Source organism: Malania oleifera, chromosome 3 (genome assembly GCF_029873635.1).
Source record: "Malania oleifera isolate guangnan ecotype guangnan chromosome 3, ASM2987363v1, whole genome shotgun sequence".
In the NCBI taxonomy this organism is placed as follows: Eukaryota; Viridiplantae; Streptophyta; class Magnoliopsida; order Santalales; family Ximeniaceae; genus Malania; species Malania oleifera.
The window spans coordinates 106,596,400-106,668,488 of record NC_080419.1 but is presented as its reverse complement, the minus strand read 5'-3'; the positions used below and the strand labels follow the sequence as shown (position 1 = coordinate 106,668,488).

Genomic DNA, 72,089 nt, shown 5'->3' with positions numbered 1-72,089 from the left:
GCAGGTAGAAGTGAAACTCCCTTTTTTTTGACAACAGCAGGCAGCTAGCTGTTGAAAACTTGAGATTTCTTCTTGTTTTCGAAAGCGACACAGAGAGGTATGCTTTGAAATTGACAAGTTCCTTCTCTCCATTTGAAATTGAGTCTTTTGAAATATTGAGAAAACCCATCTTATTTATCTTCTTCTTTTCGTCCCCTTGTCTACTTTTCTTTCTCAAGTTTCCTGTTTCCATCCTCTTCTCCTCCTTTTTCTTCTTAGGTCTGAAACTCTGATTTCTGTATCTCTGATTTTTTTTGATAATTGATGATTGACTTACAGACTGAACTTATTACTTTGTATTATGATTTTTCAGTTTTCAATGTTCACTATGACTTAGTGAAAACTCTGAATTCTGATCCTTAGTCCTTTTATCATGATTGTTCTTGATTCTTAAAATATGTTTTAAACTTGCTTTACCTATTAACTAAGCTTTGTCTTAAAATTTTCATGAAGTTCCATATATATATAAAATTTTATTTTACATTGTAAGCAGAATCTTATGATTCTCGATCCAATCCAGTGGACCCTTCCTACAATCCTTTGTAGGATCCTGATCATGACAACTTTGATTATTGGCAATGCAAACATGGACTAGATAAGCATCACAGCCGGTCTAGTCCAGTACCTTCTTTCCAGTTTCGGAATGAAACAAATGCAACCTAATGAGCTGTGAACATTGAACAAGCCAATTTGGTTAATGGATTTTTATGTCTGTTCATGTGCTAGCCTCATTTTTGTTAATGGATTGGTAAACTTTTATTAATATAAAAGCCAAAAGTGTTTTCTTCTGGTACTATGATTGACTAACAATTACCTGGATCAAATGGTACCCAAATTCCTGTAAACTTTTATTGGTACAAAGTTTAAATGGTTTATAGCCCCTTCACCTTAGACTGTTTTTTTGGTTTTTATCTGAACTTATATTTTTTTCGATCAAGTTGCTGAATTTGATAAATCGTACCAATGCCACCCAATTTTTGATGACATCTCCAGAAATCCTAACCTTTATGAAACCCTTGATTACCATTAGAACAACCGTGCACACCTTTTTATGAATGCCAAACCTTTGTTCTTTTCACCCTCATCCTTCCGAAGGCCCCACAGCACCTTTAACCTATTTTGTAGGTCTCCTCCTACCCAGATCAACCCAGATCACTTGCGCCTCTCTCGAATGATCTCTCCATATCCTCTCTGTACCAGAACCCAGGTCGCCCGACTTGTTATGGCAGTAAATATGGGAGATAATGCAACCTTCAAAATTGAAAGGAAGATAGTCTATTTAGTTGTTTGGCTTCCACAACATACTGTATCACGAATTAGCAGGGAAACATGTGTCCCTTGTTGAGATGGAGAAAGAGGAGCTTGTATGGGTTACAAAACTGACTGGGGTGATCTGTGAAGATAGCAAAGGGAATGAAGGAGTTCAAAGGAGACTTAATTTCAGTAAAGCAGGAAGCAGAGTCAGTCTCCAGATCTTAGAAAATGGTAGAGACAGATACGTTTGCTTGAGGAAGGAGAATAAAGGAAAAATCAATGCAGTCGCTGCTCTGCTGGAACTCTCATTGCCAATGAACGAACCCAGCCAAATTAACCTTGGCAGCTGGAGATATGCCGATTGTAGCTCATTGAATGTTAGGTCAGAGGTGAGTGTAGAGAGAATTTTTTTTTTTTTTCCATAAAATTATGCCGAATATCTTCTTTTCCAATGTACCCAGAGGAGTTCCGATGAATGGGAACAAATCAGAAAAGGCAACCATTCAAAGTCTCAGTAATTGGGGAGCTTCTATTCCTTACAGGAATTCCAAATTCATACAAGAAGGTGGGGGAAAGTAAGGAAATATTCTCAGAGGCCCTATTTTAATGGGCTTAAAAAACAATATGGATTATCAAAAAACAGAGCAAAGGCTCAATTGTGGATGCTGAGAAGACTCCAACTTGAGAAATTCAGCATGTTGGGCCTGTGGCTGAGGTGGGAAGGCCTTAAGGGCCCACGCAGAATCTACAAGCTTGGGTAATTCGGATGGGCAGAGTCCAGGGAATCAAGGTTGCTCTATGGCTGCCGATGGCCAAAAGGGTGCTTGCAATGAAGAAGAGTTCCCCACGACCAATGGGGAACAGAGTGAAAACAGCAGGGACCAAATTGAAAATAGCAACCAATTCTCTCCTTTATTCTCAGTGCCGAGAGAGGAGATGATGATGAGACAAGAAGGGAAAGTTGAAGATGTTTTGTCTTATGACTTGGAAGAAGATCTGGGCAGCATTGCTGAATCTGAAATGGAATTATTAGTTGATCAGATGAGAGCTGAGTTTTGAGTACGTAGAAGAGGAGGGTTTAAAACAGCTCTTTGAAGGCTATAACAAAGAGTTCAAGGGGCAAGGGCAGTATGGAAAGAGATGGTTCAGAAATGATCCCACAAGAATCAGAGAGATTGCCTTTTTCCAGATCTTGGGAATGATCAAGCAGGTATAAATTTTACTAATCATAATCTTGATCATGTGTCAGCTTTAAATAATGAGGGGCATTTGTCTTACGACTGTGGCCTTGGGCTGAATATTACTCCTTTTAGTAATCCAGTTATTCCTTCGTTTGGTGTTGGGAGGGATGAGTCTGGAAAGGGTGATTTTTAGATGGAGGATCTTGGTACACCTTACATTAGTAAAGGAATTCTTCCTCTGCCTAACAACACATTCTTTCTTTGTACATTGTTTACCATAGGAAAGATTCAAATAGAATGGAGGTCTGTGGATTACGCTTTGAGGGCAGTGAGAAAGTCAACATAGACAAAAACTCCTTGGGGATCTAGGCTTGGAATTACTTGACCCTAATGGGAAATTGGTAAGGGTAGGGTTGAACCCTAGGACATATGAGAGGAGGAAAAAGGAAGTTTAGAAGGAGCTTAAAAACTTGGTCTTGTCAATAAATTACGTGGGCAGAAAAAAGGTAGGGAAGGGGGGGGGGGGGGGGTTGAAACGAGTCAAATTATGAGGATAGTTAGTTGGAATGTCAGAGGTTTAGGGGGGACTAGGAAGAGGAACTTGATTAAGGAAGTTTTGCTAAAGTATTCCTCAAACATAGTCCTTATTCAAGAAACTAAGCTAGAATTGGTAGACTGGAGGGTTGTTAGCAGTATTTGGGGGGGCCGTAGTAGGGATTGGGAATTTTTGCCATTGTGTGGTGCCTCTGGTGGCATACTTGTCGTGTGGGACTTTCAGAAGATATCTAAAGTTGACATATTAGTAGGCTTGTTCCCTTTTTCATGCTTTTTGAAGTGAAAGAGAGGGGGTAGTGGTAGGTTTACTCAATATATGGACCTTTGTGACCAACTTTCAGAAGCTCCTTTCGAGAAGAACTCTAATCCGTTTATGGTTTCTGGTCCTTTAGGTGGATTGTTGGAGGTGATTTTAATATGGTGCGATTTCCTAGAGAGAAAAAAGGGGTGGGGGGTGGGGTTGGAGTGTTTGCTTATATGTAGACCTTTGACTCATTGATTAGGGATTGTGGTTTTGAGAGATATCCCCTTGGGGAATGCCAAGACTTGGTTCGTTGGGGGGGGGGGGGGGGGGGGGGGGGGGGGGGGAGGAGTGACTAGTATATTGGATAGGTTTCTATTTTGTAGGGTGTGAGAGGACTAGTTTCAGAACCTTACCCATAGTACTCTCCCTGAGACCTCATTCGATCAGTTCGGTATTTTTTAGAATCCAATAAGGTAGTGTGGGTACCTATTCGTTTTAGGTTCGAAAATATGTGGCTGGATCATGCAACTTTCAAATCTTTGGTTAGGGAGTTGTGGGGAGGGGAAATGGGTAGGGGGTTGGAAGGTTTTAGATTCATGAGAAAACTAAAACGGTTGAAGGAGAAGCTGAAAGTTCGGAAGAAGGAGTTTGGGCATGTTTGAATTAGAAAGTCGAGAATTATGGGTGAGATGGAATTGTTGGCTAGGAAGGAGGAGGAGGTTAGTCTTTCAATGAGAGAGGAGAGTAGGAGAGTTTCCTTGAAGAATGAGTTGGAGGAGGTTATTGTCTAGGAATTGAGGAGTTGAGGAACAAATACCAAATTTAAATGGGTAAAAGATGGTGTTTGTAACTCCTCCCTCCTCCCCCCCCCCCCCCCTAAATATGCTGGCCAATGGTAAGAGGAGTAAGAGTTTGATTAGGGAGTTAGACATGAGGGATGGGAGAGTATCTAATGACCTTTGTCAAATCGTTTTCGTTATTACTAATTTCTTTTAGAAATTGTATTTGGAGGACAAAAGTAGTAGACCAATGATAGAGGGGCTGGACTGGAACCCTATTGCAGGTGATCAGAAGATTTGGTTCAAAAGACCGTTTGAGGAGGAAGTGAGAGGAGTGGTTTTGGGGATGGAAAAGGATATGGCCCCAAGTCTGGAGTTTTTCTAAGATTGTTGGGAGGTTATTAAGAGTGGTTTGTTGAAAGTTTTCATTGAATTCTTTGGGAATGGGATTTGACCAAAATTATCAACTCCTCCTTCATGGCCTTGGTGCCTAAAAAAATGTAGATTCATTAGGGTTGAGGACTTTAGACCTATTAGTCTTGTTTCTAGTGCATACAAGATTATTTCCAAGTTTTTAGCCAATAGATTGAGTGCGGTTCTTTCTAATACTATATCTAGTGCCAAAAGTGTGTGCGTGTGTATTTTTTTTTTTGGGGTGGGGTAGGCGGGGGTGGGGGTGGGGGGGGGGGGCAAATCATGGATGCTATTCTTGTGGCTAATAAGGTGGTAGAGGATTGTTGTAATAATAAGAAGAGAGGGTTTGTTTTTAAATTAAACTTTGAGAATGCTTATGACAGATAAGTTGAAGCTTCTTTGATATAGTATTTGCAAGGAATGGTTTTGTTGAGTATTGGCGTTGTAAAATTATGGGCTGTCTTTCTAATCTTTGGTTCTCAATGATCATTAATAGTTAACCCAAATCTTGGTTTAACGCTTCTAGGGGCATAAGACAAGGTGATCCTCTATCCCTTTTTTATTTGTCTTGTAGCAGATGTGTTGAGTAGGATGGTGGATAGGGTTCTGGAAAAGGGGCTAGTTAGAGGTGTAAAAGTAGGGAGAGAGGATGTGGTGGTTTCCATCTCCAGTTTGTTGAAGACACCATTTTCTTCTTTGATGATCATAGTCTCTCTTTCAGAAGAATTTTTGGGTATTCTCCAAATCTTTGAGAGGGTATCTAGCCTCAAAATTAATATAGGGAAGAGTGGGTTAGCAGCTTCGAATGTACCCGATGAACAAGTGAGGGAGTGGCCCACTTCTGGATTGGCCTTTGACTTATCTAGGTTTTTTGGGAGGAAGGGGTGGAGAGGAATCCTAGAGTAGCAGAAATTTGGAATCTAGTGGCGGAGAGGGTGACAAAGAGGTTAGATGGGTGGAAGGGAGCCTCTCTTCTCTTTACTGGGAAGAATTACTTTGATTCAAGCTTGTCTTTCAAGCATCCCCCTGGGAAGAATTACTGTGATTCAGGTTTGCCTTTCAAGCATCCCCCTTTATTTTTTGTCTCCTTTTAAGATTCCGACAGGGGTTGCTAGTAAATTGGAGAAAATCATAAGAGAATTTTTGTGTTCTAGTGTGGGGGGTCATGTGGACCACTTAGATAGTATGCGGTTTGTAAACCTAAAAAGGATGTAGAAGGTCTAGTTAAGTTGGTGTCTAAAAACACTGCCATTTTAGCTAAATGGTTAAGGTGCTTCCCTTTAAAAGAATTTCCCCTTTGGCATAAAGTTATAAGAAGTATGTTTGGGTTGGATGAGAATGGGTGGGATACCAATATTAATTTAAGATGTTCTTTGGGGAGTTCAGGGAGGTCCATTTCTCAGATTTATCCTTCCTTTACCCCTCACTCTAAACTCGTGGTGGGGAGGGGTTCATGTATCCACTTCTGGAAAGACCCTTGGCCGGGTAATGTAGTTTTGTCAACTTCTTTCCCTCACGTCTTTCGTTTAAGTGTTGAGGAAAATAGAGCCATATTTTTTTTTTTGTTGGGGATTTGAGTAGTCCTTTGGTTTCCTGGGATCTTCATTTTAAGAGAGACCTCTTAATGATATGGAGATGGAGGAGTTTTCTTTGCTATCTTTATTGAACAGTAGTAATCTTTCGTTGGGGACGGATATGCGCGCTTGGTACTTGGATCAGTCGGAAGTGTATTCTTGCAAATCTTTTTTGAATTCTTGATCCGTTCTAATTCTTCATTTCTGTTCTTTCTTATAATATGGAAGGCTAAGGCTCCCTCAAAAATTAAAGCTTTCACTTGGTTGGTTCATGGTTGTGCTTGATAAAATAAATAATAACAACTTGTTGCAACTTGCAAATCAGAAGACCATTGAAGGCTCTCCCCGATGTTTGTGGTGTCTGTTTCAAGGATTTTGAGACAGCTTCTCCTCTCTTTTTACACTGCGACTTTCCTTGGAGGATTTGGAATAATCTGTTTGGTATTATGGGGGAGAGTTGGGTATGCCCTATATTGGAGGAAGACTTACTAGCCATTTCTTTTATAAGTTTTGGCAGAAGGGAGGATAGGGCAGCCTTATGGAGGCGTGGTCTATTTGCAATTTTATGGGGGATATGGGTGGAAAGTAATGCATGGAAATTCTCTGGTAAAGAATTAATTTGGGAGCTGATCTGGGATAAGATCCAGTTTTTAGCATCATTGTAGTGTGCTGGATTTGGTTTTTTTAGAGGAAATAGTTCTCAGCGGATTCAAAGAGATTGGAGGAATGTGCTGGGTTGTTGAGTTCTTCTTTTTTCTGTAGGTTTTAGTTGTTTTCTTCTGGTTTGTTCCAGATTTTCTTTGGGAGGTATCTCATTTTTCCTCTTGTAAATTCTTTTCCCGTTAATATAACTTTCTTTTGCTATCCAAACAAAAAAAAAAAAAAAAAAATTGCTGATGCTGCCCCTTTTATGATGACATGTGTGAAGCTAACTTATGTTTTATTCAAATTCCCTTGTGTGTTTTTTTTTAACAAACAGTGCTACCCCTAAAAAACCTCATGTACTAAGGTGCATGTAGTTATCCAACCAGTACATCAAATCAACAAATTTAACATTTTTTTAAAAAGTATTTTTACATAGGACAATTTTGGTCTGATTTGTCAAGTCATTGATTTAATTGGAAATATTAAAAATTCTGGAAAATACAAGAAAGAAGAGTTGTGCAAGTTTAGGGTTTGAGAAGTTATTAACCCAAATTTCAACAAATATGTGATCCTCTCCTTTTGCTTAGTCCTAGAAACATATAACGTTTAAATTATGGAAGTTAAAGATAGTTTCTCATTTTACTGTTTAAGGAATCAAGATAAAAACTCGTGCTACCTTGTGAAGATCAAATTCCTTTGAGGCTGTTCAACTGTTGTTGCCCGTTTGTGGTTTTCATTGTCTTGCAGTGTCCAAACCATGCTTAACAATGCATTGCTTGGGCACATATGCCCCGCAAAAAAGGTGAGGGGGCAGTGATGTTGTATGATTGAAGACCTTAAAAGTAGTTTCCAATGATTGAGGAAACATGTCATGCCCACTTTTTCAAAGATGTATCCCATGGTTGTAGGTTCTAGTCTTCATGGCCACAAGTTTTGTTTGTGTATGTGTGTGTTTTTCCCAGCTGAAAGTAAAGGACAGAAACAAAACCTGCTGAAGCCTCTCACACCAGGAAGAAAGAGCAGAATTCTCGTCGATCATTGATCCTACTGCTGCATCCTCATCGGTCTCCAAGTAATCTGTTTCTGCTCTCTCTATCTGTGTAATCTGCTGCTGCTGTGCCTTTTTTATTAAAAAAGAACTTTTTGCACTTCCTTTTTATGTTTTCTTTTACTACTACTACTACTACTACTACTACTATTATTATTATTATTATTAATTTATTTTTTTCGCAGGCTGTTTGATCATTCCCTATCTCTCTCCTCTTTCACTGATCCACTAGCATTTCTCTCCTTTGTCATCTCCAGTCAGCAGCTCTTTTCTTTGGGTCATTTCTTGTACTTTTTCTTCGCTCTTTTGTTGTTTCATTCTCTCTCTACATCTATCTCCTTGGGCCACCAGCTCTCTCCTTTTCTATCATTTTCCCCTTTTTCTTTTTACCCTTGAGCTGTAGGTTCTTTCTCTGGCTAGCACCACCTCCCTTTTCTGACGTTGCCTTTTTGGTTGTTTTTTTCTTTTTCCTTTTCTTTTTCTTTTTTCCTTTTTTTTTTTCTAGCTCTCTCTTGATAGGGAAATGCATAGCAAGTTGCTTTATCTTTTTGGCGTATTCATTTATCCATCTTTCTCTTATATATTTATTAGCAATTTCTTTCAATAGATTCTAGTTGAACCCAGTCTCTCTAAAAAGAAGGTTTTGGCCATAATATGACATCATAATAAGACAATGCTTCTCTTTTCCTGTTAATTGGGGTTCCTTTATCATGCTATGGAAATTCTATGGTCAATTAAAGTCTGCAAAAATTGTCCACATGATTTGATTATTTGTAGATTGTGTAATGCCTGCTGCATATATGTTCACAACAGAACATATGATGATGATATAATAATTTAATGCGATCCTTCGTATTGGAAATTTATGTCCTTTGAGATAAGGACTCGACGTAATGTAACATATGCTGACCTTCGTAGCATCTATTTGGACTCTGTATTAGATGGAAAAATTTATACTTGGGGTAATATAATGACTTAATTTTGTTCTAAGGTGTCATTGGAATTGCAAATTATCTGGAAATTATGATAAATTATTGTATGACTCAAAAAATAGAAAAGTTGGAGAACATACAATCAAACAATTTTCAGTTTTTGTTTTCAGTTTTAGGAAAATGCAACAAGACATGATTTTTAATTTAGTTTCTATTTCAGGTTTTTAGTTTTGCTTTAAACGTCAATGTTTGGTTCGTTGTATGGAATGGGGTAGGTAAGGAATGGAACGATGGGTGACGAAATCAAGTGATAAATTCGATTTCATTCCTCTCAATTCCATTCCAAACCAACATACCGAATGTGCAGTTATAGTTTTTGTTTTCAGAATGTCAAATGGCCTCATATTTTTTCTATTTGTTGTCATGTTGCTGTATATTTGCTCCCAAAACTGAGAATGTATATACTTGTTTGCAGGTTTTTTTCTTTGTGATAATTTCATGCTTATTCCTTCCAAAATTAGGGGTTAAGTCCTGCTTTAATTTCTTTGCTTCTTGAAGATTTGTCATAAAAAATCTGGCTGTATATAGTGTTTTCTTCTAGGATTGTTTGAGACAGAATGTGCTTCATTTTTTACCCAATATATTTGGATGATATGTTGTCCTTTTGTTTGAGTGCGTCTTGGAAATTTATTATGTTTCTTCTCCACCAAAACTGATGATGCATTGACCTGATTTCTTGATTCCTTACTTCCAGAGCTGAATCAGAAGCAGGCAAGGGTCAGACTCCCTGCATCTCTGCAAAGTGCAGGTCCAATCCAAGCACAGAAGATGTCGACACTGAAGGAAATTCTAACCAGGAGACCGGTGGCAGCCACTATACGGCTCACTGTACCAGCTGGTGCTGCTCGCCCAGCTCCGCCAGTTGGACCAGCACTGGGGCAGTACCGGCTGAACCTTATGGCATTTTGCAAGGACTTTAATGCTCGAACACAGAAGTACAAGCCTGATACTCCCATGGCAGTGACCATCACAGCATTCAAGGACAACACTTTCGAGTTCACTGTGAAGTCACCCTCAGTCACCTGGTACCTCAAGAAGGCTGCAGGCATTGATTCAGGCAGCAGCCGGCCTGGCCACATCACTGCCTCCTCCCTAACCCTCAAGCACATCTATGAGATTGCCAAGATCAAGCAGTCTGATCCCTATTGCCAGTACATGTCCCTAGAGGCCATCTCCAAATCAATAATCGGAACTGCCAATACCATGGGAATTAAGGTTGTCAAGGAGTTGGATTAATTTTGCTCAAAGAATTGAGGTTTTTCTTCTTTAGAATCTCTTTTTGCTTGCTGAGACAGAAACGTAGTTACTTTTTTTTTTTTTTTTCCATGTTTAAATAGAAGGGCGATTTGTGTTATGCTCTCATTTATGTTGGAATGAATTGTTCCAATCAACGAGGAGTTGCTTGTTTTGCTTTTCTATTGCTGTTATTGGCCATGCCCATGAACTATGTTATGTGCTTGGGAGTAAAGAATCATAGTTGGAAAATGGCAGAGAGAGCAAATTATTCCTATGTTGTTAATTAAGTTCCATAATTTCTATTGATATTTCCATTGAAAAGTGAAGTAATTATTCATATCTAAGCTTCAAATTTATTGGCCATATCGCAGTGGTATACCGATATCTCTGCAGCTCCAGTTATACATAGGGCTTTTGCTTGCTCCGGTTGCCTAGCTGCTATCCAATTAAATCATTATTATTATTTTGTTATGGACAAGAAGCCAACTTTGATGTTGGTCTTTACTCTTTCCATTGCTCCCTCTTTTATCTTTTTGGGTTTTAAGATAAAATCTATTAGGAAAAAAAAAATAATAATAAGACTAGTATAGGGAGTAGGAGATACAATAATGGTAGTCTAACATAATTTAAAAGAAATTAATTGGTTAAATGAGAAGGGAAACATTGAATAATTCCAAGCAGCCAAATAGAGGTACAAGTATTTCTAAAATTTTGTAGAGAAAATATATGAAGCTTTGGGATTAGTTGACCATTTCATTGTCTAGTCCATATCAAGTTTTAGTTACGAGTAAAGGTTGTCCCGTGCGTTTAATATTTTTCCCAACCTGTTTTCTTGGATCATCATTGTAATAATTATACTTCTCCTAAAAGTACAAGGTGTTTTTCTTGGTAGTCCGTTATGATAAAATTTGTAATATCTAAATATAAATACATCCATCCTTTATTATGCTTTCCTCTTCTCCGAACAATTGGTTTCCCAATCTTTCCATTCCTCTTCTTTAAATGATTCTTCTCCCAACCTTTGCATCTCCTTACATCACATTTTCCACCTTTTCCCTCCATTATATATACATACCAAGAAAAGGGTCTAATTCTTATCATGGGAAGCAAAGCCTGAATGTTTAAAGAGACAAAAAATTGGGCGCCTCTGTGAGTGGATTGTTAAAATCGGGCATCTTGATTTTAAAGACTTATAAGAACCTATCGGTAGCACCAACACTTAAATTTCAATAAGATGATTACCATGCATATGATGATAATGGTCATGATACTCTAAAAAAGTATACGTTCTTAATTAGATGATAATGTGGAATGTGGATTTTAAGATGTTTAAAAGATCTCTATGTGTGTGCATGCGTGCGTGTGTGATTGTTCTTTGGATTTATGGAGTCAAGCAAATAATTTGATTATTGTAATGTAATGACTTCACATTCTTCTTTTCTAGGCAAATGATTTAAAATTCATATTTGATGTTTAAAAAAAATCAAAACCACTAATATAGGGATTATTTTTTATTTTTTTATGAATTAAATGCATGGCTAAAAATTGTTAAAGGGATAGATTTCATGACTATTAATATAGTTTCATCACCTTGGTAAAAATTATTAGAAGAATTGACCCAATTCATTTTATAAGTTATGAAATTTTAAGGGGAGGAGAGATTTTATTTTGATATTTATGAAGAAAACAATTTATTAGTTTATCTTTTTATATGTAGTTTAATTTTTTATGTAAACAGAAAAATTATTAATTTTAAATAAAATTTTAACTCATAGACAAATGTATACACGTGCAACACATGTCCACTAACTAGTAATAAGGGAAAAATACACTTATATCCTTCAAACTTTCGACCATATTATAAATGTCTTCTAAACTTTTCATGATGATACTAAAAGCCTCAAGTTATATTTTTGATTGCAAACTAACTCTTTGATTAATTAAAAATTTGTTAACTTTTTGAGTTCGATCCCTATTTTGATGCTAACAAAGCACTCGTATCTTATGTGTTTTTTTTAAGTGCCTGATCAAACTTACATTTCAGCACACACATAAGGGAAAGAAAATGGAAGCCATGGAGGAACTTAAAGCTTATACACGTGGCATATTCCATGAAGAAGTGAAGAGCAAAAAGAAGAAGACAAATGTTTATATTTGTAATTGAATTTAGGACTGTCTGTAATAATGCATTTCATGCATGGTGTAGATGGTTGCTTAGAATGACCATAGACTGACCGTAGGGAATTTTTCATAAAAGTTAAAATCAAACAAGGGTTTTTGGAATAACTTAAAGGTAAAAAATTAGGGCAAAATCTTAAGTGTTCAAAGACCTTGGTCGACCGACCTTTGCTAGTTCAAACTAGCTCAGTCGACCGACCATGCCTTAGGCAAAAGATCAAAAGCATTTCAAAGCTCGGTCGACCAACCCACACACATAATAATTTCGTAAATTGACCAACCATGGTTTTTTGGCCAGTTTACACAGGCTCAGTCGACTGGTAATCAGAACAGTCAGTCGAACCACGAAGGGTTGGGAAATTGCCATAGTTTAGTTGACCGACCTCTTACTCAGTCGATCGAACCCAGTGGAAAATTCATATTTTGTCCTAAATTAGTCGATTGAAGCTTTCATCAGTAGACCGACCCTCTTGAGTTGCCCAATTTTTTCAGCACTAAACGTCATTATTTTTCCAATTAATCTTTTTTAAAATGACGAGCATGTCTCCAACGGTTATAATTTTTGGGAACTCTATATATAGGTTATTCCAAAGCTTGATTAGCAAGTTGATTAGCTAGAAATTCTCTTTAAAATCTTTGTGCTATATTTTCATATACTCTCACATATTCAAGCATATATTCAATCTCTTTCTCATATCTATTTGTTTTTGTCATTATAGAAAGAGAGCATTTAGTTCATCTTCTTCACTTGTAAAAACTTGAAGTTAGATTGAATACTCTACATTGTGAGCATCATGTATTTCATTCCTTAAAGCTTATACTCTCTTATTCATTCATATTTGTAAATCAATTTTTGGAGAGTGAGCTTGAGTCTTTCCCATACTATTTCATTGATAAATATTATTGCAAAAACTCTCTATAGCTTGGGGATCTTTGCACACTCATTGCAAGATTCAAAGTTAGTCTTTGTGCTTATTGAAAAATATTTTTGAAAAGCTAATCATCATTATCTCCTACACTTTATTGTTGAAAAATATTTTGGAGATATTATTTGAGTCTTAGATATTTGAAATACACTTAGTGAATATTACATATTTGAATCAAAGATCATTTTTATTATCATCTCACATTATTTCATAAAATCATTTTTGAGAGATATTTCATAAACTCTACCAAGCTTAAACTCCCATCATATTAGAGGGCATTGCATTTACTGTTGTACACATCTGCTTAGTGAATAAGCACTTTATTTGTACAAATTTTATTATATCTTTGTATTCCAAGCGTGGCCTGAAAAGGAGGTCACCATCTTGGAAGGTGAATCGGTTTGGGTCTAGTCCGGTTAGGTGAGCTGAGGTGTCTCCGCCTCGTAGGAGAATTGGTTGTGGCTCAGCCCTATAATTGAGCTGAGGTAACTTCGCCTCATAAGAAGTACTGGTTGTGGCTCAACCCCGTAATTGAGGTATAGAATCTCTGCCCTGTAAGGAGAGTGTAAACGGCCTCGCTTCGTCCGGTTAAGTGAGTACTAGTGGAATCCTTGAGTTGTTGACCTAAGGCGGGAACGTAGGCTGGTTTGGCCGAATCTCGATAAAAATAATGTGTCTATTTTCTCTCCCCTATTCTCCTTAATTTCCATACTTGAATGCTAAATTTAATCTGTTGTGCATAAGTTAAATATTTGCATATCTTTTATCTATGGAATTGATAATTACTTAGATAGATCTTAGGTTGTGTAATATTATTTGTAATTTGAAATTTAACAATTTCCAATTCACCCCTCTCTTGGAAATATACCATTCACATCAAAATTATCAAATTTAATGTATTAGTATAATGTGTATGAAACATAAATAATTAATAATCTTTGGACAACATAACCTTTGTAAGGCTAAGGAACATACAGACATTTCATAAATTAGTTGACCTAAAATGACAGAAATGGCATAAAGAATATTTATTGGAGTTTGTAGCGTTTAATTATATTTTTAGGTATCTTATACATTTTAATAAAAAAAAGTCTTTTGTAACTAAAAAAAAATTTCAAGGTGTTTTAGTGTTGCTTTTAAAAGATTAAGGAGGTGTCGTAGCATGGTATATAATTTGGGGAGTGTACGCATTTTTTTTCCTAAAAATAACAACAGCAATAATAATATGGTAAAAAAAAATAAAATTGTATGTATGTTAATATTTTAAGATAAATAACAAAATAATAAAATCAAGTCTTAAGTTTTACCTGGTGTCGATTACATGAGTTATTTTCTGCCAATACATGTGATCAGAGACAATTTCTTTTGACAAATTTATGGCTATTAAATCTTTACTCATTATCTCTCATTTCAAACTGTTTTAGGTCTACTCTTACCCCTTCTACTGCCCCTCATACACTGGCGTTGTAACGCCCTGAACCCTTAAACCCGGGTTCAACACGTTATACCTCGTAAAATCCCTGATAATTCATAATCCATAATATATGCAGCGGAAAACATAACCATAATCTTCATATAACATAATACCAGAGTTTACTACTTCTCACTACCAACCATAATAATTTAATCATCCACCAGTATTCAAATATATACATGTCTCCAAAACATTATCTAATAATACCAGTATATTTCACAATCATCCATATCTTATAAAACTTAAAACATAAATCATAAAACATAAAATATACATATCAAAATTAACATAAAAATATTCAATTTTCTCTTTCTATTTACCAATAATGTTATAAAAAACCTCGAGCTCTCAAAGCTCGACCTTGAGGATGTCCTGAAAAAAAAAAAAATTCATATTCGGGTGAGATACATCTCAGTAAGGGAAGAAATAATATATTAAATTTAGCGTGTGACCATCATGAGATTATACATATCGTTTTATAATATTTGAAAATCTTTAACATAATTTTAGAAACCATTTTTTGATCATAATCAAACACATACAAATGTTTAACCCACGAGATTACCCAAGGATAAGGGTGTTTACCCGCCCATACAAGTTGCACCCCTCTGCTCTGATACTTAGGTAACCTTAAGGTCACAATTAAAACATACTAGAGTACTCACCTTACTCAGTAAGTTTTCATGTGTAAGATTAATCTCGTACTCACACATTCAACAATAGTTTACCGGCAAAGGCCTTGAGGATAGAGAATTCTACTCGCTCATACAAGTAGGTTCCCTCTACCCTAGTGCGTTATGCAGCTACTGCCGCATCTGAAGCTACTAGTGCACTCGCCTTACTCAGCAAACCCTCAGGCAAAGAGTGCGCCCCGCCTAAACATAACATGTTCTACATACATAAATATTTCTAATATCATAATACATCATTCTTTTCATCATTATTCAATCATTCACATTCTTTCATGTTCATAACTTAACATTTCCTTGTGTTTCACTTTAAGTGACCCTTTCCCATTTGTATCATTCACATTTCACATTTCATTTCTTTGTCATTCCTTGTCATTTCATTTCATAACATTTTCATTTCATTCCTTTGTACTACAACTGGTCTGTAGCCATCATCAGTTAGGCTACATAGAAACGTGCTAGATCTGCTAACACAGCTCCTTTTAGCTGTCATCAGTTAGTCTACACAGAAGTGTGCTAGATCTGCTAACATGGCTGTCTTTCAGCTGTCTTACATTTACATGGTTGCATTTAACATACACAAGTATCATTGTTCATATCATATTTTATTCATAAGCTTTACTTACTTAGCCTATATCTCGTACATTTAACATATATTTGTACAAAATTTGCATTTACTCATGCCACACAATTTAACAATAAAATTCATACAATGCCTGTAAAATAAGCCAACCAACATTTAATGTTTATATACTGAAAATACCTCTCACTTCTTACATAGTTACACTGAAAATATTTTTCCACTTTCATTAGTTCATTTTCGCATATAAATATATATCTAATAAACAACCCTAAACTCGAAGGAAATATAATTTAAACAATTGGCATTTTACCCATACCGAAACATATACACGTACATATAAACACAATTTATTTTTCCATTAAATTCATAAAAATTCTAATTTAATATATATTTTGTTCCCTTACCTAATTTCTTGAACTACGCCAATAGGGACTCCAAAAAATACCTGCGGCGCTCATCTGGACCCTGAATAAAAAATTCCTAACTCCAATAAATTATTCCTGAATAAAATATTATTTAAATATTTCCTAGGGCCATAATTCCTAAATAAATAAATATACCCTAAAATATAGCCAAATTGCCAAATTTCCCAAATCCCACTCTCGCTTTGGAGTAGGGCCTAGAAAATCCTGATTGAAAAATTACCTACGCCAAAATGACGACTACGACGACTAGGACCCCATAGTGGTGTCTAATCGTCGATTCAATAGTAGATTTAACCAGAAATTGAGAAATTGGGGAAAAATTACCTTTCCCCAGGAGTAGTACCTAAGCTGTTCCCATAACAAATTCGCTCCAGTAGAAATGTCGGTGGCAGAGCTAGGAATCCAACGACACCTTCCGTTTTCTGATTGGCATTCGTTAGGCAGACAAAATCGAGGAGAGAAAGGAGGAGAACGAAGGCGAGAGGCAGGGACGTGAGAGAAGCTGAGAGATTATAGAGAGAAAACAGAGAGATGTAGAGAGCCTGAGATGCAGACAGGTAAGTTATTTTAACCTTCTTCTTCTTTCTTTTTCTTTTTCTTTTTCTTTTTCTTTTTCTTTTTCTTTACATAATGGGATTTAAATCATAAGGAGGAAGGGAAATGGAAACAGTAACAGAAGGAAGAAGCCGACTTCGTCAATGAACACTTCGCGTTCGTCGGCAACATTGCACCTTGGGAAGGAATAAACGGAGGAAAAACATCAGGGACTCGTCAACGAATACAGGGGATTCGTTGACGAGGGCTTAAGAGAATTCGTTGACGAAGATTGAATTTCGTCGATAAAGAAATACCGAGAGAGGTTTTGAGCCGACTGAATTTCGTTGACGAAATTATTGAAGGATTCGTCAACGAATGATGTGGCTCGTCGTCAAATCTAGTTCTATAAATATAGAAAATCCTGATTTTTACTTCATTATTAAGCAAGCTTTCCTCTCTCTCTCTCTCTCTCTCTCTCTCTCTCTCTCATCATTTTTGGGCCAAATTTACGCCGAATCAACAATTCGAAGTCACCACGACGCTCCTGGGAAAATTCTCTCCAAACCTGCTGGAGCGGATCATTGGTGAAAGTAAGTTGGAAATCATCCTTGAGTTGATGTAAGGTTTTTTGAGCCAAATTTGGTCTTGTGATAGTTATAGGAAATAACATACAAGCGAAAATACTGAGGTTTAATACTGAGAATTTTCAGTTTCAGGGTATTGATCAGGAAATCCTATAGGGGTTGGACCAAGAAATTTTGGGGTCTTTCTCAGTAGTCAGGTAAGGGAATAAACTAAAGCAGTCATTTTCATGTAAATTATTATTATTATTTATGAGAAAAGTTATTTTCTGAAAAACATGTATTATAGCTATAAATTATGAAGGAAATGTATGTTTGAGAAAAATACTGCTAATATATTGAAATGTATATAAATGTGTGAGATGCTAGAAAGTATGATTTTAAAGTGCAATGTATGGTTTTATACAGCAAATATGTGGTATGAATATTATTTTACGTGGAAAATTATTATGATATGATGATGATATGAATGCAATATGATTTGAGAAGTTATGAAAGTATACGGTACATTATGATTCTTACAAATATATAATTCAATGATTATTTTCAGAATGACGTATGTATGTATGTATGTATGATTTTGGTGCGAGGCCATAATTTTAATATGTTCGGAACGAGACCGTAATTATAATATGTTTGGCACGAGGCCGTAATTATGATATGTTCGGCACGAGGCCATAATTACAATATGTTCAGCACGAGGCCGTAATGATGTTATATATGATCATGTATTATATGTTATCACAACCCAGATGTTAGTTTAGTTCAGTTTAGGGGTTCGGTACCGTAGCTTATAGATCAGATGTTTATGATCAGATTAGTGTTAACCACCCCATGAGGGGGTGAGAGATGGATAGTCGATGTGGCTTTCAGTAGAGTGTTGACGTCCACTTGGCAATCCGGACCAAGGTGTGGCGGGCCCATCGTACTTACAGACATATTTGACTTGGTAGTGGTCGGCCAACCATTGTTGGGTCTCGTCTTCGGGCTGCACAACCCGTCATGGGGGGTAATACATGACACCAGCTAGCTATTCATCCTGAGTATATTTTCAGTATTACAGTTATAACAGATGTTTTATGTATATTATGATTTATTAACAAATATGAAAGTGTATGATTATCCAGTATGATATGATGAATATTTATAGAGTTATGAAATGTACTGTATATATATATAAGTGCCTTAAATATTCATGTTGCGACGCAGCTGTATTTAATTTATTTTCCCTTACTGAGAAGTGTCTCACCCCCGAACATTAAATGATTTTTAGGAAACCCAGAGAGACTAGCAGGTCAGGGCCGCCGTTGAGTGATTGGAGCTTCCCTACTAGAAGGGTAAGTGTTGGACTAGGATCAGGAGATTTTTGTTGTATGATCCTAGTGTTATTTTGACTTTTTAGAGGTTATATATAGGAACAGTAATTTGATGATATAGTAAACTCTGGTATTATATTTTATGGTTGGATGTTTGAGATTTTATACTTACTGCTGCTTAGGTTTCCGCTGTGATTGGCAGGTGTCCCCATTACCCACGGGTTTGGGTTGAATTTTCCATTTAATATGTTATATTTTATATTAAGAAATTGAGGTCGCTATAGAGATGATGCTTAGTAAGTGGAAATATGTTATTACTAGTGTGTGGCAACTAAGTTAAAAATACTTTTAGAATAATAACTGAACTGTAATACAACAAATAATTTGTAAAGCATATCTTTCTTTCTCAATTTAAAATATATTGTATCGTCTGTATTTTCTACTTTTCATATTGATAATATCATACCATACTCATCATATACTGTAAAATTGTATACATAAACATAACTGTGCTTTATCCTTTGGGACTCTGTACGTCATGATTTGACCCCTCATGACAAGGTTACGCGGCTCGTAGGCGGCAGGACTTCATCTGGTCGGCCCTCCAAATAAGTCAATATACTCTACTCTACCTTAGTCCGGTCAAACTACATCCAATCCTAGGCTCGGGACTGACTACTACCTCGTCAAAATTGCCCCCCTCCACCTAGTGAACTGGGGAGCTGCATCCTCTCCGAGCATAGCTGACGGTACCCACACACTATCTGAGATATGTGGTTGCACTCTATCTGTATATAGCAACGGTACAGTGCTGTAATCTATATCTGTACTGTATCTTTCTATAATCTTTCCATAGGAATTTGATACTATATACGTATGTACATATATACTCTTTTACTGTTTTCATCATGTTTCCAAAATTATCATAATTCTATCTTTTTGTATTGTAAATACTGTAATCTATGTATATTGTATCCGTAGCATATTGATGCTACCTTTGTATGTCTGTTTGTATCTCTGTCTATATACTCTGTATGTTATGATAATATGAAACATGACATGCTATAACTCTGTATATACTGTCTGTATAAAATTGTAGTATAAATACTAATCTGAGTAAAACTCTATGCATGTATATGTATGTATATATAACTGTTTCATGAAACTATTCATATAAAAGTTGTATATGCATGTATATTTCTCTGTATACTCTCTGTGAATATGTATCTATATTTGTGTATTCTGTATAATTCCATACACTGGGAAAACTATATAAACTGTATATACTGTCTATTTCTATGTATTCAGTATAGCATGATACATTATAAAAACTATATAAATTTCTTCATCACATGAAAATCTACTCAAGCCACACAAGCATTTAAACTCATATTCTGTAAATACTGTATAATAAACTAGTATAAATATGTATCTATGAAATCTCTGATAGCATTATGAAAACTTCTAGCATAGCATATTTCCCTTACCTTAATTTTAAAAAATCCCTATAAAATTCTGGCTCTATACCCGCAGGATTCCTAGTTCAACATTTTGAAAACACAATCTTCCATAACAAAATATTAGTATTTTTTTACTTACAATATTTCTTATAACTAAGGGAAAGACAAATACTAAATATAATGCCTTACTCTGAGATTGGGACGAAATCCAACTCAACTTTTCCAACTGTCAGTTCCGGCAGACTTGCAGAGAACTTTGCGAGGAGCGTCGTGGTAGCTTTAGATATTTGATTCAGCGAGAAACAGGCCCGGAAACGAAGAGAGAAGTGAGAGAGGGACGTAAAGAGAGAGGGGCGCTGAAATGTGATAGAAATCCAATTTTTTTCTACTTATAGGGCCAGATTCGTCGATGAGACACGTCACCTTGTCGACGAGTCCTTCAGTAAATTCGTCGATGAACCCCTGTATTCGTCGACAAAATTCAGAGCAGCTCAAACCTTCGCTCGGTATTTTCTCGTTGACGAACCCCTGTATTCATTGACAAATTTTCTTATGCGCTCGTCGACAAATCTTGACACTTCCTTAAAATTATTATTATCTCCAAAATGCGATGTTGTTGACGAAGCCTATTGCCTCATTCTATTTTTGTTTCCATTTCCCTCTCTCTTTCATATTTAAATATCATTATTTTTCGGGTCGTTATAAGTTACGCTTAACTTACCACAAATGTGTTTATTTCTTAATTTATCTTCCAACATTCTACTTTTTTTTTCTTATAATGACATTTTATAAATTAAAATAATGTCAAATATTTGAAAAAAGATCAAAAAGAGATTTTAAAAGCACATGTAAAGTATTTTTTTTTCATAAGATTAAAGGTTTTATTTTAGTTTTTAATTTGATTTTTAAAAAACATTCTATGATATAATTCAAAACCTAAAACAATTCAATTAAAAAAACTGGATTTCGAAAATCTGAATCCTTCATAATTTGGAAATTTTTTAGATTTTCAAAATTTAAACTTATTTTTTCTTGTTGGGAATTTTTAAAACTCTCTCTCTCTCTCTCTCTCTCTCTCTCTCTTTCTCTCTCTATATATATATATATATATATTCTAATGTAAGATTATTTATGTCATTTTATTTAAAAAATTAACTAAAAATGATTCATAATCATATTTTAATTATTAAAATTCATTTTTAAGTGATATGAGTAAAAATCCATTCAATTAAAAAATAAATAAATTTAATTTTATTTCAAATACTAAATAAAAGATATATTTCAAAATAAAATAGATAAATTCTTCTAATGTAGTCTAAAATTAATTGGAAGTAGCAACTCATTCTGATAGATAACAATATAACTTTTGAAAATTAAATTTTAAAATAAAATTACTTGCCTAGAATTGCTCCCAAATAATTTATTTGAATTTCAAAAAAAAAAATTCATCGATTGATCATTATATAAATAAAATAATAATTATAAATATTTTGGGAAGAAAATCACAATTTTAAATTGCAATAAATTTATGAATATTTTTTTCCAAAGAAATTAAAATTTTTTATAAAATAAAAATACTAAAAAATTTATTTATTAACTTTCATACGTATAATGATGTATAAATATTAAATATAATATTTCATGTAATGTTAATTAAAAATTCCTATCATACTATATCTTATATTTAAAATTTTTTCTTGACCCTTTATTTATGTTATGTTGTACTAGTATTTTGTATCGATATTTGTATTTTATAATTTAAATAAAAGAATTTTTTTATAAATAATTTTTAATATTTGTATTTTAGTATCTAAATTAAATTATGAGATGTATTTTAATTTTTTTTTAAATCTAAAACTTTATTAAGAATTTTAAAAATATTTTAAATAATATTAGTCATATGCAACACATGTAACTTATTTGCTGGTAATTAGAAAAAAAAGTCTACACTTCTCCATACTAATTTAACCAAATGATTATAAGAGCATAGTAGATGACTTTTTTCAATATTGTGAAACGAATATGAAGGCGAAGTATGCATACACGTGGTGTCAAAATGCACACATTTAAAACCGTAATTCATAATCCAAAAGAGTTTAAGTTCTTACTCTTATCAATCCAAAGTAGAATTTTAAAATTCAAATTCAAATTTTACAAACTTAAATCCAAACACAAGCAAATTATGGAGTAAACAAAATTGAATACACGCCCATTAAGAAATGACAGGTAAATAAATATTTAAAATTTTTTTATTAACATAAACTTGTATTTGAGAACATAATTCCAAGATTTAAATTAAATTTAAATAATTTTATATTACATTTTACTTCGATTTACACAAATTTTAATTAAAGAAAGTGAGAAACACAAACATATGGCGCAACCCACTAATATATTATAGAAACTAGATTTTAATAGAAGAAATTCTCCAATCCAGCATGACCACATGTTAGAACGTCGAAGTGACTCTTCCTCCATTAATGCATTACACCGTAAATCGTGACCATACTCCCCCCAAAATGCCCTTCCCCAATTAGCAAAGTTGCTTAATAATCATTCGCAAATTATAGTGGTGCGTTTGTAATTAAATAAAGAACTAGGGGTCTTATGAACACTTCAAATATTTATTTGCTATAAGTTCAAATTTTCATTTGAATTTGCGATAAAATATTTGTGGGAGAGAAAAAATGTCATTAATGGTGTAGGAAGAACACTGAGTCATCCATGGGGTAGTTTAGGGCTAATCCAAAATTTTAGCAAAATAGTGTGTATGCCTAAAACGAATGCAACATGAAGTGGTAAATAATGTTAAATGTACAACAAAAGGGTACTTAAAATAATAAACAAAACAAGAATGGACTAAGTTTGTGAAGAAGGATGAAGCTCCTGTCCTAACCTAATGGATTCATTGACTATGGATTTTCTCTGAGGCTCTAGAGGAAACTAGAGTTAAGTATGTGTGGTTCAAGCTCTATTTTTATTAATAGTAGGTCACCAAAATGTCCCATATCCTTACCTAACAAGTTTCGACAAAGTACAAATTGATCAAAGTACAAACTGAGTAGAGTGATTCACGTGCCCTTGAAGATTTATGCCTCACATGAGCAAATGCTACTACACCTCTATCTAATCCTTAGAGGGTAAAGCCCGGGTGTAAGCCAAACCCACATTCTATCACATCATCACACCTAGTATATACTTATCCATTCATTCACAACATTTATAACATAAGCTAGATATTCACATATACACAACAATTATTCATATTTATAAGTAAAATATCATGGAATAATCAAAAGAACTATTAAATTTATATTTAGGATAATTCATAATTAACTAATGGCTTGACTCTCTAGTGTCCCAGTGGAGTCACAAAACTGTCACAACGTCCTAGAGAAGGGTCTGAAATGGCGAGAGGTGATAATAATAATGATTTGATGGAGTCGCCACTAACCTATTGCTTTTCTAAGTGTGGTTAGTTTACCTAATTACTACTCTTTAATTGTTCTCTAAACTAATTCTAAGACCAAAAAACTAGTAGTCTCAGTCTACTTTTACCAAAGTTGGGATTGGAGTACAGTTATGTGAGATAAAGGTATTAACATTCCCTATACGCTCATTCTATGAACGTTGCTTAATTAATCCTAAATTATCCCCACTTGAATCATGTGGTTCATATAAATATTAAAATTTCAAACAAAAATTCAAAATCAAGTGCAATTTAGAAATGTCTAATAAGACCACTAAAGGAAGGGATCTTATTAAATAATCCTCATTAGAACTGAAATAGATGAGTTCTGAAACTCCTCTTTACCCTTTGTTTTATCATTGGGACACACACATGCACACACACACACAAAATATGATATAAATAAGTATTAAACAGGTAAAATGATAATGCAAATGCTTTAAATTCAAGCAAAAAAGGATCTTTAAAACATTCACCGACTTCCATAATTTTTTAAGAATTTTTTTGGAATTTTCTAAAATATTTGTACAATTTTTTAGGATCTTTAAAGAGTTTCTCCATCTTTATTTTTTGGTATTTTATTTTTTACATTTTTTTTTGTGTTCTCAAGTAAAAAATGACTCAAAGAATTTTAATTTATTTTTATGATTTTTTTCTTAATTTTTCTTAATTGTTTGATTTTTTTACTATATTTTCCAATTTTTAATTAAAATTTAATAAATAAATAAAAATAAAAAAGGGGTAGTTTAGGAAGGTTAGATCGATTCAACTAGTTTAAACTAAGTCAACGGGTCAACCTGAGTTAACCCGGGTCAACTAGGGGAAAGGGCGAAGAAGTGCTATCACATGTTAGCCACCGACAATGACACATGCCGGCAAGAGATATAAATATTTTTTGTTTTTTTATTTTATGTGTGTGTATATATATATATATATATATATATATATATATATATGTATACATATATAGGTTTTCGTGGTAGGGTGACGTCAGCACACGTGGCAAAAACTGAAGGGTGCAAAGTACTTGATATGGATCACTGACGTGATAGCGATCCGGCCGTCTAGAGAAAACACACATTGGATCTAGGTTTTTAGGTCTAGGTTCTCGGCTATAGGTATTTGGATTTTTTGGGTTTGTCTTCTTAGATTTGGGTCAAACACCCGGGTCTATTTAGGGGATTTTAGAGGGATTCTTGGATTTTAAATGTTCATTTTAGAAACACTGCTTGGGGATTTGATTTTGAGTAAATTTTCAAGAATTAAACTTTTTGAATAATCATTCATACCTCATAATTCCGCAAACTTACCCAATCTCTTAACTTTTTATTCATTTGTCAATTGAATACTCAAAACAAGTTGTCGCGACGTCCCGGAGCGCGTGTGCCTCGGGCGGCGAAATAAAGATGTGATTTTAATTTTCAAGGAAAAATAAGAATATCGAAGTCGCCACTAACCTTTAGTGTGGTTAGAATACATGATTACTACCCCGTTAGGGGTAGAATGGGCCTACGTTACCAGAGTTGGGGTCGGGAGTTCAGTTACGCGAGGGGAAGGTACGAGCACCCCCTACGCGCTCGTTCTTACGAACGGTACCTAATTAATTCGGAATTATCCCTAAGTTGATCTAATAAGTCTTTCAAATTACCCCTCTATTAGTGGATTTACAAATATATATGCAATATAAATAAATAAATAAATAATACAAAAATATATGTACTATATATATATTCCCTTAGAACTAAAGATACGTAAAACCCGAAGGCTAATACCCTAACATTAAAATCATAGGAATAAAAAAAATCAAGAAAATATCTAAGAAAATACACTCCCAAAATTTGAAATTGTATATAAAATTTTTATAGGAAAATACTAGTATGAGAGGTTTTAATATATATTAATAAGATAATAAACTAAGAAATTAAATTACCATAATAATAATAATAATAATAATACATATATGCTAAAATATTACAAATATCAAAGTAAGTAATGAAATACCATGATACTATATATATTAAGAGACTAAAGATACTATAAAAAAATAATTAATACTAAAAATATCGAGATACTAAAAGTAATTAATGCTAAATATATTAAGATAATTAACGCAAATATATTAAGATACTAAAAATAATTAATACTAAATATATTAAGATGCCGAAAATAACTAATACTAAATACATTAAGATACCAAATAATTAATATTAAATGTATTAAGATATTAAAAATAATTAATACTAAATATATTAAGATACCAAAAGTAATTAGTACTAAATATTTTAAGATAAAAAAAAATATCACAGTAAATAACTATAATACCATAATAATTACATGTAATAAAGGAAATCCTAAAAATACCTAAAATAATGTAAACTGATCAAAATCCTAAAATATATATACATGATCAACATGACAATAGTGAAAGCCCAAAATGTACAATATCAATACGACCATAATGATAATCCAAAATATACAATATTAATATAATCATAATGAAAACCATGTAATATCACATCACCTGAATATTAACTTGATGATGATAACCAATAATGTGAATACATAATAATAATAATAATAATAATAATAATAATAATAATAATAATGGTACAATATTCAAAAGCAAAGCATCTACATGTTCATACCAAACAAGTGTTACAATAAGAGTGTTATATCATAAGAAAGAAAATTATAGACATAAAAACAATACAATATTCAACAATAAGCCACATACATGTTCATACAAAACAAATGTAATAATAAAAACATACCATAAGAAAAAATATATACATACTGATAATACAATATTAGATAGTAAACCATAATATTACATATTTAAAAAAAGATGACCAGAAAATTCAAAATTTAACACTTGAGACCCGATCATACAAAAAGGAATCCTACAAAAACAAAAATAAACCAATTAGTATTTATAATAAATATGACAAAAATTTAAACATGGATATTAAATACTAATATTACAACATTAAAAATCCTACAATAATAATATTAATTATTTAATATACATAATAAATACAACAAAGATTTAAACGTCCCTAAAATAAAAAAAAATCAATACGTGTGTGTGTGCTGTGCGTGCAGGAATCTCACAGGGAGTGTATCTGGACCTTCGGGTATGTGTGTGTGTCGCCGGAGGTCCTGGGGTGCTCGGGGGGAACTGCTGCAACTGGAGTTGAGGGCCGCTGCTGCTGTCGGAGCTGACGTCGGAGATAGGCGTGAGGGCACTGCGGGATCTCGCCGGGAACAGCAGCAGGAGGTCACCGGAAGTTGGCTGGTTCAGCAAAGCTTCGAAAGATTGGGGCTATGGCGGAGAGCTCTGCTGGTGCCCTTCGTGGAGGACTCAATTGCTGCAGGATGGAGACGACGACACTGATGGCGGCAACAGCTGCTGCTGCTGTCGCCGGAGGGAGGCTAGGTGACGACGGATGGGAAGTCACCGGAGGTTGCCGAGAGCTACGGCACCGAGAGGCTTCACCGAAACAGAGAACAAACGAATTAATATTTTCGTTAATAATAAAATAAAAGAAACAAAACAGAATAAGAGGGTAATAATAATAATAATAATAATAATAATAAAGTAAGATAATAAAAATAATTATAATAATAGTAAAAATAATAATAAAGATAATAGAAATAATAATAATAATAACAACTTTTGTTATATTGGATCTGGAAAAAAATGGAGTGTCTACACAAGTCATGTATTTAAATGAATCAAAGCATAAGACACCTGCCTTTTTAATTCTTTCTCCTTGCTGTTCTTGATGTTGTCTCCTTTTGTTTTTTGCTTCCTTTGCTTTCAACAATTTCAAGTCGTTCCTCCTTCCTTTGTTGCTTCTCGACTACTCTCAATTGTGGAACTTTGGCTTCCTCGGCTCTCAAATTTTCAACCTTTTCCATATTCCTCAAATTTCAATCTCTCAATCTCTCAGCTATTTCACTATTTTTCTTCTCCAATTCTCTCAAATTTTTTTCTCATTAACTCTTAGAAGATCACTATTTATAGGCCTAGGGAAAAACAATCATTAATTTCGATTGATCAATCAAATTAATAACAGATTAATTAATATTTTTAATTTTAATTTTGATTTGTAATTGCTACTGTAGGGACCTGAATTCGGAAAATAAATGAAGAAAAGAGAAGGGAAATTAAAAAGGATAAAACAGCAGAACTCGTGGACGAGGCTCCTTTTCTCGTCGACGAAGTCTCTTTTGTGGCTCAGCGATGGGGCGCTGGGGCTCGTCGACAAGAAGATACCGAGAGATTTTTGGAGATTCTGAAATCTTAGGCTCGTCGACGAGGTCAGTCTTTTGGCAACGAATGCCCTTCTTCGGTTCGTCGACGAGAACTCCAACTCGTCGACGAGGCTGGCCGAGTCAACCTAGTTATAAATAGAATATTCATTACTTCATTGCTAAGTTATCCCAATTCTCTCCTTCTCTCTCTCTCTCTCTCTCTCTCTCTCTCTCTCTCTCTCTAAGATTTCGTGTCGTCTGTTGTCGGAATCCATGACTCGACATCGCTACGTGGATTAGAAGGAGAATCTCTACAATTATAGCGGATCGGATCTTCGTTTTGAGGATTTTCGAGTTTTTCTTTAAAATCGAGGTAAAAATCTGATTTCATTTTTGGTTCTGTAGATATGTAGTAGTGGAGATTATAGTGAAGTATTATTCTTCGGTTTTTAGGTTTCGAGGATCTCGTGTCATTGCTTTAGATCGATTCGTTCGTGTTTCAGTTTTCGAGATTAAGGTAAGGGGATTTGTTTACATCAATTATTTTTGAAAAGTAAAGTGGTAGAATTGTAGCTCATGCTATTATATACGTTATGACTGCTTATTTGCAAAGTTTTACTGGGTATAAATGCTGGTTCTTACAATTTTACGATTTTTGGTAAAAATGAGGGTTTTTGGCATATGATCTCCAAATTTCTTAAAATTACTTTATTTGCATTAAAACTAAAGTAGGAGATGCTTGAAACTCTTAATAGTAGCAGAAATGATATTTTTCGAACCAGTTTATATGAAATGTATATTTGATCAAATAGGTGTGACATATGTAACGAAATGACATGAAATGGAATATATTGAATTGTTTGGTATATTTATGAAATATGGGGACGGAGTCCCAAATGACTTTCAGGAATGCAAAAAACAGGTGCCAGTTAGATATCGTGCCAAGTATGAGAAAAGGGTAAAACCGAGTGGTTACGAGCTAGTTTTTACCACAGTACGACTGAAAGTATGCATGAATGAGATTGTGAAAATACTGGAATTACATAGGTTATTATAATGTAAATTATATATATGATATTAGGACTGCAGCTTGTTACACAGTGCATAAGAAGCTCTATAGTATATGAAACCTTAAAAAACTTATATTATGTAGGCACGGTACCGTTGCTGTAATAGATAGGTACAGTGCAACCACATAGTTATTTTTCAGTGTGAGTATCTAGTAGTCGGCTTGGTAAGAAGGGCCATTAGTCAAAAGGGATCAAGGTGGTGATGACCAAGTCGTGCTGCTTGTTATGATGCCTGATAATACCTGCATGAACAGAGTTCGATCAGTGCATACTTATCGCACAACCTTTGCCATGGGGAGTTACTGGCATAGTTATGATAGCTTCAAGCTGGACGGTAGTCTAAATATGCATATACATGATTTAAAAGCTTTAATGGGCAAAGTCACAAGTTTGAGTACCGGGTGGAGGGACTGTGCAGTGTATGAACCTATACCGTACCCTAACATCGGGAACTCTCACTTGTAATGATGTTGAGTTATCTATTATTAGGAATTTATATATGTACTATATATATTACAGTATTGAGAATGTGCAAGCAATGTAACTGTTTTCAAATAAGAATATAACTATACAGTCACACACTGATGTAATATCTTCCTCCTTACTGAGAAGTGTCTCACCCCAATCTTACAACCTTTGTTTCAGGAGTTATAGAAAATCGGTCATAGTCTTCTAGAAAGACTTTGGAGCGTAGAGTCTGGTTAGCTGATGTAAGTTTTGTATGAGTTATGGGTTTTTAGCCAAGATGGGTTTTTGGGAATGCTATACAGTTTATGTTTTACGTACGAATGAATGTATATAAGGAACAATTAGATACTCTGGTATGTTTATTAGAATCCATATGAATGTTTATGTTTTCCGCAATATATGAAGTACAGACTGATATACTCGTATGTTCCTGTTTAGGGCGGGTATTTGATGTATGTTATCTGATTGTACAGGTGATGCATGTATAGTAGCACTCTGGGGCCGTATAAAGGGCTGGGGCGTCATAGCTACGTATTTCTATCTAAAATATCTTCTTATGATGTGTGTGTAAGTACAAGTATGGAGGAGCTGGTGCACTAGTTTTATTTTTTCTAAAGAAAAAATTTTAAAATTTAATTTTCTATGTATTTTTTATTTTTATTTTTTGAAAATTTTCAAATGAATATTTACAAAATAATGTATGAATTTGAATTGAATGGTGATTATACCTAAGAAAAGACCCAAGTGGGCATTAATTTTTTGTTTTTTAGTTTAAAAAAAAAAGAATCTAAATTTTGCTATATAGAGCCCCATATATAAAGGGAGTGTCTACAACTACCTAAAAGATGATTTTAAGATACAAACAATGCTCCTAATGAGGAAAGCATGGAGATACAAATAGTGTTTCGAGATAGATTTAGATGGTAGGTTGGGTGAATTCGAGATATGTCTCTCCCACTTCAATTTTGTTTTGTTTACTTTTCTGCTCTTTAAAATCCATTTCCAATTTAATGATTTTAATAAAATGAAGAAACTAGATTAATGGTGGATATTGAACAAATTAACTTAAAGTTTTTAAAATGTTTGTATATTTTCCATAAACTTAAATTTTCTAAAATGTTCATATGATTTTCCTATAATATGCATTTGTGCCTTGGATTAAATATGAATGCAATATAACAACACAATCCATGTTATGCATGTTTTACACGTATGCAAAATGTTGAATAATATTAACAAAAAAAAAATCTTAGATAAAAGATATTCACAAAAAGTAATTAATTTTCATACTAAACTTCTCCATTTAAAGTCTCTAAAGAAACTTTAGTCAAATTCTAAATCCTTGTTTTAGTAATGTGGAGGGACTCGAACCTAGAAAATAAAAGAAAAATATATAAAAGAAAGGAGAAATAGATAAAAAAAAAAAAGAAAAGAAAAAGAAGGAAAAAGGGGTTTGGAATAGGCCAAACCATCGATGGTTTCAGGAGGCTCAGGAAAAAATTGTCAACGGTTTTAGGAGGGCACGATTTGGCAAGACAAATCGTCGATGGTTTCAAAAATCTCAAGAAAACCGTTGACGGTTTCGTGCGGGCCAACTTTCTTATAAATATAATTGAGCTTATTTTTTTATAGAAATTTTTTCTCTTTTCTCTCTCTCAAGCTAGGGTTTCGGTTTTTCTTTTCTCTCTCTCATCCCTCATGTGTCTCTCTCTCCTCTCTCGATTTGCCGACTCACTTCCCGCGGCGAGTTTGAAAAGCCAGGGTTTCTGTTTTCTGAGTATAATAAACATATTTTCAGGAACATGTAAGGGAAATAGATAATGTCAATTTTTTATTAAATTTGAACCGATTAAATGAAAGAATAAGATTGTAGGGTTAAAGCAAGGGATTATCTGAACGATTTGAATGGTTGAAATTATTAGTTTGAGTTATTAAACTTATTTTGTAATGGATTAAAGTGAGTAGGGTTGATCATCTCCGTTCTCTTTTAAATATGAATTCTTAGGTTATTATAAATTGTGGAAATGATCATATCCTTATTTTCAAGAATAATGTATTCAAGCATATTATGGTATATTTTCTACAAGCAGTATATTACAGTATGGTTAACACTTAAATTGTGTGACATGAAATTAATTCTTCATAATAAACCGGTTGTGATTACTGTGGTGGATAAACTTATATGTTTGGGTGATGTGTGGTTATTTGTGTATTTCATAATATAATGTTGGCTTGAGGAATTCGTTATATTGTCCTTGATATAAATCATAATATGACGTTGGCAAGATATGAGGAGTTCGTTATGTTGTCATTTATATAAATGAGGTAAAACATTGGCAGGCCTGAGGAGTTTATTTTACTGATTTACTATGAATAGGTCATGTGAAAGTGTAATAGTGGATGTTTGTTGTGAAGTATGTGCTGAGAACGATGGGGAGGGATGCTCAGTACATAGAGGGAATGATGGGGAGGGATGCCCTGAGAACCACGGGAAGTGAAGTATTCGTGCATTACCCTTTGTGGGTGTGAGTACATGTTTGTGAATTAAATGTATTGTGATTGTAGATGTGTCTCAGTTTTATGCATAATACGTGTATACAGATTTCTGTGGTATGATTGATGATGTATGTGTGAGTACAGTTTATGAGCGTCCTTACAGTTGTAGTTGATCAACAAACGGTTATGTTTTGTATGCACTAAAATTCATGTTAGCCACACACTGGTAATAATCTATTTCGTTTTACTGAAAAGTGTCTCACTCCATTATATAACTCATTTTTCAGGATCTCTAGTGATTGAGCTTAACTAGCTTCAGGGCAGGGTTGGATAGTTTAGAATAGTGTGAGTAGTTGTAAGAACTTGAAGAATTTAAGTTTATGTTTTAAATTCTTGGTTATGTAATATGGTAGAATGGATACACATTTTTGGATGTATAGTATAGTACTCTGGTATTTTATTTTAGGATGTAATTATTTTTCGCTGCTTGGATGATATTTATGGTATCAGAGATTCGTGAATGGAACACATAACACCCCGAGCCCGACTCTTGGGTTCGGGGTGTTACATAATGACTTGCCCGAATTCCTCCCTTCAAAGCTATTGCCCGTCGTAACTCCTTAATTGATAGGTGCTAGTTCAAGTTTGTGGTTCTTCATTTAAATGAACGAGCTTGTAGACATTTAGAACTCATTAATGTTTAAATTTAATTTAATTAATCAAAATAAAATTTTTGACTAATTATTTTAATGATCTTAATTAATAAAAATATATTGGATTTCATTAACAAAAATATGCTTTTAGCCCAACATTAAAATACGAGCTTAATTAATTAAATAAAATTAGTCCATTATAAGCCTATGTCCTATACGGGGACACAGTCAATATATTTAGAGGGTTAGGGTTTTGCATTACCTCTTCTCTCCTATTAATAGTCTCCTTGTGTAACGATCCTAAAAACAATATGTGTGTAATGTGATTCTAAAAAATAAAAAAATAAAAAATTATTAATTAAATAATATAATATTATATTATAATATATTAATATAATATATATATGTATGTATGTGTGTGTGTGTGTTAAGTAACCTGAAGGATGAAACCTTTCCTCAGGAGCAAACCCCCCTCTCTCTCAGCACTCAACTCTCTCTCTCTTACCGCCTCTTTCGTCTCTCTCTCTCTCTCTCTCTCTCTCTCTCTCTTCAATTTCTTGACATTCTCGACCAGATTGAAAAACGAATACCATATTCGGGTCCCAGTTTTGCTCCTGAACATGTTAACCGGAGTGGTTTCGTCGTAGGCACCACTCTAGGGCTAAGGTAAGAGAAATAGATTATGTCAAACATATTTTAAAATATTTATTAAATCTGAATATATGAATTTAATTATATTTATGTGATTTAAGTATTTGCTTGGGTATGAGGATATTTTGGAATTAGATTAAATTGCGAAGATTTGATCATATTTGTGTTTAAAATATGTTAGAAATTAAATTTAAATATGAGAAATGGATCATACCCGCATTTTTTTAGAATTTATCAAGTATATATTTATAAGAATTTTCCAGGTAATTTATGAATTTTAATTATTATATAAATTGTATGACATGAGTTTAATTTATTTAAAGCATAGATAAGCATATTGGGATATTATATTATGAAATATTAACTCAAGTTGTGTGGTATGAGTATATACTGATTTAAGAAAATGTTGTAAAAATTATGGAATTATGATATGAGTACAGATGACTGTGTGTCGATTATAGACAACTATGTGTCGAGTACAAATGATTGTGTGCCGATTATAGATGGCTATATGCCGATTATAGGTGACTGTGTGCCGAGTTATGAAATAATGGTTTTATAAAGAGTTATAAAATGACATATTTTATACAAATTTATGAAAATGTGATAATGTTACAGTTTGATTATATGAAATGTATTATATGGTAATAGAATTCTGATGGACTGGTTCAGATTGAAAGCACGGTACTGTTGCTAGTATAATATGTCAGTGCAACCACACTATTCAGAGAATGTTGGTAATGGAAGTCGATTTGACTGTGAAGAGTAGAGTTACTCTCTAGAGTCTGGACCAATTGGGTAGGCAAATCGTACTACAAACCAGGTAAAGTTTGACTTAACTTGGTAGGCCAGCAAATGTTAAGTCTTGCCTTCGAGCCGCACAACCCGATCATGTGGGGTTATCACATGATGATTATATGATGGTCCATTCAAGAAAATTCCTCATGAGTATATATATGATAATTTATGTACACATAGCAATTTATTATAACAGAGTATGTTTTGAGAACAGTATATATTTTCTATATATATATATATGTGTGTGTGTGTGTGTGTGTGTGTGCATAAATTTACACGTTTTCTCAGTAAAGTTGACAAATTGATAGATATGTGTACTGCACTAAAACTCATGTTGCCACACACTGATAATAATCTATTCCGTCTTATTGAGAGGTGTCTTACCCTATGATTATCCAATATTTTTTAGATGACATGTGGAGTACAACAGTGATTAGAGTAGCGTAATGAAGTGTGGGTGGGATAGAAGGTCGTGTGTAGAATTGTATTATTTTATTTATGTTTTCAAATGAGTTCAAATCTTTATTGTGATAATGAGATGAATATTGTTATATTGAGATAGTTTAGTATTCTGGTAATTTACATTTAAAATCTTCCCCTGTCTGTATAAGTGAATATTATAATATAAAATATTCAGGTTATTACAAGTGGTATCAGAGAATTTTAGAGTAAAATTTTTCGAGTCGTCACACATTGACTTCTTAAGAAAGGGGATTCCCAACAATGAGGCATACATCAAACAATGGAGAAAATTCAAGCCTCCACTATTCAACAACTCTCTCAAAATTAGAGCCGCCAACATAATGAAGATTGGTATCTGATTGAAGAACAATAAGTCTACGAAAATTCTTCCATGATCTACTCTTCATTCATATACTCGTTTTTTTTGTAATTAAGCTCACATATGAAGATCAAACACATATCCATCTTCTACTGATCACCATCATTATCATGTTTGAGAATATGCTCCTCGATTTCTCGAATGGACAAATCTCTTTAGAGATATTGAAGATAAAAAAAATACATTTTTTGTACATTGTCAAATTGATCATTTAGAAGATCTACCACCTCTTCATCCAAGGAACATGTAGCTTTTGAATCCATAGATTTTGTTACAATAGATCGAAAATCAAATTAATTCATCTTTCGCATACCAATAAATTGTTCTTTTAGAAGATTTGTAACCACTCTCATTTGGGAACAAGCTCTTCGAGTCCTTGAATTGACACATCTTATTAAATAAATCGAAGATCAAACAAATGATTCTTATATAGATCACCCAATCGATTATTCAAAAGATCTACCATCACTTTTCTTGGGAGCATGTTCATTGAGCTCTCGATTTAGCAGAATATTGAATTAGCAAATCTTTCTAAGTAAAACAAAGACCAAACAAATCTATTCTTTGCATATTGCCAAATTAATTGTTTGGAAGATCCACTACCACTTTGTTTAGTAATACACTTATTGAGCTTTTGATTTGACAAATTCATTTTCAAGAAGATTAAATAAGAGGATATTTATTGTTGGTTATACAAATGCTCATAGATTGTACCTATTTTTTATTTAAATACAAAATAAATATTTATTATAATTTTCTTATCTTATTTTCAAGAGACGAATTTTGTCATTACAATACAAATTTTGTTCAGTGTAGTTAACAAGGATGAAAAATAACAATTCTGGTAGTAATAATCATGCGCTGATCACATAACTTCATCGAAAGTTGATAAAATTGACGATAAGATAAATTCATAATTTATTTGTAAATTGTAAGTATAGGGAGCTAAATGTCAAGAAATCAAACTCAAGCGGTTCGTATACTAGTATACAATCTAATAAAATTATATAATTTATAATTTTTAATCTTTGTTGCTCGTGTGATGATAATTTTAAGAATTATAATAATTTTGATTTCTAATAAAATTATATAATTTATTATTTTTAATCTTTGTTGCCCGTGTGATGATAATTTTAAGAATTATAATAATTTTAATTTTTAAAAATCCCTCCATAGTAGTAATTTGATCCATTTTACTTAAAAAAAAAAATTAAAAATATTCAACCAAATGAATCTGGCCCATTTCCATTTGGGGAAAACCCACCGAGAGTGAGAGTGAGAGGGAGAGAGCGCCCTAGTCTCTCTGGTAGCAGAGAGGGGAGAAAGAACTCCGAATTCAAGAGCAGAGGACGAACGCGGCAAACTCTGATGTATTCGTGCCTGACTGCCTGTTAACCGGATTGTCTTCTTCCTTCTATACGTGAGATTCAACTCTAAACGTTCTTCTTCTTCTTCTTTTTCTCTTTCTTCCGTGAATCTAATTCTTTTGACTGAGATTATTAGGTTTATCGTGTTTGGGTTTGAGTTGTGCATGTTAAACTAACTGCTTTCCAAGAGCTTTTTTGATTGAGATGATGTCAGTTGCTTGCTGTAATTGCTTTTGCATGTTCTTTTTTGAGGCGGGTTTTGAAATACATTAGATGTTGGGAAGGTTCGAAGTTACGAAATTCAAAATCTTAATCCATCAGAGGCAAGGGTAGCGAATAAAAACATCGGAATGGTTTTCTTTAGCAGTAATATTTGTTTTCTTGCTGTTAGATTACCAAGCTTAAACTGTTAGGTTATGGCCAACAATGTATATCAGGATTTAACACTTGCAGTTTCTTCCTCCATGTGGGTTTCTGATTAATCGAGATACAGAAGAGACAACATTAGGTTGATTAAGGAATCACGTTTTCAGGCTCTATTCATTTTCCTAAGTTATACAACTACGAAAGGGATTTGTAATTCCATTAGGTTGAATAAGGAATCACATTTGCAGGCTCAATTCATTTCCCCAAGTAAACAACTATAACATGGTTTTGTAATTCCAAATTTTATTGTGAAACTTTTGCTGAGGGCTTGTCTTTGACGAGTTTTAGAATAATGTACAGATCCGGTGATACTGGCAGTGCCATGCATTAGTTGGATTATTTAATACCTGAAGTGTGTTGTCTCATATGTCATTATTAAATTTTAATGGATCTTTTAGGTGAGTTGAAGATCTTCCCAAAGGTTGTAGTATCTCCCATAGCCAATTTGTCAGTCAATTTGATGGACCGGCAGGCTCATGATTATGCAGCAGCAGCTGCTATGGCATTTGCCCAGCAGCAGCAACAAGCAGCTAGTATTCAGCAGCAGCAGCAGCAGTTTGGATTTCACCCACAACATCAACAGTTCCCTCCATCTATGCATGGGCCTCCTTTTCTACCACCACATCCTTCTCTTCAACAGTACCCTTTCCATCGCCACATGCAGCAGCAACCCCAGCCACTCCATCCCCATCCTCCCCCCCATCCTCACCTTCTTCATCATCATCATCAGCAGCAGCAGCCACCAGCAAGTTTCCCTCCCCATTTATCTCCTCATCTTGCCCCTTCACCTTTCATGGGCCCATATGACTCTGCCCCACCCCCAGCTGCCCCCCCTTCTGATCCTGAACTCCACAAACGTATTGAGAAGCTTGTTGAGTATGCTGCCAAGAATGGGCCTGAATTTGAGGCCATGATCCGTGAAAAGCAGCAAGACAATCCTGCTTATGGTTTTCTCTTTGGTGGTGAGGGGCACAATTACTATCGTTACAAGCTCTGGCTAACTACTCGTCCTGTGGGCCCAGGTGGCCCCTTTAATCCTCCTTTCCCCTCCTCCTCAATGTCTATGATGCATCCTCCAAATCCTCTGATCAATTCATCTCCTCTTAATGCTCCCCCATTGAATGTCTCTGCTGCTGCTGCTGGGGCTTCGGCTTCAATGATAGGTGCACCTCAACTGCACCAACCTCCTTTTCCACCATTCTTTGAGCAGCAACACCATCAGCATTCGCAGGCTTTTGGGGGTCATGGTCGACCTGATTATGAAAGTTCAGCGAGGCACTTTAAGGGTCTTTCTGGCCCACTTCCTTCTGATGTTGCTATGGAGCTCAATAATGTGCTTAACAATCTCACTGGTACCAAAGAGTCAATTAAAGGTGCCAAGATTTGGTTTATGCAGAGGTCTCCTTTTGCACCTGCTCTGGCTGAAGCACTTAGAGACAGATTTTTTGATATTGATGATTCTGAGAGACAGTTGCATATAGTTTACCTTGCCAATGACATTCTTTTTGACAGGTATTTTTCTAGTCACTGTATTATTTATTGGCTGCTGTGCGTGGTTCTTCTTTGGTGCTTTGTTTATTGATTTCCTTTCTCTTCCCTGTCCAGCACTGGCCGTGACAATAATTTTTTTATAAAAAGATTTGCCCTCTTTTATGCACAGTAACTGTTAATCAAAGTTTGTTTTAATAATATAACTACTAGCAAAGATTACATAACCCGTATATGCTCTCTTAGGGTCTAGTTGATCATTTTCTATTGTCATTTGTGTTAGGAAACTCCATTTTTATTTGCTATCATAGAGTATATTTGTTTTGCATTGGCATATTTCACATTCTAGATTGTTATCTTATCTTTTTGTTTTGAATTGTAGTTTTTTTTTTAAAGAATTCCAAATGCTCTGTTTCTTGCTCTTCTTTTCTTTATTTTTTTAAAAATAAATTTTGGTAATCAAATTATATTTAAGTTGGGGTTTATTATCCTTGTGACATTTAGACTTTAGGTATTGTTGCATCATTTATTGAGTTCTAGTTCAGGTATTCAAACTTATTATTTGTTCAATTACCTTGTTATGGCTCATGTTCAGATGTGTCATAGGAAATTTTGTTGCAGGATTGTTGTGGCAAGAGACATATTGATGTCAAGATCTATTGAATTTAAGTGCAACTTGAGCATCTTACCCAAGTGATAGATACATTACTAATGAATACTTCATGACAAAACCTGGTGCAAAATGATAGGAGATCTCAAGGCATAGTATGAGAGACTGATGTGGATAGTGAATTGGCAAAGTTGCAACAATTAAGAGGGATGGAGGTTATGGGTTAATGATAGAGTTTCCAGAGAGGTAGATGGGAATTAGGGCCTGGGCGTTAAGATTGATGCCGGAAAATTTTAGGGTTTTATAGAGATGGAGGATTTCCTACATTCGGTTGAGGGTTGAATGGTTGATTAGTTCTTTAAGGGACAATGCGTAAATATACTAAGATAGAGTTTGCTAGCCTAAAAGTTAAAGGCCGCACTCATGCATGGTGGAACCAAGTGTGAGTGTAATGACTTCCTGGCGGTAAAGGGAATACTTGATCATGCCATTGCATGGAAGAGGGAACTTCACTTTTTGCTGAATTTTGAGAATTTCTTCTCTTATGAATTTTTGGATTAATGGATGGAAGAGTCACTTTCTTTGTTCATAAAATAACTTACAAAAGGTTGAGAAGCAGACAGTATCAAACTGTCTTGTTGAAAGAGGTTGAGAAGCAGAAAATATCACAGTATGTGTAATGTGGTTGGGTTGCGACTTATTATTCATGATCAAATCTCTATTCATCATTTAAGGAAGTTATATTATCCATACCACTATATATTACAGATAATTGCATTAGTGCATGCTGCTATCTCCTAAAGATAAAACGACAGACTTTATGCATTTGATTACTAAAGGATTGAATTGCTTAGGGGCCTCTGATTTGTATAGGAGAAGTTAAATGGGTGGAAAGAGAGCAATCAGGTTTAAAATGTAGAGCCAAGTCCAATCCTCTTAGTCATTAGGTAAAATTTACTAAAAAAGTAGTAAACTAGAGAGAAACAAAGAGAAGAACAAAAATTAAAAACAAAAAGCTATCTATACGAAGAAGAAAATCTGGAAGTGTGCTTAACGTGTTCATATCATGTGATTGATGGTCAACTTGTTTATATGATATCCTTGTAGAGTTTGATAAGTGGAAATTTGTGCCCTAGCAGAGTCTAATTTATCTAGAGTGAAGTGGTTTTGATTGTGAGAATGAATCTGATTAGGAGGAGCCTTTCAGGCTAAGGTGTGGAAGGTGATATGGCGCATTAGGTTCTAGTGATTTGTCCTGTTTCCACGTGAGGCCCCATTGATGATAGATGGCTAAGATGGAAAACTTTGCTGCACTACTAGAACATGTTGTCATTGACTGGAATATAGAGAACTTTGTTTCCTTTTAGAAGGTTCACAAGCTCAGCTTGAAAGCCAAGAAGCTGATTAAACGGCCTGGTTTAAGGAGGGAGGAGAGGTTCTTATTGTGTCTCATTGCCTACTTCACATGTTAACGAGGAAGAACTATAAGCCTGGTGTTTGTCATAATTTCGCTTCACATGTGGTTTGCCTCACATTGATGGGTGATCTTAGCAGTATTAGTTATTGCTGTTCCTAGATTTTGGGATATCTTTCATTTCTAATTCATCCCGTCATTTTTTGCAACTCTCTTTTTTTTAATGTTAATATAATATTAATTTTGGCCGAATATTTTTATCTCTTCTTTTCAATATGAAGAAATATTTATGTTCTATTTAGCTTATTTTTGACAACATATTGTCATGATTGCGCTTGGGACTTTCATTTGATTGACCTGGTGATTGCATAATAATATTACTTGATTTCATGCTTTTCTAATATTCATTTACTTTGTGTATGCAAATTTTTTTAGATGTCACCTGCAAGACTTAGGCAATGCTTGTATTGACTTGTGGATTCTTAATGGAAAGATACATGGATTCTTAATGGAAAGTTACAATGACCTTGCCAAAAAGACGCATCCCCCCTCCTCCAGTCCGATGTTCAAAAAATGATACCACCTCTCTTGACATCTAAATATATTGACACTTGTACCCTTCCCCCTTAGTTGAGCCCCATGATAGCTTGATATTTTTATCTTAATAATGCATTTATTCCCCTTAATGGTAATTGGTAAGTGGAAGAATCCCTAATGCGGAAAGACACACTTGCATACTCTTGGATGATTTTAAACGAGAACACTGCCACTGGCCTACGCCTCGTCTGAGAATGAACTTGTGGATAATAAGATGCATACTTGTAAAAAGATGCATTGAGTATTTGCTAGTGTGTTTCACCTCTTCAAATCCTTTCGCAATCTAGATGTCAGTCCCAAAGAGGGGTAACACATCAATTTGATTCTGCTGCAATAGAAGATGGCTAACTAATAGTAGGGGTATAAGTGATGTTGTAGGTATATGTCGAGTGAGGTTGTTATTATTTTGGTCTGCTTCTTTTTGGCAAACCTTATATGGGGTTAATGTATTTTGCCCTTCCTAATATGTTGCCCGAGTTGGCAGCTAAGAGGGGTTGAATTAAAAATTAAATTATTTTTTAAATTTCAACCAGTAGTGTTAACGTGGCCATTACGTAAAACTATGTGTAGAAGGCAAAATTGGGCTTAGTCAAAATCTGCGTGATCCAACAATGTTCAGCCAGTGGGATTATTTGCCCGGTGACGTATATCAGAGAGGGCAGATTTACATTTTTGAGCTTAATTATTATATTTGAGTTTGACCCAATAAGGTAAGTATGATTTTTAATAAGATAAATACTACTGTCTGTTTGCAGAGGTGGAGGCCTAATAAGGCTCAAACACTTGATCTTTGTGTCTTGTGCAAGCAGAATAGTAAGACTGCTACCCAATTTTTTCTGTATTGTTCTTTTTCTTATAAATTATGGAAGTTCCTTTTTAACATTGCAGAGGAGGACTTTTAGGTTTGTTCGAGCACTGTTGGAGATTTGTCTAGAATTATATGGGAATTTGCATCAGTGGTCATTCAGATTCTGTTTCATTTGGTTAGGGCAGAATTCTACAATGTGTTGGGCTATGACCCTTCCTGAGTGTCTGCTTTGGGGAAGTGTGGGTTTTGTATGCTTCTCTTTGGACATCAATGGCTGGTGCTTTTTCCATGAGTTCCATAATCTTGTACATAGATTGGTGATCTTTGTTAACTTTTTGGGAGATAGAAGAAGAAATATATTAAGAAATAAGAATGGACAAAGAGGATGAGTAGTCCTTAAGAGAAAAAAAAAAAAAGGGAAAAAAAGGCAGGAAAACCTAACACAAGAAGAAAACCAAGACTAGGGTAAAAGAGCTTGGCAATTGCTACAAATATTATAAAAAACTGTATTGCCAAAACACCTTGTAGAGAACACTCAAATGGACACTAAAAATACAGTCCGGTCCCAAATTAAATCCATAGAAGACCTACAATTTTGGAAAATCTGAGCATTTCTCTCCAACCAAATAACACAGGGAGAGTGGAAAACCACCATGAGATCCTGACAACTTTATGCCTCGAGGACAATGTTTTTTTGTTCCTAACCTGCGGAGTTTGATGCTGGAGCATAGAGATCTGGAGAAAAGCCAAATATCCCAACTTTTAGTGCCAAATTGCTATTACAGCAGTATTTATGTAGCACCACCATTCATGTTACTAGGCACTGTTGCATTTTGATTTAGAGGCTTTTGTCTTTTGCTTTCTGGTTTTTTTTTCTCTAGGCTATTTGGTTGTTTTCTTAAATTTAATTTATAAGATTAACACGTGGTCTAGAGAGGCTAGGTCTGGATTGTATAGTTCTTTGCAAATTTGTTATGAAACTCTCTTATGAGGAATTTGTAGCACTTTTTTCAGAGTTAAATAATAAAATTTTAGTTTCAGTCCTCTACTGGGTTGCAAATCCTAGAAACTCATTGTCATTACCCTGTTGCTTCTTCGGTTATTTTTGCATTATTTTGTGATCTTTGTATTTGTTGAATAATTGGGTAAAATGGAAGACCTAAATTTTTAATGATAGGTCTCTCCCTCTATTTATAATATATGTCAAGTACAATTCCAATTACCATAATACCCTTACTAACACGCACTTACAAACATCACTTTAACACATAATAATAATGCTAAATGATTAAATAACCATTAACACTCCCTTTCAATCTGGAGCATTTATATCATATGCTCCTAGCTTGTTACAAATAAATTTCACATGAGCACCTCCCAAGGCTTTAGTGAATGATTTGCAAATTGAAACTTAGACTTCACATGAGTGGTTTTAATAAGCTTCTGTACAAGTTTCTTTTGAATAAAGTGGCAATCAACTTCAATGTGCTTTGTCCGCTTATGGAATGCTGGGTTGGAGGCAATACGAATAGCAACTCGATTATCACGCATCAACTCCATAGGCTAAGAATGTGGAAAATCTAGTTCTTTCAACCTGTTCTTCAACCAAGCAAATTCACATATAGTGTGCGCCATAACCCTATACTCTAAGTCAATACTTGACTTGACCACAACAGTTTGTTTCTTACTCTTCCAAGACACCAAATTACCACCGACAAAGATAAAGACCTGGTTGTGGATCTTCTGTTGGAAGGTGACCCAACCCAATTTGCATCTGTATATCCTTGAATATGAGTGTGGCTCCGATCTTGATATAAGAGATCTCTCCTTGTTGTAACTTTGAGATATCTCAAAATGCGAATAATTGCATCCTAGTAAATTGTTCTCGGGGAATTGAGAGACAAACAACACTTGTTGTGAAGGATATATTTGGTCGAGGGATTGGAAGATAATTCAACTTTCCAACAAGTCTTTGGTACCAAGCACTCACTTACTATTGGGATCCATGGGTATGTCAATAGGTTTGGACAATTGCCCCCTCTCATCTAAAAAATCAAGAACATACTTCCTCTGTGACAAGTCAAATCTCGTACAAGATCTCGATACTTATACCCAAGAAGTAATTTAATGGTCCCAAGTCCTTGGTCTACAACTTACTTTGTAGGAAAGGCTTTAGGTCCTGGATGCCTCGATCATCCTCAGTAGTGATCACAATGTCATCCACATATACAATAAACAAAATCCTGCTAGTTGGACTATGACGATAAAATATAGAGTGATCTACTGCATGTCATTGGAGACAAAACTCAAGTACTACTACACTAAATCGGCCAATCATGCTTTGGGATATTGTTTTAATCTATATAATGATTTCCTAAGCCGACGCACTGAACGTGATTCCGTGTGAACAACAAACCCTGGTGGTTGCTCCATATATGCCTCCTTATGAAGATCACATGTAGAAAAGCATTCTTCACATCTAACTGATGCAGAGGCCAATGACAAGTTGTGGCTAAAGAGATGAATAAACGTACCGAGGCAAGTTTAGATACTAGAGAGATTGTTTCTGAATAATTCTAATGAGCCACAAAACCATCAGGATTGACTTTCACATTGTACATCTAGTGACAACCAACCACAAACTTGTCAAGAGGAAGAGCTACCAAATCCCAAGTATCATTATCATTTAGTGCACACATCTCTTCAACCATTGTAGTCCTCCACCCAAAATGGGAAATGACTTTAGAAATAGATTTCGGAAGAGCAACAAAAGACAAAATACTAAAGAATTAGTAACACAAGGGTGATAAGAAATCATAACAAACAAAATTAGAGATTGGATGTTGGGTACAAGTGCTTTTACCTTTCCTATCAGCTATAGGAAGATCAACATCATTTGAAATAAGATTGTTTGACGAGGGAACTAGAGACACAGTAGTAGAAGCTGGAGGAGGCTCTCCTCCCTTGTTGCTGTGTGTATACCTGCAAATTGGGATGATCCAAGGGACGAGGACTCAAATTGGATGAAGATATGGCAGGATTGGGCGCAGATTATAGGTTGGGATCTGGAAGGCAAGGCAGAGGAAGGGACTCATCTAGGTTAACAAAACTCAATGAATTTGAGTAGTATGGTCTAGACTCAAAAAAGGTGATATTAGTAGAGACAAAGAATCAATGTAAAGTAGGGCTATAACATCAACATTCCTTTTAAGCAATAGGAATAGCCAAGAAAATTCATTTGATAATAGGAGGATCCAACTTATCTATTCCTGGAGTTGACTGATGGACAAAGAACACCATTGAATATATAAGGAGGAAGGGAGAACAAAGGAGGCTTAGGGAAGATAACTGAATATGGGATTTTATCACCAAGGATAGAGGATAGCATTTTATTGATGATGGAGCAAGCTGTGGGGACAATATCACTCCAAAAAACTTTGAGGACACTCATTTGATACAATAGGGCATGTGTGACTTCAAGAATATGTTTGCTTTTTTGCTCTACAACACCATTTTGTTGTTGAGTGTGGGCATAAGAGGACTAATGGATTGTACCAGAATTAGTCATATAGATAGTGAATTGGGAAAGTACTCCTTAGCATGATCACTACGTAGTTTCTTGATTGACATATCAAACTGAGTCTCTATTTGAGAACACAAGGCACAAAAGATATTAAACAACTTAGAACTATCATTCATTAAATATAACCAAGTCATCTAGAGAGTAGTCATCAACAAATGTAACAAAGTAGCGAAATCCCAACTTTGGCGTGACATGACTAGGACCCCAAATATCGGAATGTTATGAAAGGACTAACCACCCATTTGTCAACTTGGGAAGCAAATGGAACACGATGATGTTTTCCCAAGTGACAAGGCTCACACTCAAGATTAGATACTTAACTCAATGTAGGAACTAGCTGTTTCAACTTGTCCAAGGATAGATGACCAAGACGACAATGGATTTGAAGTGGTGTAGCTGTAGCTGTGCAGACAAGGCAAGGAGAAAGCGACTTGAAGTAGTAAAGCCCACGAGTCCACGTCCTGTGCCAATTGTCTTCCTTGTCTTTAGACTTAGAATAACAACAAAATCAGGAAAGAGAGAGAACAATTTAGTGACTTTGTAAGCTTACTAACTAAAATGAGATTGAAAGGGAATTTAGGAATGTATAAAACAAAAGGAAGAGAGGTGGAAGGAGTAGGATGTACTGTTCCTATCCCCTTAATAGCAATAGTGGACCCATCAGCAAGGGTAACTTGGGATAGATTTTTAGGATACTAGAGGGCAGAAAAGAAGTTGGTTGCACTTGTGATGTAGTGTGATAAGATGCTTGTTGAGACGATTGATACTGTAGAAACCTTGAATACTCCACTTTTGATATAGTCACAGTACGTGGTTCACTCAAACATGTGACTAATAAGGGAACCATACTTTTGGAATTTGCAAACTCCATCCCAACACTTACAAACTTAGACCAATGATAACACGATTAATTGCTTGAACAATTGGAAAAACTATGAAAAAGGTCACCCACCATGAACGAGTCACAAATAAGTCAGTACAAGGCTGTCACAGCCCCAAGAAACTCAGACACAGCCCCAAGAAACCAACACACAGCACTAGAACATTTGGAGAGGTAAACCACCGTAACTACCATGGACAAATCACCAACAAACTTATACAACACTGCCACAGCCTCACAAAAACAGCTTATGAACACTACAAAAAACCAACACACACCACTGGAACAATTGGAGAGGTGAAACACCAAAACTACCAGAGACAAATCACCAACAAATATAACACTGCCATAGCCTCACAAAAACAGCTTATGAACACTACCACTGCTACATGAGACTCACCAATGACCTATGCTAACACTGAATAACAATTACAAATTACCATGAGTGCATGACAAAGATTGGATCTTTGAGCAAAACACATGCCCACCAACTTGATATTTTGGTCTATGGAAGGAATTAGAACATTGAATCAAAAACATAGCAAATCCCACTACATCAGACCCAATAAACTCAATAACCATTGACAAACAGCTTCACGAAGCGTCAAACAACCATTCCTTGGGTGCTGCACATGAGCAATTAAAAAAGGTGAGATCTTTGGACAAAAAAATATCATGAAAAACTCCATTAATATGTTTAGTGAGGGATTCAAGCACTGCTGGATGAATTCAGGTCAAAACATGCCTGAAAGTAGCTTCACACGCCGGCGTGTAAGGGCATGTAGGACACTGCCTGGAGATGGGATTTTCATAGGGGGCTGATCGGCAGCATCTGTGTGTGACTACGATGTTGTTTTTGCAAAATCTATAGTAGGTTTTGTGTTCTTGAACTGGCAGTGTCGCCAGGAAATTTCTAGTGACTGATCTGACTTCTGGCAGCTGGCTGTTTTCTATGGCTATAGTGTTGCTGGAAATTCTTCTATGATGGTAGGCATGCAGCGGATTTAGGGTTTTACGCTTCGGTTTTGATGGTGGTTGTAGTAGTTAGGGTTTAGGTTTCAGAATCATGCTTTGATAATAATTGGGTAAAATGGAAGACCTAACTTTAATGATAGGTCTCTCCCTCTATTTATAATATCTGTCAAGTGCAATACCAATGACCATAATACCCTTACTATCACTCTAACACATAATAATAATGCTAAATGACTAAATAACCATTAACAATATTTTATTTGCAGCCAGAATTTGTATTTCATCGTTGGGCTACAATTTTTACTTGTTGCAGCATTGGGTTGTAACTTGTAAAATGTGTTGTCCAGCAACTTAATCTTCTAGTAGCAGTAAAAGCAAAAAACCACTACAAAACATGTAATTGAAGAGGTAACCTGGATAAATGAAATTCTAGGGCTTGTAGCTCCGATAAAGAATTCAATGTGAAATTTTTTTAGTTAACTCAAATTGTAATTTTATCCCTTAAATCTATCTTAAAAGCTTTTAATCTAAGTGCTCCATTTATTAAGAGGTCACATGCTAGTCAAGTGACAACTTAAAGGCAGAGTAAATCAACCTAAATAGAGAGATTATCAAACTCAGCTTTGTAGTCTTCCACGGAGAGTCCTGTTTGCTTTAGGTTGTGAAATTTCACGTAGAAATCCATTGCATAATCAGCGGACGCAAATTGCAGTTTTTGTTTTGTGTGTTTCTATGTGCTGACACTTTCCTTGCCTTGTTGAACACGCTGTTCCTCAACTCTCTCACACAATTAAAGTCTAGCACAGTTCAATTTCAGCTTCGCAAACAGCACTCTTTGACCTTTCTGCCATGGGTTTCAAATGTTTCTAAGCTAGCCTCGCTATCCAAATCTAAATAATCTTCCGGATGCATTTTACATGGTTATCATCAACTGCAATGATAAATTTTGTCGAAGTGCTTATGCTAATCCTCCCTCCAATCCTGACTCACACTCGTTGCGGTCAAAGTGCTCCTGCTAATTTTACATGAGCAGTACTACCTTTGTTATATACCAGGGTTCGTGGTTGCCCTTCAGAATCTCCATATGGGCTTCCACACATTCCATCCGGTATGTACCAGGGTTCGTGGTTGCCTTCAGGAAAAGTCTTGTTAGAACTATCTTCCTGTATGCCCTAGGGTTTGTCGTTGCCCTCCAGAATCTCCATATGGGCTACCACACATTTCCTTTGCTGGAGCACTTGCATTGCTTGCGACCATTTGAATACGCAGCATCTCAGCCATGGCTATCGTCTGGTTAATTTGGATTTCCTCTTCCATTACTTCCTCTCCACTGCTAGCCATGATGCAATTGAAGATCTTTGATTTTGATATTACTTGGAGTGTTGGCTGGAAAAATCGTCGTTAAATGATAAAATACAATTTTCTTGCAGCAATGAAATAGAAAGCCAAATAATGCAATAGGACTGAGAAGGAACTAGGACAATGAGTTTATAGGGTATCTAACCCCCAATAGAGAGCTCAACCAGAAACGTTTTTAACTTTAAAGAATTGCACCAAGAAATTTCGTAAGAGGGTTTTTAGAGTAATTAGCAGAAAACCTTAAAATCCTAGTCCTAGTCTCTCTTGAGAGCTCTAAATCTTAGCCCTCCATTTATTTAAGAGGTTATTTTCTGGCATGTGATTGCTTAAAAGATTTGGGCTAGATAACTAGCATGTGATTATATAGACAGACTAAATAACCCAGATAAAAGATGGACAGCATAAAAGCCCCTGAAGTGACTACAGCAGTGCCTGCCATGGTGACTTAAACATTAAATATTGCTATGGTAAATACTGCTAAAATAACTCCCTGCTACAATAATAACGGTAAATGCTGGGATATTTTGCCTTTATCCTGAATTGGATACTCTTGCATCGCAAAATTTCTTCACTTCTTGTCCTGTGTGTTTACGTTATTGACTTTAATAGTTTTTCATAATGTAAAATAAACTAAAATTTACCAATGATGGATGTATCTTTTTCCATTATAGCAACCTGGGGTATGGACTGTTTATACTTAAGTTTGGCAGTATTTAATCTCTTGTGTGCGCATGTTTGTAAGGTGGTGTATGAGGGATTTCTAGTTGTTCGGTTGTTCCTAAAGTTAGAAGGAAACAGCTCCATCATCCTTACCTGACAATTTTGGGAATGAAGGGTGTTCTTGACCTTCATAGTACAGTCATCAATTCATGAATGTGAGAGCAAGAAGCTGTCTGTGAAGTGTATATTTTGTTTGTTTTGTTTTGTTTTACCTGTACAAGGTTTAAATCTGATGTCTTTTGTGAAATTTAGTTTAACACCACACTGTACCTTTCTAGAAACTTCCCTATATTTCACTTGCCATCTATTACCGGGTTAAATTTGAATTCCATGTCTCTATGATTTTGACTGTTTGCTTTTCTCTTGCTTCTAATGCCTCATGTCTGGTACAATATGTTATTATATGTGCATTCAAATGCATGCTGCTTCTACAGTGGCTGTTCAAATACTTCCCAATAATATTATGCCTTCCAAACTAATGAAGATCTTGGTTGCTGGTGAGATATCAGTTGGTTAATTATGATGATATTATTGGGTTCAGGAGATATTTTTTTGTTTTGGATCCACTGGTGCATCGTTTTTTCATATTTGGTTTTTCCCCCTGATTATAAATATTTTTCTTGTGTGCCATGTATTTATTATGTTTATTGTTTACAAGTTTAACCTTGGCCTGTTTTGCAGCTTGCAACGGCGGATGAACCCTCATGACCTGGATAATGAGGCCCTTGCATTTAAACCTGTTTTAGGTTCCATGTTTGCAAGGGTATACCACAATCCTCAAAATAGGGAGGAAAATCAGTCCCGACTCCAGAAAATTTTACAGTTCTGGGCTTCCAAAGAAGTTTATGATCATGATACCATTTGTGGACTTGAGGCTGAGATGATTGGTGGGCCACTGACTAATTCCTTTCCAGGGCCTCTGAAGGATTTATCAGCTGCTGCCGGAGACCCGTCGACAGGTTTTGCTTTTTCCCCTCACATCCTTGCTTCTATCTAGGGCTGCAAATAACCTGAGCCAAGCAAAGATTTGCCATGCTCAAGCCTATTTATTAGATTTTTAGCCAAGCTTAAACTGTGCTTTAATATACTTGCTCAAGCTTGTTTATTATGCTAATGAACGAGCTGAGCTACTGAGATGCTCATAAAGGGTTTAGTCTTTTGAAACCTCTCACACCGAGAGATGAAAGGATCTTGTTTTTTTTCTAATTATTATTATTTTTTTAATTTTCATTGGTTGGTAAAAAATGTATGCATTAAAGGGCATCAAGGGGATACCAACCTGAAGAACAAGAAGTCAATGACCCTGTAGGGTGTCGCAGAAATAAAAAATTACATTAAACTCATTTGCCACAAGTCCACTATGCCAACCATTAGCCGCAGTAAACCACTACTCTTTGCTGAACTGAAGCGTCGATATTGAATTTTTGCAAACCCTACCATACCTCTTTTTCCAAGCACATTAGAAAATTGCGAGAGGAATGAGAGACAGCCTTCTCTATTCCTTTGTCGCCCAAGTCCCTCTCCAGGCCCAGAGTTCCCCTCCCACAGATCTAGTGTTAACCCACCTTTGTCTGATAAGAGACAAAGCCACATTCCAAAGGTTTCTAGTCCAGGGGCAGTGGAGAAGTGTATGGTCAACTGATTCAGCCTCAACCGTGCAGGGTGCGCATCTGTTGGCAATGGGGAACCCCCTTCTCTACAAGTTGTCCAGGGTCAAGATCTTAAAACGCTGCTTCCCAGGTCAAAAAGCTACCCTTTTTGGGGCAGCTGTCTTCCATAACTGGGTCCAAGGGGATTGAATGTTGATTTTCTTCCAGATAAAAAGTTTCTTGTAAAAGGGTCTGAAGACCCCCTTCTTGTCCAAGGACCAAATAGGAAGGTCAAGAGTGTTTTGTGGTTGGATTTTGTAAAGATGACTAGAATTTAGTGAGCTGGTGAAGTACCCAATCTACAAATCAGTGAGATGGTGAAGTTCCTAATCTTCCACATTTCTATAAAAAGAGATATTACAGTAAAACCCCTGTAGTGATGCTTGAAGGTGCTGATGTGTGGAACTATCCGGTGGCTCTCCATGTCTCCTTTTCCAGCCATAGGTGATCCTTCTCAGTCATGAATCTCCAAAGCCACTTTCCAAGAAAGGCTTTATTGAAGGTGCGAAGGGACTTCAAACGCAAGCCTCTTGAACTTACTGGCTGTTTCACCTGGCCCCATTTCGCTAGGTGGAATTTGAAAACTGCCCCCAAGTTCCCCCAAAGGAACCTCTTATAAATCCCTTCCAGCCTTTTAACAGAAATTGGGTGAGGGAGGAGAGATGAATTAAACTGGAAGGTTTGTTGAGGTGCTTTTAATAAGAGTGAGTTTTCCTCCTTTTGTCAAGAAGTTCCTTTTCCATCTTGCTAGCCTTTTCTCAAACTTCTTGATGATGGGGTCCCATACTCTCGTCTTTAAATTTGGCTCCAAGATGTAGCCCAAGGTAGCTGAAAGGGAAGGATTCTAATTTGCACCCCAAGAGACCCGCAAGGAGAGGTCCTCGTGAACCATCACCAATCAGAATGATTTCACTTTTTCCGAGATTAACTTGCAAACCTGAGACGGCCTTGAAAGCTACTAATATGCAATGCAGGCTAAGAATATAAAGAGGGTCATCCTCACAGAAAATGATGGTGTCATCACCGATCGGATCTTCGGGTTCTGTTAGTGAAAAGTTGTTCTTACTAATACTACATTCTTCTCTCCATTGGAACAATAGGGCCATTATGCTCATTTCGAAACTTGTTGAAGAGATGATGTATTTGGGTTCAAAGTCATGCACGCTCTACTTTTGGAGGAGCTGCGAATTCCTCCTGCTTTGTGGGAAAAAAATTATTTGTTGATATGGAAATATAGAGATCTTTTTTTTTCTCCACCAAGCTATCCTACTGGTTGTGGTCATTGGCCTTGTCACTAAATTCAGATTATGAAGTTTGAGCTAAATAAGCCCATGCCCAAACAGCCCCTACTTTTAAGCTCACTACAATTTATCAATCCCAACTCTTACCTTATTGAACTAGCCCATAAAATGAGTCTAATCCAAGTCTATTAAATGAGCACAAACCAAGCCCATAAATAAACCATTCACGGGCTGAGCTCATTCATGTTCATGAATATAAAGTCACAAAATTGGGTTTGGGAATCACTATTTATACAATGAGTGAGCCTGAACGAGCTCTTATTTAGCCAAGCTCCTAAGCTGCTCGTGAGCGGCTAGGGATGTTTGTGGCCCTACTAGTATTGTGTTAAGTGCATGTAAGGCTAGGCCTTCCTCGCTTTCAGAAACTAGCTGGGTCTGAAGGAATGATATGGTTGTGGCAGTAGTACACTTTCGAGCGACTTTCTTTGGCTTTTATGTTGTAAATGTAGTCTCTTTTGCTTCTTGATGTGGGAACAAAAAATTGAAGTTCATCCTTGTGGAAAATTTATTTGTTTATTTATTTTTTCAATCCATGCAGGATTGCCTCACCAAATAGCAAACCACAATTCGCAGTGGCCATCTGACAGCCAAAGTTCTGTGGCAAGTTTACTTGATCAAGAACAACCAGATAAACAAGTGGCCTCTGTCACAGCGATGCCACCATCTCTGACAAGCCAGCAATTTCTTCCCAATTCAACCCCTGCTGGTGCATATGCAGGAACCATGCCTATGCAATCTTCTGTGCAACCAGCAAACCAACTACCTTCATCCCATTTATTGCCAACACCTACTAATGTGGGAGAAAAAGTGCCTCCGTATCCTTTGTTCCCGCCCGGTCTTATTCCTGGAATGGTCAGAAAGATGCAGATTGGCAGTGGGGTGCCTTACTCTCCCATGAGCCCCTTGGACATTCCAACTGCAATACCTCCATCCAATGTTTCCCCATCAGAAACTCTCGAGAGAGTGTCGAAATTCTTCAAAGAGATTGGAGAGGTTAACCCTTCCGAGGGACCCATGAAGGCACCTGATGAAAATGGTGATGATTATGAGTACGAAAGAGAGCCTCCTGTCCGAAAGGGTGGTGCATGCATTCCCCCCCCTCTCAACCTGCAGGTGGACCCAGAAACGGGGGCTTATGCAGATGGGAGTGTAGATCGTAAGGGTTCAAGTAGCTCAGGACGGTTGGGACTTGGAGCCACGGCTAATCCAAATGAGGTCAGCCAGTATGATGATGTTTATACGTCTTATAGGAAACAGCGAAGCACCACTTATCACTCTTCCATGAGTGCACGAGCTGCTGCGAGATAAACCCACCCACTCCAAGATGGGGAAAAATACTACTCCATTGTATTGCTTAAATAGTTTGTCAGAGTTTGGATATGTAGGAGCATTGTCAATTTGTTGTGCTAATTAAAATTTGTCATCAGATGTGTGGATGTTGGGGGTGTCGAAATGGAGTACTCTACTCATATTATGCAGTTAATTTGAAGCTGCTATATTTTAATTTATTATTATTTTTCCCTTTTCACCAGTTGCTAATTTTGGATTTAAGCTGGCAGATGAGGATGAGATTTCAAGAAATGATGGAGAACTTCATAAATAGAAGAAACCTTCACCAGTTGAGAAAATTCCATTTGAAAATAAAACCCCTAGAATGATTGAAATCACTCTGGAGTAGGGTTTTGAACTGAAATCGTAGAAGGCTTTATGTGGATGTCCTGTTCATGTCCAAACAGCGGCCTGTATTTCTTCTAAAAACATCAAAAGCAGGCAGAGCTACAAGAAGAACCTTCTTGCAACTTGGAATATATGATGGTATGATCTCTCATTTTGGTATCATGTATTCAAGAATTTATGTCTAGCATCAATCAAGATTACTGTTTAAAATTAAAAACAACTCCAAATTGAATGCAAATTTTAACAGCGAATGCAAATGTGTATCAATCCATCGACTTAAGCTCTTAGCCAAGTAACCAAGGTACTTGTGGCTTGTAAAATAGTTGTTCTCAGAAATAAAATAGTCGTCTCCAGTGGGATATCAATGGTTAAAGATCTTTTGAAGGCGCCAGGTTTAAACGTTGACATGAGATGAAGAAAGAGAGTTTGGCATCGGAAATGGATTATTTTTAATTATAAACCTGCACGCAAGGCAACCCTTATTTCTGAAAATATCAGAAGTAGACAAAGCTACGGCAAGAACATTTTTTGCTATGATGTTGTGATCTCTCATTTTCATATCACATATTTGATAATTTTTACATCGAGTATCAATCAAAATTAATATTTAAAATTAAAAAGTACTCTAAATTAAGTACAAAAAAAAAAAAAAAAAAAAAAACAACAAACAATCTTTTCAATTTTTTTCTTGTTTTGGAGAAGAAAAGATTGTGACGTGTGGGTATTTAATTCGCTTTGTCAACTTAAGCCCTTACATCAAATAAATAATTTATGCTTGACTATTTCTATTCTTAGAAATAAAATGGTTCCGTCTCTGAGGATATCTTAACAAATAGAGTTTGGCGGTGGATGGAAAAGGGTATGAAATGAGAGATGAATTATTTCTTATTGTGTAACTTAGCTTTATTAAGTCCCTAATGAAAAAAAAAAAAAAGAAGAAGAAGAAGAAGAAAATGGTTATATCGTGTAAGGCTCCCTTTGAAACTTGGAGGGTATGAAGAAAAGGAAAAGAAGAGATAATGAAAAATATCCAAATTTTCATGTTTCGTTCGAATATAAAAAATGTATATGAACAAAAATTTAGTTTTATACATCATTAATATTTAATTTTTCTTAATTTTTGTTCATATTAGAACAAATTTTCATTTTTAGTAGTTTTGATATGAGAGAAAATATAATAGAAAATGTGTTTTCTTCTCATTTCTTTTATTTTCCCCAACCAAAATCTTTAATATAAACGGACGCTAAGGATTTGATAACTAATAGTGCAACTTGTCAGATATATTGGATCATACAAGAAAAAAAAATGTTGTCATGTTAAAGCAAATGACAATGTAAAAGTGTTGTATAAAATAAATAGACATTTTGATAGTAAAAATTGAGAGCAACAATTCTTTGCCTATTCGATATTATGAATTAAATGAAAACTTCAAACCCTTATTTTCGATAACACCACATTTTGTTCTTCTTAAGTCGTCAAATTATATATATATATATATATATATATATATATATATATATATATATATATATATGCTATGTCACTTTCATCTCTAAAAAGAAAACATTAAACGTACACTTATTTAATTAATACGACTAGTAGAATGAGATTTGTTTTCCAATAAAAGAAAAGGGAGAAAGAAATCAAATTAAAATCCCTTCGTCGGCGGAAACTCAAAAGATAAAATTCAAAATTGTAGTGACGTGGTTGGAATAAAATCTTTTTCAAAAAGATGTAGACCTTGTTATGCTCACAGCTCATGCATCATCTTGCTTTTGTCTTAATTTTTAGGGCATTGGGTCAAAGAGATGATGAGAGATTGGACAATATTCTTCACCATCATCTCTCTGACTTTCTCCTCCTCAACTTCAACAAGAAGAATGAACACACACCATTCCCTTTGAAAAAGAGAAAAAAAAAAAAAAAAACTCAACCACTTTGGGTGAAACGACTGTGGCCCTAAATTCAACATGGGCTTGGATCATATATGCATGAATGTTTTGGTAAACATAAAAGCACTTTAAATAAAGGTAGTCTTCTAAATGCTTTTGATATTGGTTTGTGCTTTGTTAGTTTGTGTACTTAATGCATCGTGACAACCACTAACTGCATGCTACACATGTGGACCAATTTTAGGTTCTTTCTCCAATTTTAAATCATTGCGAACAAAAAGCTGGTTTGAAAAATCAGAAACAATTGTTTGATTTATTAATGAAAACCTTGTTAGTAAAAACGAGTTTAATTAATATAATGTGACAATTTTAATTAAATAAGGTAGCATAAATTTGTTTTATGCAATTGAACCCGAGCTTAGCTCCTATGGTTTGGTTCGGTTCCCCTTGACTAGCTTCCCAAGGGGAGACTAGGGTTTGAAATCCTCCAAGGGTAGGATTTGGGATTAGGGTTAGGGGTTAATGTTGCATTTGGAAGCATGATTTTGGACCCTAGAATTGGATTTAGGTGGATTAATTTGGATAAATTTCAATACAATTTTGTATTATATCTAATCGAAACCCAATATAAATCTAAATTCAAAATCTCTCCAAACATAAGGTAAAGAAATTTTGAAAAGGGTACTCTTGTATGGTCGATTTTGACAATGGAAAGTTCTATATCTTTCCGTGTTCTTAAGATTTGAACTCGATCCCTCTAATATAAAAGTCACAAACGTCAACTTTAATAATTTTTCTTAGGAGACACATATAAAAGAAATTTAAACACTTTTTCATTTTTAATTTTTCTAACATTATTCTTAAAACGTCTGTCCTTTTTCTTTTCACCCTTCTAGTTTAAGGGAGGGCACACATGTATTGTATGCTACACCTAGGGCGTTACATATATTAAGGGTTTTAATTTTCAATTTTTTATTTTTTAAAATGGTCCTATATAATTTTTGGCTAATAATTATTTATAACTAATGCATAAATATTTCATAAGATAATTTTTTTGAGGTCTTACTAAAATTATAAAATAAGAAAAAAATATTAAAAAATTAATTCGATGAATAGAAAAACAAAGAAGATAATTTGAAGCAGTTAGAAGTCTAATATAATTAATAACCATTCAATTAGGTTTGTCATCTTGGATAAAAAAATGTATAGCATTGAAGAATGTTGGTTACTCACAATTTAAAGAGACTGAAGAATTGATGTCATTCTAACTGATAACAAAAAAAATGTATTATCCATTGACATTAGAATTATTAACTCTTACACCTTATATTTTTATTTGTATAAAAATCATTTTAAGAATAAACTAATTATTTTTAGATTTAATAATCGACTTATTCACATCATATTCATCAGTTTTTCAACATATCTAATTCATCCATCGACCAACCACCCTTTTAGTGCATATTTTCAACAAATAAAACTTAATTTTATATATAAATAAAATAAAAGGTCATATATATTTAATAAACTTGAAAGTTATAGGAATAGAATATTATATCTAAAGACCGATAAGACAATAATTAAAAATTCTTGCACTTGCCGTAAAGGATTCACACACATATAATCCAAGGATCATATTTTTATCTTAATTAAGAAAATTTTTAGAATTAGAAAGCATTTTTGTTAGTTAGACATTATACTTTTTTTCTTTGCACTCTTATGTTCCTACATTCATGACCGCCATAGAAAGCTATGATGGATGTCTTCGAGGGGAATTTGATCACCTATGGATGTGTGACGTATGAATCACATAAGAATCATATATTTGGTCATGGAAGTGTTAGAGTTGCATTAAGCGTTGATATGACTTAAGAGAATTTTCATTTATTCAAGTAACATTTTTGTAAATAAGTAGAGTATAATTCCTCTAATATATGCATGTTTCATCCATTTAGAGTAAGCATAGCGCAAAAAGCTATAATATAGGAAAATACCTAGTGAGCTTCTCCCTACCTCTAGTGCCACAATGGGAACTAAGGAAGCACCCTAATGAGAGCTTGAAGGTAGTTGTGTAGGTATCACTATATAGATGGATTCGGCTTGTGAAAGCTTGATGTAGATGTGACTCATATTGAGTGGAACGCATGCGTCGGGAAAACATGGTGAAGCAAAGAATAAGGAAGGAGGCTGCAGGAAGAAACCATCGACGGGTGCATCGACGATTTGCTCTCGGTAGTTAACCGTTGATGGTTTCTTTGAAAATTGTTGACGGTTTCAGTCTTCAGAAATTGACCTCAATATTAAATCGTCAACGGTTTTCCTGAAACCGTCGACAGTATTATTAAGCACAGATCAAAAATTTTGAATTAGGAGTTCAGTAGATTAGGGAATTTGAAGGATTTCCTCCGAGGATTGCTACAAAATTGTTTTAGATACATTTTAAGTCTTCTGTACGCATAAAGTTGATATATAAATTATATTTGTAACCCTTGATGTAAGCTTTGACGAATTAACAATGAAAACCAGCCGTTTGCTCCTGTGGATGTAGGGACATTGCCAAACCACGTAATTTCTCGTGTCGTGTGTTTTATTGCTTTGTGAATTACGTTTGTGTGATTGTGTTTCCATATCTTCATCGTTGGTTGCTTGAATTGCTTGTTCTAGATTTGATTTGTTGGTTTCTGCTGCGCATTGGCATTCAGCCACTCTACACAACAAGTTGGTATCAGAGCAATTGGTTGCAATAGCTGAGATTTCTTTGACAAAGTTCGATATTGGTAAGTTCAATGGGACAGAAAATTTCAGACTTTGGCAGATGAGGGTTAAGGACATGTTGGTGCAGTAAGGTATGGGGAGAGCACTATACGAAAGGAAGCTGGAATACATGGACGACACGAGTTGGAAAGAGTTGGAAGCAAAGGCTGTGACTACTATCAAGCTTTGTCTGACTGGTGACGTGATGTATCACGTCATGGATGAGGAATCTCCGGCAGCAGTTTAGCTAAAACTGTAGAGTCGATATATGTCTAAGCCTTTGACGAACAAGTTATATCTTAAGTAGAAACTTTACGAGCTTAAGATGACAGAGGGTTCGGATTTGAATCAACACATCAACGTATTCAATAAGATTTTCAGCGATTTGAAGCGGGATGATGTGAAGTTCGAGGATGAATACAAAGTGTTGATCGATGCTGCTAAATTCCTTACCTAGGTCTCCTATCTATGGGGATTTGGTTACGACTCTGACATGGGGAAAGAAATCCTAGAGTTGGAAGATATCATGAGTGCAATTCTGAGTTTCCATGAGAGGAAGAAGGTCAATAATGAGAGTTCACAAGGTGAATGGCTCGTGGTGAAGGGGAACAAGGATCGTGGGAGGAACAAATTCCGGGGTGGACTGAGTAACAGTAGGGCTCGATCCAGTTCCAGGAAGAGGAAGGATGTGCGGTGTTTTAAGTGTAGGAAAAAAGGGCACATAAAACTCGATTATTCATAGAGGAAGAAGGGGAATGCTGAAAGTAAAGAAGGTTCATCAAACACGGCGAACATAGTGGAAGAAGGAGACTCTAGGAGCGGTGATGGTGATATGCTCTTGGTTTCATCAGGTTCAGATGGTCTCATGGATTCTTGGATCTTAAACTCGGCGTGCTCTTATCATATGACGCCTAACAAAGACTGGTTCACCACTTATAGATTGGTGAATTCTGGTTTTGTTTTGACAGAAAAGGATGTTAAAGGCAAAGTTGTTGGAATGGGGAACATTAGAATCAAGATGTATGATGGTGTGTGATGATGCTATGTGAGGTAAGGCACATACTAGAACTGAGAAAGAATTTGATTTCATCAGACACTTTAGACTGTAACAGGTTCAGTTACAAGTCTGAAAGTAGGGTAATGAAGGCGAGTACGAGTGTTTTGACTGTGTTGAAGGGGCAGAGAGTATCAGAGAATATATACACATTGCTGGGTACTATAATTGTAGGTGGAATTGCACCAGCAGAGTTGAGTCGAATGATATGGTCATGTGGCATATGCGGTTAAGGCATATGGGTGAGCGTGGAATGAACGAGCTTCATAAGAAAAATCTATTGAAGGGGGTAAAATCATGCAAATTGGATTTCTGCAGGTATTGTGTGCTTGGAAAACATAATAGGATCCAGTTCATGGCAGCCACTTGATGATTACTCATGGAAGGTTTGGGTGTACTTCATGCGGCACAAGTTAGAGACATTTGCCAAGTTTAAATTGTGGAAAGTTGAGGTGGAAAACTAGACCAGGAGAAAGATTAAGTGTCTCGGAGAAACAATGGAACTGAGTACACAAATTTGAGCTTCAGAGAGTTTTGCGAGCAGCATGGCATAAAGAGACATTTTACGGTACATTGGGCACCACAACAAAATGGTGTGGTAGAAAGGATGAACCGAACCCTAGCTGAAAGGGCTCGGTCTCTTAGGTTGAATGCCGGGCTCGCTAAGAATTTCTAGGCTGAGGTGGTGAGTATGACTTGTTTCTTGGTTAATAGATCACTAAGGGCATCACAAGATGGGAAAGTTATTGAGGAGGTGTGGATAGATAATGAGGTAGACTATTCTGGTTTGAGAGTATTTGGGTGTCCAACCTATGTGCACATTCTTGGTGAGGAGAGATCAAAACTCAAGGTGAAGTCTAGATGGTGCATCTTTTTGGGATATCAGAAAGGTGTGAAAGGGTTCAATATGTGGGATTCGATGGCAAATAGAGTGGTTGTAACGACCCGAAATTCTATATCATTTTTTTAAAAATAAAATACAAAATATAACATTATCATACTCATGTATAATCTGCTATAACATCTCAGGCCCCAAGCGAGCACTGAGGAAAATTTGATTATATTACACACCTATGCAGTGAAAAAATATAAAACTGTTGATCCATATAAGCAATACCAGAATTCAGTAACTCTCCCTAAACCATACGTACATATATACACATCACTCCAGTATCATCTACTCAAAAATACAATCTCTTGTATACACTTATCCTATAAACAGGGTAGTATAATCACCCTCTCTATCTGCGAGCCTGATACGCTCGCCTAACTGAATCACCTGAAAAAAATATTAAATCACTGGGGGTGAGACAATACTCAATAAGAGGAAATATGCTATTACTAGTGTGTGGCAACTAATCTGTATAAATACTATACTGATAGGTAACTGAAATAGTGGAAGCCGAGAAGACAATATACAATACATTTCATATCTTTTATGGTTTAAAATATATCTATGATATCTGAGTTCTACTTATTCATACTTCTAGTATTGTAATATGTCTGCTGATATTCTGTGAATTTGTATACATATACATAACTGTGAAAATTACCCTGAAAAACTGTACGTCATGATTTAACCACTCATTACAGGGTTGTGCAGCCTGTGGGTAGGACTTAACTCTGGTTGGCCTACTAGGTAAGTCAACTGTAACTCTACCATCCTCAGCTTGGCCAATTTGCAACCTCTTCTAGGCACGGTACTGGTATCTACCTCGTCAAATCGGCCACCTCAACCCAAACTTCTGGGGAGCTTGCAATCCCTCTAGGCACGATTGACAGAAACCTTCCACACACTATCTAAGATATGTGGTTGTACTCTGATCTGTAATAGCAATGGTACCATGCTCTGATAACTGAATATTTACTGAACTGATTCATTAGAGTTTGATACTATATAGTACTGATATACATAATTATCTTGCTATTTCATCATGATTCTAAAATAACCATAACACCGAAAGCTAATCTGGAAATACTGTAATATCTGTACTGTATAATCTGTAATACCATAGTGTTATGGAAAATTACCATAACACTGCAAACTAATATGAAAATACTGTATTATCTGAGTTGTATAAACTGTAATATTACAGTGTTATGACTTTAGTATTTTTGAAATAATGGTAATCTGCATATGCTGTAAAATATCTGTTTGTATAAACACTGTATTTTATATTCTTATAAAATATGATAAAACATATCTCTGCATGATAACATAAATCATACCAGTATGAAAACTATATCATTTTTGTACTGATCTGATAAGGTCTCATAAACATATTTTTGTATAGATATTATAAATCATATTAATCTGAAAACTGTATCATTTCTGTACTGATCTGATAAGGTCTCATGCCATACAACAAAACAAGTAAATACCTTATATTCTAAAACACTATATTTTCTGTTATACCAATAATTTGTAAACTGAGTAATAATATGGAAAATACAAAATTTCTATAAACATTCTGAAGTTCCTAGCATAGCATATTTCCCTTACCTAACTGATTGGGAGGATCGCCTCCAACTCTATGCTCGCGCTCACGGCGTACTATCCCCAAAATCCTGAAATAATGCATATAATCATATTTTCAATAAATCAACTAAATTTCCTAAACCTACATACTCGTAGTTTTTTGAACTATAATTTATTTGGCTCCTGGAAAAATATCCATTGGGTCCTTAACCCATGCTTGCAGGGTCCTAAAACACTCTAACCCTGAAAATATAACACTCTAATTTTACTCTACAAAACTCCAGTATATTCTCATATAATACAAAATCTGGACCCAAATAAGCCTTCTAATACTAAAAATACCTAAATAATCTACTTACCTTGATTTTGGGATGGTACCCAAGTTGGGCTAACCAACAATCTACTCCGATAGACTAGAAGAGAATCTTCTCAGGAGTAACGTGGCGGCTTCCGATCGTCAAACTGGCAAAGAACGAATCCGGAATCGTAGAGAGAAGGAGAGGGGAATGAATTTTAGAGAGAGACATGCAATCCTCGTAGAAAAATGTGATTTTGGCCTTATATAGAATGCTTGTCCACGTGGCCTCGTCGACGGGTCACGTCATCTTGTTGACGAAGGCAAGAAGGGATATCGTTGATGAACTTGTTACCCTCGTCGATGAATTTTAGGCCCTGAATTAGCCCACTCGGTAAGTTCTCGTCAACGAGGCACGTGTCCACGTCGACGAGTCCAAGAAGCCTGTTCGTTGACTAACGCTTTGTGCTTGTCGACGAGACCCTGTTGAACCCCCTTGAAAAATTTCTCGTCTCTCTCTTTTCTTAATTATTTAATTCTATAATTATTCGGGTTACTACAGTGGTGATCAATAGAGACGTGGTTTTCGATGAGAAAGCCATATTGTGGTGTACTCAGGAAGAAGAAGAGAAATAGGTGCTAGAAAACTGCAGTAGCAACGAGCATGTTATGCAGGTGGAGTTGGAGACTCAGGGTAGAAATGCAAGGAGTTCTAGCTCGAGTGATTAGTAGGCGGTGCAGGTGTAGTTGGAGACTCAGGGCAGAGATGAAAGTGTAAGGAGCTCTAGCTCAGGAGACCAACAACATCATAGTACAGTTATAGACAGACCCAGACATATTGTCAGGCCACCGCCTAGGTACGATTTTGATGATCTGGTGTCTTATGCACTTATCACTAATAGCGGAGATCCTACTACATTTTAGGAGGTGGTGCATAGCCAACAGAAAGATAATTGGATGGGTGCTATGGTGGAGGAGATGAAATCACTGCATAAGAACCATACGTGGAATTTGGTGGAGCTTTTAGTTGGGAAGAGGACGATAGGATGCAAGTGGGTGTACAAGAAGAAAGAAGCAGTTTCAAAAAAAGAAAAAGATAAATTCAAGACTTAGTTGGTAGCAAAGGGTTACTCGTAGAGAAAGAGAGTTGATTGTGATGAAATCTTTTCCCATGTGGTCAAACACACTTCCATCAGGGTAGTGTTGGGATTGGTGGCACAATACAACATGCATCTGGAGTAAGTAGATGTAAAGACAACGTTCCTCCATGGTGATTTGGAGGAACTGATTTACATGACACAACCAGAAGAGTTTTGCCAACCTGGATAGGAGCACTTTGTTTGTAAACCGAAGAAGTCACTTTACGAGCTGAAGTAGCTTTCGAGGTAGTGGTACAAATGGTTTGACACCTATATGATCCGTATTGGCTACAAGAGGTGTGAGTACGATGGCTGCGTCTACCTAAGGAGTCTTGAGGACAATTCTCTCATATTTCTATTGCTTTATGTCGATGACATGCTGATTGCTGCGAAGAACATGATTGAAGTGAATCAGTTGAAGACTTTGTTGAGTAAAGAGTTCGACATGAAAGACTTGGGTGTGATCAAGAGGATTCTTGACATGGAGATTTGTGGAGACAAAACTGTAGGGAGATTGTGGTTATCTCAGGGCACGACCACGAGACCAGGTGTGACTTGGTCGACGGTACCATCGACTGAACATGGATGAATAATTGATTTTCCAGAATGTCTTGACTAGGGGTCGAACAGGCTCGACCAGGTTGACGCTTGGTGTGACTAGGTCGAATCTACTGTGCGATTTGAAGAGATGCAACCTTTCAGAAAATGCATAATTTTTTCTATTTAAAGACAGAATTAACTCCACAAAATATATAGAAAATTCATCATTCTCTCATTCTCTTTCTTAGATAAAGCTTCCACAAATTACATCCTTTTCAAATCTTGATTTTATTTTCTACAGAAATAGAATTCCAGAAAATTTGTTTAGATTATTCTAAAGGTGTTTGTGATCAGTTTTCGTTTGTGTATAATGCAAACTGATATCAGATTATATTCTGAGTTTCATTGTATCCTAAAAACGACATTGTAACGTGCTTTGAAGTATTTTCTAATCTGCAGTATTCTCCTATCTTTTTCTTACAATCTTAAAACATTATTTCAAAATGGCTGGTTCTTCAACCTTGAGGGAATTCGCTGCAGATTTTGTCAAACTTGAACGATTTGATGGAAGCAATTTCAGGCACTGGCAGAAAAAAGATGCACTTTCTTTTTGCGGGTCTCAAAGTGATGAATATTTTGACCACCCCCAAAACTGCTAGAATTTCTTTCATACTTCAATTAGTGCATAGTGATGTATGTGATTTGCATGGTACACGTACCATAGGAGGCCAAAAATATTTTGTAACATTTATAGATGATTTTTCTAAATTTTGTTATGTTTATGTTATGCATACTAAAGATGAAGTTATTGATAAATTTAAGGTTTATAAAGTAAAAGTTGAAAACCAATGTGACACTAAGATAAAGTGTCTTAGATTAGATAGAGGAGGTGAATATTATTTTCCTGCCTATTGTGAATTTATAGGTGTGATACATAAAACTTCCGTAGCATATACTCCACAATAAAATGGAGTGGCAAAAAGAAAAACGAATCATATTAGTGCATCTGCATATGCCCCATTAATTTTCTATACTTTTATATGTCAAAACACAAAATCAAACAAGGAAACAAATTTAAAAAAGGGGAGCCCAGTGCCCGACGTAACTAGGACACCCCTTCCTCATTTTCTATTCCCCCCACTTCCACCGCGAGACCCTCGCGTCTTTTGTCTCTTTGCATAATTTACGTACCCCACTCTCCCCCTTATGGCCATACTCTCTCTCTCTCTCTCTCTCTCTCTCTCTCTCTACTATATATATATATATATATAGCACGCCCACCAACCTGCAGTGATCCCATGTGATCATGCTAAACTCCAATAACAGTGGTACTAATGTGGTGTATATATTAAAATCTCATTAATTACAAGTTTGAACTGCGTTGGGGTGCTGTCACAAATTTTCACAGAGACTTTGTGTCACTTCTAATTAATTAACCCCATATGAAACCAATGTGGGCAACTGATATGCCAACACCAAACTTAATTAATTATAATTCTCTTGCTGACTGCCTTCGTTGATTCGAACCCCTTTCCCCTATTTAAACCCATCCCCACCTTCTTCCCAAAATCAAAGAACCAACAATAAACTAGCACCTGCACCCAGCCAATTCTATCTTCTTCCCAAGTTCACAAAAAGCTAGCAAAAGCAGCAAAGCTAGCTTGCTAGCCAGCCACCATTATTAATCAACTCATCCATCACATGGAGCTCACCTCCTTAACCTTCATTCTCTCCTCCTCCTTTCTCCTCATCTTCCTCTTCCTCACCCTCCTCATCTACAAACACAAATCCAATGCCTCCCACCTCCCCAACCTCCCACCCGGCACCACCGGCCTCCCCTTCATTGGCGAGAGCCTCGAGTTCCTCTCCACTGGGAGGAAGGGGCATCCCGAGAAGTTCATCTACGACAGGATGGCGCGCTTCTCCTCCCAGGTCTTCAAGACCTCGTTGCTCGGTGAAAGCGCCGCAGTTTTCTGCGGCACTGCCGGCAACAAGTTCTTGTTCTCCAACGAAAACAAGCTGGTCACCGCCTGGTGGCCAAACTCCGTGAACAAGATCTTCCCTTCATCTCAACAAACCTCTTCGAAAGAAGAATCGAAGAAGATGCGAAAGCTCCTCCCCGGGTTCCTCAAGCCCGAAGCCCTTCAAAGGTACATTGGCATCATGGACACGATCGCTCAAAGACACTTCGAAGAGAGTTGGGAAAACAATAAGAACAACGAAGTGGTTGTGTTTCCTTTGGCCAAGAGGTTCACCTTCTGGCTGGCATGCAGGCTATTTTTGAGCATAGAGGATCCTGTCCATGTTTCCAAGTTTGCAGACCCCTTCAATGTTTTGGCTTCCGGGATCATATCGATACCGATCAATCTCCCCGGGACGCCATTCAACCGCGCGATCAAGGCGTCAAACTTGATCCGGAAGGAGCTTCGGGCGATCATCAAGCAGCGGAGGATCGACCTCGCGGAGAATCGAGCTTCGCCCACGCAAGACATATTGTCCCACATGCTTCTTACTGCTGACGAAGATGGACGGTTCATGAATGAATTGGATGTTGCAGATAAAATTTTGGGCTTGCTAATTGGAGGGCACGACACAGCCAGTGCAGCCATTACTTTTGTCGTCAAGTATCTTGCTGAGTTGCCTCACGTCTACAATGAGGTCTACAAGGGTAAATTAAGTTACCTACATTAATTTTATTTCTTAATTTAATATTTTTTTCTTCCAGCCGGGCCAACTCAACCTCATGGAAAGTCCTCGTATTGCACATCTTTTTCAAATATCCCCCGGCCATAAGTTAAGGTGGAAAGAATGTTCCCCGGAACAACCCTTACAACGGTCGATCTCTGGTTCAAATACGACGTATAAAATATTTTTTTTTTTTTTTTTTTTCAAAGTAGTAGTTTGCATGCGTGTTGGATTGGCCTTAATTAATTGCTAACTTTTCTCTTGTGGTTATAAGCTAATGTCGATCTACCCCTAAAAGCGTGACTTGTGTTTTTTGTGGGATCTTATACTCCAACTATTGATTTTCTCAATTTATTTTTTTAAAAAATGACGACTGGCATGGATCAACTTGTATCCTTTACAATAATATATATAATAGGAGTAGGAAATTGACCCAAGTATAAAAAATATTCATTTAGATTTTGTAAAATATTTGCATAAGCACGTTCCACATATTTATGTAGCTAGGTCGTAATTTAATTAATTTTTTGGAATATTTATTTACATTTTAATTGAAATTTGGATGTATATGAAATAATGGATGGGCATACAGAACAAATGGAAATAGCAAAAGCAAAGGCACCGGGAGAGGTGCTGAACTGGGAAGACATTCAGAAGATGAAGTACTCGTGGAATGTGGCGTGCGAAGTCATGAGGCTCGCCCCTCCCCTCCAAGGAGCCTTCCGTGAGGCCATCAATGACTTCATCTATTCTGGTTTCTCCATCCCCAAGGGCTGGAAGGTCGTCCATCTCTGATCTCCCCTGCCTTTCTTTCTTTATAAAATGTTAATAATAAATGTGTTATTTTTCCATGCCTTTGAATTTATCCATTTTGCCGTTGAATATATTTTTTTAAATAGTATTTATAGTAAATGAAAAAGGGTCACCAAAAAATTTATCCATTTATTATATCTATTTTTAATGGAAAACCGAGAAATAAACTCGTCATATGGTTTGAAATATTTTATTGCAGTTATATTGGAGTGCAAACTCAACCCACAGAAACCCGGAATGCTTCCCGGAGCCGGAGAAGTTTGATCCGTCGAGGTTCGAAGGGAACGGGCCAGCGCCGTACACATTTGTGCCGTTCGGAGGAGGGCCGAGGATGTGTCCCGGAAAAGAGTATGCAAGGCTGGAAATATTAGTGTTCATGTACAATGTGGTGAAGAGGTTCAAATGGGAGAAGCTGCTTCCTGATGAGAAGATCATAGTTGATCCCATGCCCATGCCTGCAAAGGGCCTCCCAGTTCGTCTTCATCCTCACAAACCCTAAATTTCACCACCATATAGCATGCATAATTATTTAAGCCTACTCTATCAATCATGGAGTGCCTACCCTGCTATTGTTTTCTCTATTTGGCTTTAATTAGTCAAGGTTTTTTTTTATTTTAAAAAAAATTTTAAAGTACATTTCCATGTTATAATCTTTTTAGTAGTTTAATCACGAGTCTTATACCTTAAGGTCTCGTGTTGATATCTTGAAATATAATAAAAAGAATTCTAAAATATGGGTGTATATATGTATTACGTCTTTTTCTCCATATGAAGAAGAAAAAGATTTCTTGTAGAAGATATCTTTTAGCGTTTGAATGATTCCTAATTTTTTTTTTACCCTTAAACTTTCTTGTTTCCAACTTTTGTTTATTAATTTTTTTTTCATTTTTTTTTAAAGAAGCTTGCAAGACTAAATTTAAGTGGTCCTAGTAGAAGAAAGAGGAGGTAAATTGGGCACCGAGGCAAGAGGTGGTAACCAAACTTAAACCGTTAAGTATTGATTTAGACTAATTATACTTACTTCTTCTGAAGTTTAATATGTTTTCTATTGATTTCAAGGAAAATAATGTTGTCTTTTTCTTATAAATTAATTTATAGTTATATTTCTTTGTTGTTGACATAAGATATTTATTTTAATTATAAATTTAATTTTTGAAGTGACAAGTAACAAGACTCTGAAGTCAAATCTGAAAGAGAAAAAAAAAACATTCACATATTCTCCTTGAATGAGCTTCAACAATAATGTCAACACCGATTGATGCGAAGGTAGTTTAATAAAAAAAAAATGTAATTGTAGAGAAAAAAAAATGCATACATGTATATCTAAATCATGTCATAATATTTAGGTGTTGGCTTAGAAAAAGACAACCAATGCTATTAAGTACAAGCCAATTGGTTGGGCCATGGGCTCGATAGAGGAATTAAGTCATCGGGTTGCTGGTCCAATCAATAAAGTCAAAGGCTAGTTTGGTGAGTCAGTAATAATCTAATTAAAAATTCTATAATATTATCTTAGTAAAAATAATACTATTATATATATATATATATATATATATATATATATAAATACACTTAAAATAAAATCATATGTCGTAAAGTCATCACAACTATACAAATTCAAAATCACATCCACAATCAAACATTAAAAAAATAAGATCTGAGTTTAAAATTAAGGTAATCTCAATCTAACTTCTACAAATTACGAAGATAACAGAAAACCTAGAAGCAAAATATACAATTTTGGATTGCGGGGAAAAAAATATTATGTTTATGGAACACAAAAAAAAGTAACAAATTTAAGAAAATTAAAATCTAAAATTTAAATTAATGTTAAATATTAAAAAGGAAAACAAAAAAATTTGCAAAGGTATAGGCCCAACCCGGGTTAGTCAAATCTAGTCTCGGTAGTTGAATCCACCATATCAATTCGAGTCTTATGGGTTTAGTTGGGTCAATTGCATGTCTAATACAACACGAAATCGAATTCGACTTCATGTCCTAGTCATTGGCTTTTTGAACACAGTCGGCTAGGCCAGGTTAATCTAAATAACACCTAAGAAAATATATCATACTATTTATATTCTCAATAGGGGATGATCCACCATTGAATTAAGGAGGTAAAAGTGTCATTACATGAGATTGATGCTATTTGTTGCAATGTCTCGGAGGGCCACTTTCTACAGGGGAGGAGGTGAATCTCTGAATTACCATGATCGAATGGCAAACTCGAAATCAGATGAGTGGGTAATACATAGGGGTGAGAAATGGGTCAACTACATATTTTAATGGACATCACTAACATGTTTGTACTCTAGATGAGATTAAAACACCTACTCACTATACTACCAAATAATTCACTGGTTTCTAAAATATGCCCTGGTCCAAGAAAATCGATAGTCGATGGTCTGCATTATCAGGTAGGATTCGGGAGTACAATTATGCAAAGGTAAGTACTAGCACCCCTTCACTCCTGTCCAGTGGATGATACATGATTAGCCTAAGTTTACCTTTGAAATAAATCGACCGAAATTTAGATTCTTCCATTTTATTCAATTATTAAACCTTTAAATATTCGACAGCTCTGAAAAAAATGAGAACGATCCTCATTTAAGGATCCCAAAAGCGTGTGAAGACACAACTCCCAATGATCCTTGCAAGGATTAATTGCTTATTGTGTTTTCCCCATTTTAAATGTCTTAAATATTTACCCAAACTTTAAATATTGGGAGACCTTACGAAATATAAAACCCACTCTCACCTTTAGTTTCTAAAAGACATGCGAAAACATAAGCCCCAAGACTAGAGGAAGGTTCATTACACAAGTTAATTTATTCATATCAAAACAACACATTAACACATGCAAAGGCATGCAAAAGATACACACATGCTTACATGCTAGATTACTATGCATGATATAACTACAAATAAACATGCAAAACATATTGTAGGCACCCTATTTGGTCCGGTCATTATATAGTAAAATTTATGGGATTTTACCCTATTTTTGTTTTAAATTTTAGTCCTAGTTAGGTTGCTTTTCCATGTTTGGTCTTATAATTTAGGTTTTTTCAAAAATCACAAATGAGTGTCGTCTAAGGCTTTGCCTAAATGATTACCCTCCGGGTAGGTACCCAAATTGACTCAACCTCACCACCTTGTTTCTATTGTTCATGTATTTGGAATTATACAAGACTTCATTTGCATTTATGAGCTACAATAAAAAAAATGATAAATACAACAAAAAAACATGAAAAAGAAAATAGAAAAACATAGAAAAAAAATGAACTTCTGGCCATCCACGAAGTTGTCAGGCCCAGCCTTCCAAACTTCCAATTCGGACATACAATCGCCAAATAGAGTGGGGCTAGTCCTGACACGTCCATCACATTGAGCTAGACGTGCTGGACCTGACGGTGCCTAACAAATCCTCCCTGGGACCTTTTTGTGCACTTAGAAGCAAAATTAGAATACAAACAAACTTAGCAAACTTAGTAGATTTAAGCACTCAGGTGTCCAAGTCAAGCATACAAGGTCTAAACCAAGTGGGGTCAGTCCTGAAATGTCCACGACATTGAGCTCAATGTACCGGAGCTAACGGTGAACAAAAAATCATCCCTTACTGAAAATTATGTGCTTAGAGGCGAATTTAGTAAACTTAGTTGATTTTAAGATCTGAGGTGTCCAATTCTGGCATACGAGGTCTAAATGGAGTGGGGTCAGTCCCAACATGTCTGTCACATTGAGCTCGACGTGTCGGAGTTGACTGCAGCCAAAACCTCCTCCTCGAGAGCTTTTTGCGCACTTAGAAGTAGAGTTAGAATACAAACATGAAAACTTAGCAAACTTAGTAGATTTAAGCACTCAGGTGTCCAAGTCTGGAATATGAAGTCCAAACTGAGTGGGGTTAGTCCTTACACATCCGTGACACTAAGCTTGATGTGCCAGAGCTAGCAAAACCCAAAAAATCTTTCCTGATTGAAAACTGTGCGCTTAGAGGCGAACTTAGTAAACTTAGTTGATTTTAAACACTCAGGTGCCAATTCGGGCATACGAGGTCTACATTGAGTGGGGTCAATTCCAACACATCCATCACATTGTGTTGGATGTTTTGGAGCTGATAGTGCCAAAAAATTTCTCCCCAGGAGTTTTTTGCGCACTTAGAAGGAAAGTTAGAATACAAAAAAACTTAACAAACTTAGTGGATTTAAACACTCAGGTTTCCAGGTCGAGCATACGAGGTTCAAACCGAGTGGAGTCAGTCCTAACATGTCCATGACAATGAGCTCAATGTGTCGGAGCTGATGGTGCCCAAAAAATCTTCCCTGGGAGCTTTTTGCACACTTAGAAGAAAAGTTAGAATACAAACTAACTTAGCAAACTTAGTGGATTTAAACACTCAGGTGTCCATGTCAGGCATGTTGGCCCTAGAGTCGTGTTTAAAGAGAGGGGGGGGGGGTGAATAGTCTCTTCTTGGATAATTGTTCTTTTCTACAAAATAAAGAGGCTTGACAAGATGCAAGCAATTATATCATAAAATGAATAACACAATAAATATAAGAAGTAAAAAAAAGAAAAGATTAACACCGTAGTTTAACGTGGTTCGACCTCTTGCCAACGTCCATGCCTTGAGACACACTCAAGGATTCCAAAATCTAGCAATCAATCTACTTCAAGGACGGAGAATCCTTTACAATCAGGGAATCAGTCCCATATGCTCACCAAGAGCCAATCGACAAGGTTTACCAAGAAC

At 35.7% G+C, this 72,089-nt stretch overlaps 3 protein-coding genes across 4 annotated transcripts in view; all 3 read left to right on the top strand.

The window, feature by feature from the left end:
- LOC131151634 (large ribosomal subunit protein uL11m) overlaps positions 1-10,210 on the top strand; it is a 27,157-nt gene extending 16,947 nt beyond the window's left edge. Inside the window, exon 2 of one of the 2 annotated variants that reach the window (XM_058102908.1) lies at positions 9,420-10,210. In XM_058102908.1, coding sequence (XP_057958891.1) covers positions 9,494-9,961 — 468 coding nt within the window. In that variant the 5' untranslated portion in view covers positions 9,420-9,493 and the 3' untranslated portion in view covers positions 9,962-10,210. The remainder of the gene's footprint in view (positions 1-9,419) is intronic. The other variant, XM_058102909.1, reaches the window with a different exon arrangement.
- A 25,829-nt stretch (positions 10,211-36,039) lies between these two features.
- On the top strand, positions 36,040-53,549 carry LOC131151633 (uncharacterized). The gene is made up of 4 exons (XM_058102907.1): positions 36,040-36,253; positions 37,025-38,138; positions 49,742-50,019; positions 52,549-53,549. Exons 2-4 carry the CDS (start codon positions 37,087-37,089, stop codon positions 53,316-53,318), a joined length of 2,100 nt encoding a protein of 699 aa, XP_057958890.1. The 5' UTR covers positions 36,040-36,253; positions 37,025-37,086; the 3' UTR covers positions 53,319-53,549.
- Positions 53,550-65,214: 11,665 nt separating this feature from the next.
- LOC131151632 (beta-amyrin 28-monooxygenase-like) lies at positions 65,215-68,071 on the top strand. Its single transcript, XM_058102906.1, has 3 exons — positions 65,215-66,509; positions 67,119-67,306; positions 67,539-68,071. Exons 1-3 carry the CDS (start codon positions 65,543-65,545, stop codon positions 67,836-67,838), a joined length of 1,455 nt encoding a protein of 484 aa, XP_057958889.1. The 5' UTR covers positions 65,215-65,542; the 3' UTR covers positions 67,839-68,071.
- Positions 68,072-72,089: the final 4,018 nt, after the last annotated feature.

Bases quoted from the DNA above. Each gene is read 5' to 3' on its own strand.
- LOC131151632 (XM_058102906.1), top strand. From the start codon at position 65,543: ATGGAGCTCACCTCCTTAACCTTCATTCTCTCCTCCTCCTTTCTCCTC. The intron at 66,510-67,118 runs GTAAATTAAGTT...ATGGGCATACAG, and splicing joins CTACAATGAGGTCTACAAGG to AACAAATGGAAATAGCAAAA. The intron at 67,307-67,538 runs GTCGTCCATCTC...ATTTTATTGCAG, and splicing joins CCATCCCCAAGGGCTGGAAG to TTATATTGGAGTGCAAACTC.
- LOC131151633 (XM_058102907.1), top strand. From the start codon at position 37,087: ATGGACCGGCAGGCTCATGATTATGCAGCAGCAGCTGCTATGGCATTT. The intron at 38,139-49,741 runs GTATTTTTCTAG...CCTGTTTTGCAG, and splicing joins AATGACATTCTTTTTGACAG to CTTGCAACGGCGGATGAACC. The intron at 50,020-52,548 runs GTTTTGCTTTTT...CAATCCATGCAG, and splicing joins TGCCGGAGACCCGTCGACAG to GATTGCCTCACCAAATAGCA.